This window comes from Nicotiana tabacum, chromosome 23 (assembly GCF_000715075.1).
Source record: "Nicotiana tabacum cultivar K326 chromosome 23, ASM71507v2, whole genome shotgun sequence".
NCBI classification, from domain to species: Eukaryota; Viridiplantae; Streptophyta; class Magnoliopsida; order Solanales; family Solanaceae; genus Nicotiana; species Nicotiana tabacum.
Genome location: NC_134102.1, coordinates 33,388,892 through 33,460,980, shown reverse-complemented (window position 1 = coordinate 33,460,980; position 72,089 = coordinate 33,388,892). Strand labels below are relative to the sequence as shown.

Here is a 72,089-nt window from a genome sequence, read left to right as displayed (position 1 = left end):
ATTGGTCAAGTCTTCCAACTTAAAGCTTCCGAATTGAGAATTTTCCATCCGAATCAATTCCGAATTTCCCAAAATTCAATTATGACCACGCGTGCAAGTCATAAAAAAATGAAGTGAAGCTACTCAAGGTGTCAAACCGCCAAACGACACGCTAGAGATCAAAATAACTGGTCATGTCGTTACAGAGAAGGTAGCTTTTACTGGTAGGAAATGAGCTGACTTGGTGAGTCGATCCACAATGACCCATATGGAATAAAATCTTCAGCGGGATCATGGTAATCCAGTAACGAAATCCATGTTGATTACTTCCCATTTCCAGGTCGGAATTTCCATATTTTATAGCAACCCTCCCGGTTTCTAATGTTCAAACTTAACTTGTTGGAAATTTGGGCATCGAGCGACGTTTTCATCAATGTTCCTCTTCATGCCATTCCACCACTTTAGCTATCGAAGATGATGATACATCTTGTTTGACCTCAGGTGAATAGTATACTAGAATCGATGAATCTCTGCCATGATCTGCTCTCGGAGTCCCTCGACATTGGGCACACATAACCGATCCTTTTATCTGAGGAATCTGTCTTTGGATAACCCGAACACTTGCTTCTTTTGAAAGGGGATGCTTCCTCTTATTTACACCAAGACTGGATCTTCAAATTGTCGTGTCTTTACTTAAGCTACTAACGAGGATTCGACAGTATTTCGAACTGTGACTCCCCGCTACCAGTATCGATCAATTGTACACTTAAGTTGGCCAACGATACAAGTCCTTGGCCATCTGCAACTTATGCTTTTCCATATGCCGCAAACTGCCCATGAATTTCCAACTTAATACATCAGCCACGACGTTTGTTTTCCTGCGGTGGTATAAGATATCAACATCGTAATCCTTTAATAATTCTAACCACCTCATCTGCCTTAAATTCAACTCTTTTTCTTTGAAGATGTACTGTAGGCTCTTGTGATTTGTAAATATATCAACATGGACCCCATATAGGTAGTGGCACCATACTTTTAGGGAAACTATCACAGCTGCTAGCTCCAAGTCATGAGTGGGGTAGTTTTGCTCATGTCTCCTCAGTTGCCTTTAAGAATAAGCAACAACTCTCCCGTGTTGCATCAAAATACTGCCCAATCCCACTCTAGAGACGTCACAGTATATAACGTACCCCTCGGTTCCTTCAGGAAGAGTGAGAACTGGTGTCAAGGTTAGCTTGTTCTTTAACTCCTGCAAGCTCCTCTCACAAGTATGGGTCCACTGAAATTTAGTTGCCTTATGCATAAAGTTCGTCAATTGAGCAGCTATGGATGAGAAATTTTCCACAAACCCTCGGTAGTAACCGACTAGGCCCAAGAAGCTACGTACTTCGGTAGGCATTGTGGGCTTTGGCCAATTTTTAACTGCTTCAACCTTTTGACTATCAAATTTGATACCCTCTCCTGATACTATGTTCCCAAGAAAAGCCACCGAGCTTAACCAAAACTCGCACTTGGAAAATTTGGAGTACAACTTGTGATCTCAAAGTGTACGTAAAATCGTTCACAGATGCCCTGCGTGCTCTGCTTCTGACGGGGAATACACCAAGATGTCATCGACAAACACAATCACAAAGATATCCAAAAATGGATTGAACACCCGATTCATCATATCCATGAAAGCCGCTGGTGCATTGGTTAGGCCAAAGGACATAACGAGAAACTCATAATGGCTATATCTGATCTGAAAGGTTGTCTTTGGAACATCCTCTCCCTTAATCCTTAACGGATAATACCAGATCTGAGGTCAATCTTCGAAAAAAATACTTAGTGCCCTGCAATTGATCAAAAAAATCATCGATCCTTGCGAGCGGTACATATTCTTAATGGTCACATTATTTAGTTGTCGGTAATTAATACACATCCTCAATGAACCATCCTTCTTTCGAACAAATAGCACTGGGGCTCCCCACGGGGGAGTACTGGGTCGGATAAAGCCCTTATCATGGAGTTCCTTCAGTTGATATTTTAATTCCATCAACTCGGTAGGAGCCATCCTATACGAGGGAATTGATATCGGTTGTGTATCAAGCGGCACGTTGAAGTCAAACTCGATCGCTCTCTCGAGTGGGATACCCGAGATCTCATCAGGGAACACATCGGGAAATTCATTAACAACCGGAACCGATTGAAGGGTGGGGAAATTCATTGTACCCGCACCAAATGGTAGAAACATCCTTTTGTGATCATCTTTCGAGCAATAAGGTAAGAGATAAACTTCTCTTTTGGCGCTGCAACATCACACTTCCATTCGATAACGGGCTCCCCCGGAAAGTTAAAACGAACAACTTTCTCCCAACAATCCATTGTAGCATAAAAATACGCCAGCCAATCCATGCCTATAATAACATCAAACTCCACTATTTCTAATTCATTCAATTCAGCTATGGTATGGCGATCGTAAACCATCACACCGCAACCTCGATATACTCACCTACATACCACATACTCACCTAAGGGCGTGGACACATCAAATGGTTGTTGTAACAATTCAAGCACTTTACTATATTTACAAGCAACGAATGGGAAAATGTACGACAAAGTGGAACCTGGATCTATCAGAGCATACATATTATTGGAGAATACGAATAGTATACCTGTGGCGATGTCTGGTAATGACTCCATATTCTAACAACCTGATAATGCATAGATATGATTCTGTTGTTGCCCATCCAGGCTAGACACTCCACCTCTACCTCTACCCCTTCCCTGGGCGGTTGCATACTGTCACGACCCAACTGGAGGGTCATGACTAGCACCCGGGCCATACTTGCCGAGCACCAACATACATTTTATCTAATCTTCCTTATTATCTTTAAGGGCCGACAAGATCAATATAAATGGTAGACATGGATCATGAACATCCAACAATGAAAGATAATGTCATGAAAATACATAACATGGGACGACAAGACTGTCAAGAAACTATATATAAGGTACGAGCTACCATGAGTCGACACCTGTCTATGAGCCTCTAAAAGAACATAAGTGCTACAACATTGCTGGAACAGGGCCCCGACATACCCATAATGTCTATAGCAAAAATGCATACCAAGACCACGGAAAGACCGGAGAAGGGATCTCGCCAATAACCGCTGAACCGGATAGCCAATTGTGATGGGGGAGCTGCGTCTACCCGTCTATCAGGACCTGCAGCACGACATGCAGCATCCACAAATAAAAAGGACGTCAGTACGAATAAAGTACTTAGTAAGTAAGGCAGGAAAGCATAAGTAAGAACAATAATGTAAACAGTGATAAGGAATATACAACCTGTGACATCTGGGTACCTCTGAGGGCTACTGACATGAAATACATGATACATACATAAAATATTAAAACATACGCCTTTGTGGGAATCATCATCATCATATCGTACCCGGCCGTAATAGGCTCGGTAAAACGTACCCGGCCATCATAGGGCTCGGTAGAATCGTACCCGGACACGTGGAGCTCGGTAAAACCCAACTGATCAGTGGTTGCACAATAGGTGCCGTACCCGGCCGACTATAGCGCGGCTCGGTAGAGTAAAATAGATACATATATATGATGCATGCTGGACTCATTAGAATCACATTTTGAACCTTTCGGAGTGACGTAAGGTCGGTATCCTTCGTACATGTTATTAGGATTAACTCTTCATCAAGAATCTTATAAGAATCAGGAACTACCAACAACATTGATAATATAAAAATAAGAGAAGTAACATCAATATCAATCGTTTCATAAGAAAGGCGGCAATGTAAGTACTGCTAGCTTCTAAGAGTAGAGTATCTTTGGGAGCTCGTTCATTATATTATGCACAATAGGAGTTGTGCAAAAGAATGAAGGGGATAGCCTCACATACCTTGTATATACTGCCCAACCTCAGGCTATGCAAATGTCACGACTCCTTAGTCTACAATAAGAGAAATGACACTATCATTATCGTTTAAGCGTCGTAACTATTATGTATCGACCGCAACCTATTTTATGATGAAATGGACAGCATATCCCCTATTTATATGACTTTCCACAAGTCAATACAATCACCAAACAGCCCAAACAACATCATTAATAATCATATTGAGCCTCCAAAATAGTCCACCAACTAACAACATTACTACCAAGCCTTTCGATATATATTTCACAAGTTCTAGCATCAACGACTTAGCCACAACTTGGATAATCTTAAATATATATAGAGTAAGAGGTTCCATACCTTTAAACAGAAAGAACAATTCCAGTTTGACCTTAATTTTCCACGAAATATCCCTTCAATTCTGCCACAAGAACAAGGAAGCGAAACTAGCAATTAATTCGGGTTTTTCAGCACTAGAATTTCTTTAGAAGACTTGAAATCACCTAGGTTTGATATTAAAAACTTGAAGGTGTATTTACAGAACATAAAACACTTAAAACAACCTCCCACACGAGCTGGAACAATACAAAAATCAGCAACAACAAGAAGAACAAGAAACTTACTAGCGCCACGGGATTCCCGACATTTGATTTGTGTTGTTTGCCCTTTGTTTGGGTCTTGGATCATGAGAGAACCTTGAGAGACTGTTTTTAGGGTTATAAGGTCTGAATATACTGAAAAATAATGACTTAAAACGGGGTTGAGGTATCTTATATATGTCCATATGTCTTAAACCGCCTTTGTTGGCCCCATAGAGAGCAGCTTGGCGTACTCTCGCGAAAATGCGAATATCTCTCTATTCCGAGATCGTATCGACAAACGGTTTAATGCGTTGGAAACTAGACTCATAGATATTCAATTTGATAGGTAGATCATCCCATAATTACAAGCACATTGGGATAAAAATGCAGTAACATTTAACCTAATGTTTAAGTGAAATTATAAACCTAAGTTGCGACAACTTTTATCGACTTTTGTTTCATAACTCGCTTGACTTCAAGACTTATGATACGGATATTATATGACTCAAATACATTAAAACAAGACCTCTTGGGACAGTTAATCACCTCTAGTGTTACCCGAAAATACGGGTTACAACATCCTTAATTCGTTTAACTTCTAATACTTGTTAACCACTCTTATACACCCTTGTATCGTTTAAGACCAATAGGATTAACTTCTTATCATCTCAAAGATAATCTCTTCTTGGATTTACGTCGACTAACTTACGGCGTGATCTATGGTATGCGAATTTGGGTTGTAACACCCTCTCCCCCTTAGGAACATTCGTCCTCGAATGTAAGGGTTTATGGGGTGTCTAACTCATCGTGGATTCCGACGGAGATTTCCGGCTGAGTTTTCCCTATAAAATGGACACTAGCCAAACTTGCAAGCAGTTAAACCCAACCTATGGCCTTACAAGACTATACAAAGCATTATGGATATGTACATTATCTGCATATCACCATTTTGTATTAAAAAAAAGAGTATTCACAAGCTATTGCTTACCTCATAGAGCCGTTTCACCTTATAATGCGTCCTTCTTTCCCCCGGCATCCTCGTTATCTTCACTCTGGAATAGGTAAGGGTATTTAGACTTCATCTCCTCTTCTGCTTCCCATGTCATTTCTTCTATATTCTTGTTCCTCCATAATACTTTCACGAAAGCTACATCCTTTGTTCTCAGCTTGCGGACTTGTCGATCTAATATAGCCACTGGCACTTCATCATATGATAGATCCTTTGTAACTTGTACATCTTTGATAGGGACGACCCGAGAAGGGTCTCCAATACATTTCCTCAACATAGATACATGGAATACCGAGTGGACAAATTCCAATTCAGATGGAAATTCTAACTCGTAAGCAACCTGTCCAATTCGTCGAAGAATTTTGTACGGCCCAATATACCGCGGACTCAACTTACCCTTCTTCCCAAAACGCATAACACCCTTCATCGGCGAGATCTTCAGGAAAACCCAATCACCAACCTCAAATTCCAAATCACGACGTCGGACATCGGAATAAGACTTTTGCCTGCTTTGTGCCGTCCTCAGTCGCTCTTGTATCAGTTTCACCTTCTCAATGGCTTGGTGAATCAAATCTGGCCCATATAATTCTGTCTCACCGACTTCGAACCATCCAACTGGTGATCTACATCTCCTCCCGAACAGTGCCTCATACGGGGCCACTTTAATACTGGAATGGTAGCTATTATTGTAGGCAAATTCTATAAGTGCCAGATGGTCATCCCAATTCCCCTTGAAATCTAGAACACATGCTCGTAGCATATCTTCAAGCATCTGGATGGTACGTTCAGCCTGTCCGTCAGTCTGCGGATGGAATGTAGTGCTGAGATTTACTTGTGTGCCTAAACCCTTCTGAAAAGACCTCCAAAAGTTAGCCGTAAATTGAGCTCCTCGGTATGATATAATAGATACCGGCACACCATGAAGCCTAACAATCTCCTTGATATACAACTTCGCATAATCTTCAGCCATGTAAGTTGTCTTAACTGGCAGAAAATGGGCAGATTTTGTAAGTCGATGAACTATCACCCAGATGGAGTCAAACTTATGATAAGAGCGAGGTAATCCAATAATGAAGTCCATATTAATCACCTCCCATTTCCAGGTCGGAATCTCTATATTCTGAATCAATCCACTGGGTTTCTGATGCTCGATCTTTACTTGTTGACAATTAGGACACTGAGCTACAAATTCTGCAATAGACTCCTTCATGTTATCCCACAAATACTGCTCCTTAACGTCATGATACATCTTTGTCGAGCCGGGATGGATAGAATATCGGGACTGATGAATCTTAATCATAATCTTCTCTCGCAACCCTGCCACACTAGGCACACATAATCGGCCCTGATATCTCAGTGTCCCATCTCCTCCGATCTTGAAAGCTGTAATCTTACACTGCTGAATTCCCTCTCTCAATCTTACTAAGGTAGGATCTTCATATTGCCATGGTTTTACCTCGGCTACCAAAGATGATTCTACTATATTCTGTACAGTAACACCTCCGTCATCAGAGTCCAACAATCTGATTCTCATATTGGCCAGCTGGTGAAGCTCTTTAGTCAACCCTTATCTACCTGCCTCAATATGTATTAAGCTTCCCATTGACTTACGGCTGAGAGCATCTGCCACAACATTGGCTTTACCGGGATGGTACAATATCTCAACGTCATAGTCTTTCAGTAATTCAAGCCACCTACGCTGCCTCAAATTCAACTCCTCCTGCTTGAAGATGTATTGTAAACTCTTGTGATCTGTGTAGATGTCAACATGGACGCCGTATAAGTAGTGCCTCCATATCTTCAAAGCATATATTACTGCAGCCAATTCCAAATCATGAGTCAGGTAATTCTTTTCATGCTTCTTCAATTGTCTTGATGCATAAGCAATCACCAACCCCAAACCTATACCTGAAGCATCACAATATACCACATAACCTTCTGTTCCTTCTGGGAGAGTGAGCACTGGCGCAGATGTCAATCGATTCTTTAGCTCCTGAAAACTATGTTCACAAGCATCAGACCACTGGAACTTGGTAGCTTTCTATGTTAACTTAGTCAATGGTGCTGATATAGAGGAAAACCCTTCTACAAACCGCCTATAATATCCTGCTAGCCCCAGGAAGCTGCGGACTTCTGACGGTGTTGTAGGTCTCGGCCAATTCTTCACTGCATCGATCTTCTGAGTGTCGACACTAATACCCTCATCAGATATCACATGGCCAAGGAATGCTACTGAGTTCAGCAAGAATTCACATTTAGAGAGCTTAGCATATAACTTATGATCCTGAAGGGTCTGGGCATAAGCCTGAATACAGGAAATATCCATGCCCTCTACCAAGGAGGCTGTTATGCACTCATTTATCAGATGTGGTCCCAACCCGTTCACGAACAGGTGCACCCTATCACTCATCTTGGCCACCATATGGGGAGTATACCCTGCTAAAGAATCAAACTGTATACTATACTCTCGTACACTCATATTACCCTGTCGAAGGTTCAAGAACTTATCAGCTCTAGCTCGTCGTATCTCAGCTGGCAAGTAGTGACGAAGAAAGGCCTCAAAAAATTCCTTCCACACGGCTGGAGGAGTGTTCGGACCCCTAGATCTCTCCCAACTATCATAACATAAAATCGCTAAACCCCGTAACCGATAAGAAGCCAACTCTACTGCCTCCGTATCACTAGCATGCATAACCCGCAATGTACAATGAACCTGATCAATAAATGTTTGCGGGTCCTCCTTGGGGTCTGATCCGGTAAACACTGGAGGGTCTAGATTAATAAAATCACGAACTCTCGCACTAACCGGTTTATCAGCAGCACCGGTATTCTACCTCTGAGCCTGAGCAGCTACCAAGCTAGTCAACAATTGCACCGCACTGCACATATCATGGTCTGTAGTGCCAGACGGAGGAACTGGATGTACTGGGTGCCTCCTAATATCCTCTGGAGGAGACGGAGAGGTATGAGACGGCATCTCACTCTGAGCCTCACTTTGGCCTGCTCTGGCTGGAGGCACCTGAATGTTACCCTCTCCCACAGCTGTATCAAGCCGTTTACTAATCGCTTGCTTCCTAGTCGAAGGCATCGCTGAAAGAAAATAAGGTGAATATTAGATATGAACACTTACGACTCAACTTTACACACGATCTAGATTCAGGAAGAAGGTAACAACCCTAGATGTCATGTAGGCTCCTGATTATAAATGTGGCGCGCTACACATCCATAATCAAAACTCTACTAGACACGGCTCATAGACAACCCCTAGGACAGACTTGCTCTGATACCAAGTTTGTCACGACCCAACTGGAGGGTCATGACTAGCACCCGGGCCATACTTGCCGAGCACCAACGTACATTTTATCTAACCTTCCTTATTATCTTTAAGGGCCGACAAGATCAATATAAATGGTAGACATGGATCATGAACATCCAACAATGAAAGATAATGTCATGAACATACATAACATGGGACGACAAGACTGTCAAGAAACTATATATAAGGTACGAGCTACCATGAGTCGACACCTGTCTATGAGCCTCTAAAAGAACATAAGTGCTACAACATTGCCGGAACAGGACCCCGACATACCCATAATGTCTATAGCAAAAATGCATACCAAGACCACGGCAAGTCCGGAGAAGGGATCTCGCCAATAACTGCTGAACCGGATAGCCTACTGTGATGGGGGAGCTGTGTCTACCCGTCTATCAGGACCTGCAGCACGACATGCAGCATCCATAAATAAAAAGGACGTCAGTACGAATAAAGTACTGAGTAAGTAAGGCAGGAAAGCATAAGTAAGAACAATAATGTAAACAGTGATAGGGAATATACAACCTGTGACATCTGGGTACCTCTGAGGGCTACTGACATGAAATACATGATACATACATATATATATATACATAAACTTTTAAAACATATGCCTTTGTGGGCATCATCATCATCATATCGTACCCGGCCGTAATAGGCTCGGTAAAACGTACCCGGCCATCATAGGGCTTGGTAGAATCGTACCCGGCCACGTGGAGCTCGGTAAAACCCAATTGATCAGTGGTTGCACAATAGGTGCCATACCCGGCCGACTATAGCGCGGCTCGGTAGAGTAAAATAGATACATATATATGATGCATGCTGGACTCATTGGAGTCCCGGCCGACTATAGCGCGACTCGGTAGAGTAAAATAGATACATATATATGATGCATGCTGGACTCATTGGAATCACATTTTGAACCTTTTGGAGTGACGTAAGGTCGGTATCCTTCATACACGTTATTAGGATTAACTCTTCATCAAGAATCTTATAAGAATCAGGAACTACCAACAACATTGATAATATAAGAATAAGAGAAGTAACATCAATATCAATCGTTTCATAAGAAGGGCATCAATGTAAGTACTGCTAGCTTCTAAGAGTAGAGTATCTTTGGGAGCTCGTTCATTATATTATGCACAATAGGAGTCGTGCAAAAGAATGAAGGGGATAGCCTCACATACCTTGTATATACTGCCCAACCTCAAGCTATGCAAATGTCACGACTCCTTAGTCTACAATAAGAGAAATGACACTATCATTATCGTTTAAGCGTCGTAACTATTATGTATCGACCGCAATCTATTTTACGATGAAACGGACAGCACCTCCCCTATTTATATGACTACCCACAAGTCAATACAATCACCAAACAGCCCAAACAACATCATTAATAATCATATTGAGCCTCCAAAACAGTCCACCAACTAACAACATTACTACCAAGCCTTTCGATATATATTTCACAAGTTCTAGCATCAACGACTTAGCCACAACTTGGATAATCTTAAATATATATAGAGTAAGAGGTTCCTTACCTTTAAACAGAAAGAACAATTCCAATTTGACCTTAATTTTCCACAAAATATCCCTTCAATTCTGCCACAAGAACAAGGAAGCGAAACTAGCAATTAATTCGGGTTTTTCGGCACTAGAATTACTTTAGAAGACTTGAAATCACCTAGGGTTGATATTAAAAACTTGAAGGTATATTTACAGAACATAAAACACTTAAAACAACCTCCCACACGAGCTGGAACAACACAAAAATCAGCAACAACAAGAAGAACAAGAAACTTACTAGCGCCACGGAATTCCCGACATTTGATTTGTGTTGTTTGCCCTTTGTTTGGGTCTTGGATCATGAGAGAACCTTGAGAGACTGTTTTTAGGGTTATAAGGTCTGAATATACTGAAAGATAATGAATTAAAACGGGGTTGAGGTATCTTATATATGTCCATATGTCTTAAACCGCCTTTGTGGGCCCCATAGAGAGCAGCTTGGCGCACTCTCGCAAAATGCGAATATCTCTCTATTCCGAGATCGTATCGATGAACGGTTTAATGCGTTGGAAACTAGACTCATAGATCTTCAATTTGATAGGTAGACCATCCCATAATTCCAAGCACATTGGGAGAAAAATGCAGTAACATTTAACCTAAAGTTTAAGTAAAATTATAAACCTAAGTTGCGATAACTTTTATCGACTTGCGTTTCATAACTCGCTTGACTTCAAGACTTATGATACGGATATTATATGATTCAAATACATTAAAACAAGACCTCTTGGGACAGTTAATCACCTCTAGTGTTACCCGTAAATACGGGTTACAACATCCTTGATTCGTTTAACTTCTAATACTTGTTAACCACTCTTATACACCCTTGTATCGTTTAAGACCAATAGGATTAACTTCTTATCATCTCAAAGATAATCTCTTCTAGGATTTACGTCGACTAACTTACGGCGTGATCTATGGTATGTGAATTTGGGTTGTAACACATACCTTGCTCACGAGGATGTGTTGTCGATGAAGAAGTTGTTGTTGATCCTGCTAGCGGCATCATGCCATCCACATTTTTCACTGGGAAAAAGTGCATGATATGACCGGGCTGCCCACTAGAGTAACATAAATCTGAACCTTGGTGGCATTGCTACGCTGTCTAAGGGAAGGGTACGGGGGAGGGGGGTAAGGGTAAGGGGTAAGGGGAGGGTTCCTTAAGGGTACTTTTATTAACGGATTTAAGGGTAAGGGTTAAGCGTATTTTTTTTAGGTACCCTATCAGTACCCCTACGAGTCCTAAGGGTACCGGCACTTAAGGGTGCGATACCGGTACTTTAGGGGTACTTAGGGGTATTTCAAATTAAAAATTAAAAATTAAAACTAAATTTTATTTAAATACAAACAAGCTTTAATGGATGCAAAAATCAATACTTTTGTTTTCAATTCACGGAGATTTTCAATAATTTCTATTGGTTCTTCGCTTGAAATTGATAACACTTGTTCTCCTGCGTCCCTACTGTCTCCGGTAGATAGTATTTCACTACAGGCATCGTTGTCTTCTTGAATTATTTCTGGAAGGCCGTAGTTTGTTCTCTTCAAATATTTCAGCAAGACTTCTTCGCAAACATTATTTCTAACAGTTGTTCTTGGAAAACCTGGAAAAACAGGATTATACATTTTTTGTATGTAACTCCTAAACCCGGACTGGTTAGGATTTATTTCAAAATGAGGACCCCTCCCTAGCATTATCCTTAGTAGATCTATTACACACTTGTTTTTACCAATTTAAGATCCATTTTTAATAATAAATGATTAAATTTACAACAAATAGCAACACAAATATAACAAAAATAAATATGAAAATTAATATGAGTTGGGACGAATGTACCACACGTAGATGACCCGACGTTAATTGCAATTAGAGATAGAGAAAGATAGAGAATTAGAGAGATATAAGAGTTTTTGAATGAAAATTGGAAGAATGAAATGGGGTATTTATAGTTTTAAAATAGGGCTAAAGTGTATTTGAATAAACTTAGGGGTTAAAAACATAAATTAGGGGCTAGGGGGGATGTTGGGGCTAGTAAAAATAGCCATTTGACTATATTTTTAAAAATAAAAAATAGTCGTTGGCTAACGGTACAAAAATGGCTAGATTTTAAAAAACCCGTTGGGTACCGGTTCGATATTGGTACGGGTGCAGGTGCGGTACCGGTATGGTACCTTAAGGGTACTTTCGGTATGGTACTAAGGGTACAAAACTGGGTACCCTACTATTATCCTTACCCTCCACCCCAAATCCCCCACCCCTACCCAACCACCGGAGCGGTACGGTCCGGTACCGGTACAGTCTGGTACGGGTACCGGTATAGTATGGTGCGGGTACCGATAATACTATACCATTACACAGCCCTACTAGGATCACCACTATTCTGTGAACTCTGCCCTCGAAAATTCCGGCCCTGATTGGAATAAAGGGTCCGTTCTCGGCATTGACCTGGGACTGTGATGGTAAGTTGGCCGCTGAATTAGGCAAATGCCGAGAAAATAGAGACCTAAACCCGCCTCGAAACTCTCACGTGTCACCTATGGACCGGGCTATCTTAGATTGACCCTTGTTGTGTTTTCGTGCAGCTCGTTGTAGGCTCTTTCTTTCCTCTAAGTTATGTGCATATGCATGAATATGAGCAATATCCATAATCAGATTCAATGAAGCTGTTGTACATTCATATATCATATGCGGTCCCAAACCGCCCATAAATTTATGTACCCGACCACTCATCTCGGCTACCACCGAAGGAGCATACCTGACCAAGGTAGTGTTAAACTGCATACTATACTCCCGGACACTCATATTACTTTGCTCCAACTGTAAATATTTATCTTGTCTTTCTCGACGGAGTTCGACGGGTAAATACTACTGCAAGAATGCCTCAGAGAATTCCTTCCAACCTGATTCTAGGGCAAGAGACCCCCTAGACTGTTCCCAAGCCTCATACCATATCGCGACTATGTCCCTCAATCTGTAATAGGCAATCTCTACGGACTCAGTATTAGTGGCATGCATAACTCTTAAAGTCTGCATTATTTGATCTAAAAAGTTCTGAGGATCTTCATTTGGATCTGATCCTGTAAATACCGGGGGGGTCCAAATTTATGAAATCCCGAACTCTTGTACTGACTGCTCTATCTGAGGTGGCATGGGCCTAATGTTGGGCCCGAGAGGCAAGTTATTTGAGTCAACAGCTGCACTGCACTTCTCATATCTAAATCTTGGTCAGAAGCGACTAGAGGAGAAATGAGAGGTGCATTAGTTTCTCTATGTCATTCTGGGGTGGTGGTGTTGTGCTCGAAACCTGAGTTCTAGCCTCATCGTATGGTCCATGTTGACCCATAGGGGCGGGTGGCACCTGACTGGTACTCTCTCTTACTTCTTCATTCAATCCTTGAATAATTGCCTGGCGTCTCGTGGTAGGCATCGCTATAGATATAAATAAGATGAAAATTAGAAGCAAATACTTACGACTCGGCTCTATCACACGATCTAGATCAGAAAGAACGGTATCCATCCTAGATATTATGTAGCCTCCTATTTATAAGTATGGTGCACAACATACCTATAAATAAGACTCTACCAGATACAGCTTGCAGACTTCCTAGGCCACGACCTGCTTTGATACCAAGTTTGTCAAACCCCAACCTTAGGAGGTGTGAGCAACACACGTTTCCCGAAGGCCCGTGAAAATCGAAACCCATACTTACCCTTTTCTTAGTCATAAAGTCTTGTTCAACAAGGCTTCCAAGTAATAATTCCAGAACTTAAAAGGTGTGCAACTAATTGAAAAAAGAAACATTGACATTTCATACACGTACACAACTGTAACGTAGTCACATTTTCCCCCTTTTTACATACAACCAACTCTAGTCTGCAAGCCTCTAAGAGGACCAAATTAGTTAAACATATACACAACTCGGTCGAGACAAGAACTCACCATACCCAAAATATTTTAGAACATATTTTTAGTACCTACTAACTTTGAACAGTTACTCCGAAGGAGTATAGAGCAACAACCAATCAGCTGGAACAACACCCTACTAGGGAGGGACGTCACAGGGTCTATCTGTACCTATGGGCATGAATATAGTGCCCCAAGAAAAGGGCATCAGTACGGATAATGTACTGAGCATGTAAGACTAAGAAAGCATATAAAATCAGTGGCGTAACATAGGAGATATGAGTACCTGCTTTCAACCTAAATACCGAAGACGAGCCACTGGGGCATAAACAGTAGAAGAGATAAACTTATAAAGATGCAAAATTTATGAAGGGTTAAGCCACTCATGGAAAACTATGCATTAGGTTGAGCATTAGGGTTATAGGTTAGAAGATAGGAGGATAGTCTGAATCATACCCGGCCTCACAGAGGACTCGGTAAAGTTTATTTCTCTAATTATATCATACCCTACCTTAGGAGGTCTGTCTTGTATTACATCATTCCGTACCCGATCTCATAGAGAGTTCAGCTGTACCGAGCCACACAGGGGATCGGTCGTACCCGGCCATACAAGGACTCGGTAGCATTTCACATCATACCCAACTAATTAGTGGTTTCACAATAAGTGTCGTACCCGGTCGACTATAGCGTGCCTCGGTAAAGTAAAATAGATACATATATAGATAAGTGCAATGCAAGATCATCTTCCAATTAATATTAAAAACAAGTTTAAAATCAGAGTGAATCATACAATCTGACCACCAAATACCAACTTGGAACATTATAGACCTCTAAATAAATTCTACCAGCAAGAATGTACAAGGACAGAACAACGTCATTGAGGGGGAATTAGGACTACCAATTCTTACAATGCAGAAATCATTTAAAGGGAGGGGGGGACTTACACCAACTCATGCCAATAAGGGAAGATGGCTTACATACCTTGTTGAAGAACTAGCTACACTTCTATGATGGTTAATTCCGCCTTCAACGAATCTTCAGAATCAATACAACAAAATGATAGATGATATAGTGATTCTCCAAACCTTTTTCAAGTTAAATCCTACTAGAATCACCTTTTAATTCAGTCTCGACTAATTGGAAACTTCAAAGAAGATTTGAGAGTGTTTTGGGTAAGTTGTACTGAGTGATACTCCTAGAAAACAATGAAAGAGAATGAGCCTCATTTCCTTTATATACATGTACCAAGCACAGGAAATTCTGCAGCCCCACATGCAAAATGGACCGCCCCGCCCCAGTTGCAGCACCCGGCAAGCCAGCTAGCATTAGCCTACTAAAACGTGTCATCCCCTCTCGACTCCTCTATCTCCATATGTGTCATTGGTCGATTGGCCGCGCTAGAGACCAGACATACCAAGATTTATTTATGTGTGGGGTGTAACATCGCCATAGTTGGTTGTGGTATTTTATATATATATATATATATATATATATATATATATATATATATATATATATATATATATATATATATATATATATATATATATATATATATATATATATATATATATATATATATATATATATATATATATATATATATATATATATATATAGGGTTGCACGCTGCAACGGTGTATATATATACATATATGGATCGGGTTGTACGCTGCAATGGTGGGTTGCACACCATAATGGAAAAATTGTATTATAGTTATTCTTGGTTGTTGACTTCCATTACCATATCGTGTTGTGAAACTGAGTAATGATGATATTCTGGGGGCCTCTGTTATGTATTTCTTATTTCGGTTTTCATATAAATTTGTTGTTTCTCAATTCCGTTATTATTTTCAACTTATACTCGCACAGGCTTATAGTGAGTGTCTTGTCATAGCCTCATCACTACTTCGTCGAGGGTAGAATCGGCACTTACAAGTACATAGGGTCAGTTGTACTCATACTAAACTTCTGCACTTCTTGTGTCGATTCCAGTGTTAGTCCCAGTAGCGCGTAATGGAGATTTCTCAGACCCGTTCAACCAGGAGACTTGAGGTAGAGCTGCACAACTTTCACAGACCATGAAGTCCCCACCCTATCTATATTACGATTTATGTTATTTCAGACAGTTTATTTCATTTCAGACTCTGTAGTATTCTAGCCGCTCATAAACTTGCAACACCAGTTTCTATGATTAGACTAGTCAGCGATGGTTTCAGATTATTATTTTACAAAGTGTTTTAGTCTTATTTTCTTAACAATTTGCTTTTCAAATTGTTAAATTATTTTTAGCTAATGTTGGCTTGCCTAGCAAGTGGATATTAAGCGCTATCAAGGGCCCGTGGTTGAGATTTTGGATAGTGACATACTGCGAAAGTTCCTTCCATGGATTTGGTTCCGGTTGTAAGAGAGTTCCTAGAGGTTTTTCCTATAGATTTTCTAGGTATACCACCAAATAGGGACGTTAATTTTGTTATTGACTTGGTTCTGCATAATCATCCCATATATGTTCCACAGTATTGATAGGATGCGCCATTGTTATTTGTGAAGAATAAAGATGGTACTATGGGAATGTGCATTGACTATAGGCAATTAAACAAGGTTACTATCAAGAAGAATTATTCATTGCCTCACATTGATGATTTATTTGATCAGCTTCAGGGTGCTAAGGTGTTCTCTAAGATTGACTTGAGATCAAGTTATCATTAGTTGAAGATTCCCTAAGATTGCTTTTAGGACTCGATATGGTCATTATGAGTTCTTGGTGATGTCATTTGATTTGACTAATACTCCAACAGCATTCATGAATTTGATGAATCGAGTGTTCAAGCCTTATCAAGATTCTTTTATGATTTTGTTCATTGACTTCTAGAAAGTTTATTTAACCAGTCCAAGAGAGGAATATAATCAGACGCAAGGAAGCCTGCCATCATTTCTTGATTCTCAACTAAAACTTCATCGAACCTCCTTCTTTCATATTCTTCCTCATCATACATAATGTCGAATCCAACTCTACAAATAATTGCACTAGTTAGTAATTTTCACGATCCAAATTTTACCAAGTCGTGATGACACTTAATCTAATTCGCTAGGTAAGCCAGCCAACATATAATACAGCTCGAACTGAAGATCATCAAATAAATAATAAAATAAGAATACAAAATTTTTTACAACAATCCCCAAGAACTGGTAGTACAAGTCATGAGCCACTAAGACTACGAATAATACTGAAATGAAGAAGAATATATCATATGTTCGGAATATACACGAACAGAAATATAAGTCCTAATCTACCATGAAGAAAATGGTAGCTTGCAACTGGAATGCGAATACATATTTAATGCTAGCCTTCGGCTTTCATAACTGCTTAGCCCCAAAATATGTACACAAGGTGCAGAAGTATAGTATGATTACACCTGACCCTTTATACTCAGTAAGTATCAAGACTAACCTTAACGAAGTAGTGAAAAATGTTATTCAAAATATACTCACTTTATATGATATGTGTAGCTCATAAGCATATATAATAATAGATAAACGGGCCGAGAACAATAAATATCAATAATAAGGAACTCAATCAAAAAAAAGAAGGTAATAAGCATACTTCTCCAAATAACCAGGTCAAAAACATATACAAATTCACCAAATCCGTATACAAAGGAAATATGTATCAACAATATTTACTCGAATACTTCTACCTGAATGTAGGATATCTAAGCATGTTAAAGTTCCAGCTCTACATAAATTTTGAAATAGCATTTTATATGAATACTCTTACATGAGTCTACATTGTAATAAATCTGACACTCCCCAAGGGTTCATTAATCCATTAACATATCACATACATATGTAAAATGCATGAATATGCATATTACAATGATATACAGTAATATTTTCACATGAGTCTAGAATGTCAATGCATGCTCAAGACTCAATCTTCCATCACAACCCGGTACAAGTCCATGTACCCAACACAAGTGTAAATCTCTTCATATAACCGTGCACATCCATGCACCCAGTACAAATCCATGTACCACCGACACAAATCCATGTGCCTACACTCTCTGGGTCTAATGTAGCATGGGTGATCATTTGACTATAGAGGGACAGATCCAAATCCAAGCATGAAATATCTCTCTGACTTAGTTATATATCACAAAGTTCGCATGGAAGAACCTCATGCTATCACAATATCAATATCACAATATTCGCGTGGCATAAATCTCGTGCATAATAATATCAATATTACAATATCTACAGCTTAAACCTCGTGCGTTAATTATCTCAACTGCACTGAGAACTCACGTGCCACAACCTCATTCCATTGAAGAGAACTATATGCAGAGATGTATGCATATAAATAAGAGATAAACATGTATAATGTACATGGATCGAAAAATAACCATACATAGATGTATGCATGTATATAAGAGATGATTTTTATACATAAGTATGCGTATAGGTAACATGTAACTACAACTCCAATATGTAATCCATTATACAAAAAGCCATCATATCCAAATAAAGCATCAAAGACGATCGGCTTCTTCATTCAAGGACGGTATAGAAGAAGAACAAAATGAAGTGAGAGGCCGGGGACTGGGAAAAAGTCGAGTCGATCAGGCTCGACGATCGGGAGAAGCAAAATGAAATCAGAATTTGACCGAAAAAGAAGCAAGGCTATGGATACCATGACCGATCACCATCGATAAAGAAGTTAATAAGAAGGCTCAAGTAGTCATACAAATAATTTAAAATATTTTGTAAGTAGAGCATGTATCAAATCAAGACATAAATAAGCCTAAAATCCAACCTCAAGCATGATATAACCTTAGTGAATGCATATACACTCGTCGCCTCACATATAAGTCACCCTCCAAACACATAGCAGGTAGTATATAATTTCCTTTTAGAGAAATCATTCCCTTAAGTCGAGGTTAAATAAGATAGTAATCTTTTTCAAGCTAATTCGACTTTCCAATACCGCCTTTCCTTTAGAAATTTCCTTCAATAAACTCAAATCTAGTCAAATAATACTTCACGGGGTCAAATAAAGTCCTAAAAACCAATCCCAAAATAATAAACCTTCAATCTTTAATCAATTCTCAAAAATTCAATAAAAATTAACCCGGGCCCACATGGTCAAAATCTGAGTCTAGAGGTAGATCCTGCTAACCCATAATCCAATGAGTCCAAATATGTGATTAGTTCCCAAATCCGAGTCCAAATCAGTGTTCAAAATCTCAAATTATACTCTCTTAAGTTATAGACCTAAACCCCAAATTTCACTTGTTCAATCAATGTATTGATGTTAAATCTAGTGATAGATTCATGTAAAATTCATAGATAGGTTGGAATCACTTACCCCAAGCTTGTAGATGAAGATCTAGGTCAAAACCCTTCAAATTCGAGCTCCCAAGTCTTTAAAGTAGTGAAGAATAAAATAAAAATCCAAAAATCCCATTTTTTATACAAAAACCTGATCTCACATAGTGCTGAAGACAATTTCCTAGTGCGGTCTAGACTTCCAACCGCATTCCAAGCTTTGCAGCCGCAATCCATGTTATGCGATCGCAATCCTGACTGCACTACTGACCTAAAGTAAAGTAACCAAAACTCTTTTTACAAATGTTCAAATGGCGAACGATATGAACTTCTAGAAACTAAACTCAAAGAGATACAACTTTTATTTTGGATCATCCCTAAGTTCCTCATAGATTAGGAGATATAAGCTTTCGAAATCAGACCAACAATCCTAAAGATTTCTTTTGCGGTCCTCAATGTCGTCCACACTTTGTGCATTACCCCCATCCCTCGGGAGATTGCTGCCGCACTTGAAGCTTTGCCTCAGTACTCTAAAAATGCCCTCAACACTCCAAAAATTGCTCTCTGCACTACTAAAGCTATAGAACATCATCAGAGTGCTGCTCAAACTTGTTCAACAATCATCTGAGCCTCTGGGGACCCCGTCCAATCATCCTAATAAGTTCATATACCCAAGTCAAACTTGTTCAAAGGCTCGTAAAATGAATAGCAATATCAAATCTAATACTCAAAGGCCAAATCACATATAGAGATTCTCTTTAAGTTCATAAGCATGTATACTTCTAATCAAGTGTTCCAATCATACTTAAACACCTCGGATTGAAATGAAACATTGCACACAAGTTCAATTCAACTACACAAACCTATCCACAGTCCCGGGAACACCAATCGTAATTCGATAACACCAAAGTTGTAACGATCCGACCGGTAATTTTGATCTCTAGCACGTCATTCGACGATTTGAGGCCTTGAGTAGCTTCACTTCATGTATTATGACTTATAGGCATAGTCGAGATTGAATTTGGGAAGTTCAGAGTTGATTCAGATAGAAAATTCTCATTTCGGAAGCTTTAAGTTGGAAGAGTTGACTAAGGTTTGACTTTTGAGTAAACGATCTCGGAATTGGGATTTGGGGGTGCCAATAGGTTCGTATGATGATTTTGGACTTGGGAGTATGTTCGGTTTAAGTATCGGGTGGTCCGGGAGTATTTCAGCGTCTATTATTGAAGGTTGGCATTTTGGAAGTTTAAGAATTTCTTAAGTTTGATTCGAAATGAATTTTGGTGTAATCAATGTCAGTTTGGAGTTCTAAGTCTTGGAATAGGTTTGTATCGTGATTTGTGGATCGCACGCAAAGTTTAGCGTAATTCCAGGATGTTTAAGCATAATTGGGACGCGTTCGGCGAAGTTGGAATGTTTGAAAGTTTAAAGAAAGGTTTGGATCGTCGATTCATAGATTTGATATTGTTTGGAATGATTTGAGGCTTCGACTAAGTTTGTATTGTGTTTTGGGTTGTGTTGGTACGTTTGGATGGGGACCCGGGGGCCTCGGGTTTGAAACGGATTGAAACTTGGAATTGAGGACATGATGTTGCTGCTGAAGTCTGGTGTCATCGCACATGCAGAAGGAGTGGCCACAGCTACGGTCATGCAGGTGCGTAGGGGCCATCACAGGTGCGATTTTGGTGGAAGGGACTTGGGAGCACAGGTGCGAGAAAAATTCTGCACCGGCGAACTCGCAGATGCAGAGAAGCGATCGCAGAAGCAGAAGGAGCTGGGCAAGGCTGGAGTTGCAGAAGCGAAAGGGCTTCGCATGTGCGAGTGCGCAAGAGCGAAGGTTGGACCGCAGAAGCGGTCGCGCACGAGCGGATTTGGATCCGCAGAAGAGGATTTGCCTAGGCTTAGGGAGAACCGCACCTGCGATGGATTTGTCCGCATGTGCGGAGCCTTTGGTGTGGCTAGTGGTTCGTTGGTGCGAAAGTCACTGGGCAATGGTGCTTTTAAATCAAGACGCAGCTCTCATTTCTCTCATTTTTCTCTTGGGTGGCCGAATTTGGGGAGCTATTTTGAGGGGGTTTTCATCATGCAATACAAGGTAAGTAATTTCCCACTTGTTGAAAGCTAAATATATGATTTATATGTTGATTAAGGATGAAAACTTATGGAAATTTTGGAAATTTGTTAGGAAACCTAGAATGTGGTATTTTAGGATTTTTACCACGAACTTGGACATGGAATTGAGAATAAATTATACAATAGAGTTCATAATATTATGGGTAATGTTTATCTTTAAACATTTTTGGAATCCGGGAACGTGGGCTCAAGGGTTGACTTTGTTGACTTTTCGAGTAGAGATGGGAGGTGTTATAAATTAATTAATTATGATGTCGGAGTATATTTTTATTGGTTTTCATGATTGTTTGACTAGCTTTGGATTGACGGGCATCAGTTTGAGGTGTTAGAGTGGGGTTGGAGCCGGTTGTGGAGCTTCGGAGAGAGGTAAGTCTCTTGTCTAACCTTGTGAGGGAGAAACTACCCCTAGGTGATATAATTGTTATGTGTTACTAGTTATGGGTGCTACGTACGCACGAGGTGACGAGAGTACGTACGTAGCTAAAGCATGTTTATGTCCAGGTAGATTTAGGACTTTATCATGTAATATTTGAATTATTTGAACTCATTCTGCTGGACTATATATATATATATATATATATATATATATATATATATATATATATATATATATATAGTAGGCCGAGCCTTATCACCTTGAGTGTTTGGCAAGTAATATGAGAAACGGTAATGGTTATATTCACTTTGTGCTAATGTACTGTATTGTAAGCACGTGTCTCGTAATTCAATGACTTCCTTCCTTTATTGTTGAGCGGGCCGAATGCCTCGGCAGTATAATAGATGCATCTATAGTTCGTGTCGCTCGACCCTCGATAGTGTACACATTATTCCGGATCAGACCGAACGACCTCGGCATAATCGTGCGTTATATCGCTGGCAGTTAGAATATTCACTAGATTATCTTTCCACTAATGCCTTGCACTTTATATGGTATTCCTTATTCGTTTGATTCTTGCACTTGATATATCTGAGCTGATGATGTAGACTACAAGACTGAGAAATCCATACCTAAAAGATTGACCCCATTATTGATGTGTGCTTCATATCTGCATATGATTTATTATATTGCTTTATTGGACCTCTAGTAAGGGTCGATGTTCATCTGGTGGTCATCTTGGCGTGTAGGCACAGCTACAGAGGGGACTTTATGGTGAGATGCATTCCAGGCTACGCATCGCAGCCCACAGAGTCTTCATCGTACTATTTACTTTATCCTGTCCTATTTACATTCCGGACAGATGTTGTATTATTATTGTATTCCTCAGTAAATGCTAATGCATTTGTGACACCGGGTTATGGGATATGATAGTTGTTGCTTACGGATTTATATATCATTATCGCCTTTTATTTCTTTTATAAACTGCTACTTATGTACGTTCCCGCAGATTTAGAAGTGTAAATTTCTTTCCTTAATAACATTTATGATTTTGAAAGTAATAAAATGAACAATTAGTGTGATAGTTCACCATTGGCTTACCTAACGGTGACGTTGGGCGCCATCACGGCCTATAGTGGGAAGGTGGGTTGTGACAGCTTGATATCAAAGCGTTAGGTTCACTTGGGTCTCACGAGTCTTGAGCAAGTATAGTAGAGTCTTGCCGATCAGTACGAAGACGTCTGTACTTATCTTTGAGAGGTTACATGGCTGTTAGGAGCACTTTCCTTCTTGATTCCTCTTCGTGCAGTTTGATTCCATTAGAGCTTATGCCTTCATTTCCTTCCTACTCAATCTTATGCGATGTGGATCGCTTGTTATCAATTGGGCATCGAGGAGTTGTAGTGGTATTGCAGGCGTGGTGTAGGATATTTCTCCCTGCATATTTGGGCGGGCTTTTATTGTCGCCATGCGGAAGGGTATTCTGTCATTTCAGCCCAGCATCTGTATTTCCTAGGGTTTCGAGGCTATGCATAGACTATCATGATGTTCATGAGTTGTTATCCTATAGTGTTGGTGTAATGGTAGGGTGCTTGTTTTTGTGTCGAGGCAGTGAATGACTCGAAAGGAGAATTTCGCAGTGCATGGTTTAGAGTTTCAGCATTTAATTCTAGCGGAAGAAAGGCAATCGGACTATGGATGTTTAGGCTTTGGTTGATGTAGTAACGAGACTTGATATTTTTGAGAATGGTGGAATTCTCATTTGTGATATGGTGTATTCATCCTTGTTTAAACATATTAAGGTTCACCGGTGTTATGGTCTTCTTTGGTTTGCCTTCGGTGTAGGGTGTTATGAAATGGTGCCGGAGAAGCGGTTGTCTGATAGGGCGGTGTGTAGCGGTTTTAGAATCGAATCGGTGTTTCTAATGCTGATGGCTCGAGAAAGATGATCTTCGAATAGGCTTAGAGTTGGTAGCAATTTATTAGTCCAGGTGCTACAGAGATGGATTTTGATTTGAGACAACATTTGGGGAGCGAAGGATGAGGAAGGACATGGTGGGAGGTATCTCTCGGTGGTTGAATCGCTAACAGGTCAAGTATAAAAAGCAGAGATCGAGAAGTTTCTTAAAGGAGATGGTTTAACCAAAGTGGAAGCGATAGAGTAACATATGGATTCATTGGCAGGATAGCCACATGCCTTGAGAAATTTTAGAGTGATTTGGGAATCATGGTGGATATTGACTAGGTCTATGGATTTTATTTGGAATGGCGGCTACTGTGCTGAGGAAGGTTGAATATGACAGAAAGAAGTTTGCTTGGAGTGTTTAGGGGTGTAAGAGCTTGATTATCGTTATAGGATACGACAGGACTTTGAGTTTGGAATGTATTGCCGGACTTTTAGTTGATGTCAATGGGGAATGAACAGACTTGCACAGCTAGTGGACGAGCATGGGCTCAGGAGGGTTTACTGATTCAAGTGAAGTATCGTTGGAAGATGTCGAAATGGAATTCCACAGGTGGGTTATCTCCTGTGAGCAGGTTAGCGGTTGCGTGATTCTGATAAAGTTTCTACGAAGAGTTCTACTTACTACTTGGCAAAAGATCAAATATGCAATTATAGCTGATAATTCAGAATGTTCATAAAAAGTTTAACAAGAGGCTACGAGAAATTTGGCGGGTTGACGGTGCGAGATCATGGTAATTAAGAAGGAGGAATCTTTGTGGGTTCTACATTTATGTGATGGTAGCTTAAAGCTAAGTGGGGGATCCCACCGTCTAGGATTGGATCGTGTGGTTGTCTGCTCGTGCGGTTTCTGGTTATCGGTGCATTGGTAGATTATTTATGACTAAGGAAAGAAAACAATAGGGGTAATTTGAGCAAAGAACTTGATGAATATGTGCTATATTTCGCCTTATCGACTCATGTGCAGGTTCTGGGAAGACTTAGAGTTTATGCTTCTTGTGGATGTGATGTACAAGGAAACAAATTAATCCTCTTTGTTCTTTGGGAGTGTTCATGTGCTAACAGAGTGATGGGGTTTGATTATATTCGGGACCAGGTTAGAGTGGGTGACTCTCAATAATGGTTCTAATGGGTTCAAGGATGTTAGCACGGTGTCTAAGGATTTTGGGTTCGTTGTATGGTTGAAGATCGGGATTTTGCAGCAGATTGTGAAGAATACTTCGGGAATTTTCTATGTTATCATCGGGTCTGCGGGGCAGTATTGGAGAAATGGAAAAAATAGTTTCGGATTCGTGGAAGGTCCTTCAGAATGGGTGTACTAGTTGGAGATATTATTGTGCACATGAGGAGGGTATGAGATGGTTTATGGGTATCGAGACGATGTGGTCTCGTGATCCGGGTCACTCGGGATGAGTGTTGATTGAGTTTGTTATGTTTTTAAATAGAGCTATTATTATTTCTAAGGAAAGTCAAGAGTAAATTGGAAGAAGTTGGGTCTGTTAGTAATGGTTCGAATCAGCATGATTATGGCAATTATCGGTTCCTTCGATGTGTTATTTATACAAGTGGTTTGTGATTGTACGTATGGGCTTGAAAGCCACCATGATTTGATTGATTTGGGAGATATTTGATTCAAATGGCCTTGTTATGTGTGAATGGATCCCGGAAGAGTTATGGCCATTTAGACCACAACCTGAAGTTTGCATTTTCTGCGGTTATAGGAATTCAGATATGTGTTACAATGGTTCTTCTGAAATGAGTTAAGTGAAAGGCTTCTAGCCAATGAAGTGTTTATTCTACTAGTAGTTCAGGGGTTATGATGAATTCTTGTACTCTCATGTAGCGGCATGGTAAATGCAGCAGGCGGTATAGAAATTTGGAAGTTGAGGACCAAGGTCGAGGTTTGGTGTTGATAAGAATGTCACGAGATCAGAGGAGTGGGGGGAAGACTTTAAAGGTTCAAAGTAGGCTGGCATTTTCTTTAGTGTCACTTGAGAATGGTGTCCTGTGTAAGAGGCTTTGTGTATTAATTTACGAATTCTTGATTTTCTTTATAGAATGAGTACGGTTGGTGGTATGGATGTGCAAACTTGGCTACCTGGTGCGGAAGGTCGTGGGAGCGTATCCCACGGGGAGATTTGTATAAGTGTTACATGTTAGTCACTTAATTGATAGGGATTGAAACCAAGTATGGAGATTCTGGTACTATCGCCAATATGAGAGTTTATGCCTGAAAGGCGCTCTAGTCATTTTGTTGTGGACTGTGGGAGTTTGCTCTGGGTTGGACGGCTCCTCATATGTGTCATGAATGGTCCATTATGGATCCTTGAAAGGTTGTTGGCCCAGTATGGTATGATCAGAATCAATTTGAGGTCTGTTGGTGGGTCTAATGTGAATGTGTGCTCTACGTTAGATCGGATGCGTTCATTCATCATAGAATTTCTTACGGAGGAGTCTTGGGTCATTGGATGTTACTCCCGTCATCATCTATTCCATGTAATATTCTATTTTGCTAGGTGGGTTGTGAAACGGCTTGATTATTCGCACATGTGTTGTGATATCGTGTAGTTTGTGGTGTTATATGAGCAGGATGGCTCTCGAGATGTAGGTCATTTATTGCACCTTAGTCGTGCTTGGGTTTTTGTAGCATATGGCGCTATTTGTCTCCCCAGAGCTTGTATTATGCACTTGTCGTGCTTGTGGTCGATATTCTAGCATTCGTAAGTATAAGCATTACGGCTTGATAGGTGTTTCCTTATTGATTGTTGTGTGGATCGGGTGGCACGCCGCCACAAGTATATTGTTGGATCGGGTGGAATGCTGCCACAGGTATGTTGTGTGGATCAGGTTGCGCGTCGCAACGATGTTATATTCGGATCGGGTTTCACGCCGCAACAGTGTCAAAGTTGGATCAGGTTGCACGCCACAACAGTGAGATTTTAAGTACGGTTCCTTATACTTATTTGTGTGCCTTATTTCTTATCTCTGAGATGGGACCATAACATCAGCTTGGCCATTTCATTCGTTATATGGGCTGGGTAGTTCCTTGCCAGAGTTCTTTTTTCCATTATGAGTCATATTCGGGTTGTAGCTTGTTGGCACATTGATGGTGTCATATAAGATTTTAGACGGTGTTTGAGGTGGCTTATTACTCGAGCAGCCTGTACTGGGTGAGACGAGATTATTGGACCTGAGATCAGTGCAATCGGGGTTAAGTAGGGTATATTAAGAGAAAATATCCTTATTCAGTTCAGAATTAGGTAATGGTGCTTGTTAGGTGAAGAGACCCCCATGATTATTGTTTTGGCAGGTGGTTATGAGTTTCTACACGTCTATTTCTTCGTGGAGGTATCGCAAGAGTTAGGACAGGGCTTACATGTGTTATGAGGCGTATTCCGGGCATCATATTCGTGAATTTGCAGCTATTATGATCGGAGGATGTTATTATGAGCATGTGAATCATGCAGTGCATGGTGTGAATTCAACAAAGGTGTAGGATCATGTTTTGGTACAATGTGTGGTAATTGATACGGTGTTCGTATGTTAAAATCAGGTCTTGTAGAAGAATTCAGAGGTTGGAATTTGATTTTTAGGCTTATTGACTAAATAAAAAGTAGGATCTTCAATCTGGCTCGAGCCAATGTGCCTAACTGGGCTGTGGTGGCACAGATAGGTGCACAAGGTGTTGAACAATGATTTTGGGCAACTCCAGAGCAATTCTTAGCACGTTCGAGGACCAACGTATGTTTAAGTGGGGGAGAATGTAATGACTCGTCCGGTCGTTTTGAGCTCTAGCGCATTGTTCGGCGGTTTGAGGCCTTAAGTAGCTTCACTTTATGTATTTTGACTTGTACGAGTAGTCGGGATTGAATTCGGGAAGATCGGAGTTGATTCGGATGGAAAATTCTCATTTCAAAAGCTTTAAGTTGGAAGAGTTGATTAAGGTTTGACTTTTGAATAAATGACCTCGGAATCGGGATTTGGAGGTTCCAATAGGTTCGTATGATGATTTCGGACTTGGGCGTATGTTCGGGTTGAGTAACAGGTGGTCCGGGAGCATTTCGGCGTCTATTATGGAAGGTTGGCATTTTGGAAGTTTAAGAATTTCTTAAGTTTGATTTGAAATGAATTTTGGTATTATCAATATCCGTTTGGCTTTCTGCGCCTTGGAATAGGTTCGTATCATTATTTTTGGCTCGTACGCAAAATTTCGCGTCATTCTCGGGTGTTTAAGCATAATTGGGACGCGTTCGGCGAAGTTGGAATGTTTGAAAGTTTAAAGAAAGGTTTTGATCATCGATTCGTAGTTTTGATGTTGTTTTGCATGATTTGAGGCTACGAGTAAGTCTGTATTGTGTTTGGGTTGTGTTGGTACGTTTGGATAGGGTCCCGGGGGCCTCGGGTTTGAAATGGATTTAAACTTGGAATTAAGGACATGTCATTGTTGCTGAAGTCTGGTGTCATCGCACCTGCGGAAGGAGTGGCCGCAGATGCGGTCACGCAGGTACGTAGGGGCCATCGTAGGTGTGATTTTGGTGGAAGGGACTTAGGAGCGTAGGTGCGAGGAAAATTCTACGCCTGCGAAGTCGTAGATGCGGAGAAGCGATCGTAGAAGCGGAAGGAACTGGGCAAGACTGGAGTCACAGAAGCGGAAGGGCTTCGCATGTGCGAGTGCACAAGAGTGAAGGCTGGACCGCAGGAGCAGACTTGGGTCCGTAGAAGAGGATTTTACTGGGCTTAGGGAGAACCATACCTACAAGGGATTTGTCCGTATGTGCGGCTAGTGATCCGTTGGTGCGAAAGTCGGGGGGCCGTGGTGCTTTTAAATCGAGACTCAGCTCTCATTACTCTCATTTTTCTCTTGGGTGGCCGAATTTGGGGAGCTATTTTGAGGGGGTTTTCATCATGCAATACAAGGTAAGTAATTTCCCACTTGTTGAAAGCTAAACATATGGTTTATATGTGGATTGAGGATGAAAATTTATGGAAATTTTGGAATTTTGGTATGAAACCTAGAATTTGGTATTTTTGAATTTTGACCACGAAATTTGACATGGAATTGGGAATAACTTATACAATTAAGTTCGTAATGTTATGAGTAATGTTTATCTTCGAAAATTTTAGAATCTGGGCAAGTGGGCCCGAGGGTTGACTTTGTTGACTTTTCGAGTAGAGATGAGATGTGTTATAAATTAATTAATTATGATGTCGGAGTATATTTTCATTGGTTTTCTTGATTGTTTGATTAGCTTTGGATCGACGAGCATCAGTTTGAGGTGTTAGAGTGGCGTTGGAGCCGGTTGTGGAACTTCGGAGGGAGGTAAGTCTCCCGTCTAACCTTGTGAGGGGAAAACTACCCCTAGGTGATATTGTTGTTATGTGCAACTAGTTGTGGGTGTTACGTACGCACGAGGTGACGAGAGTCTGTACGTAGCTAAAGCATGTTTATGTCCGGGTAAACTTAGGACTTTATCATGTAATATTTGAACTCATTCTGCTGGCTTAATTAATTGAATTTATAATTGAAATTGATTTAAACATACATATATATATATATATATATATATATATATATATATATATATATATATATATATATATATATATATATATATATATATATATATATATATATATATATGAGCGTAGGCAACATGAGTTGTTTGGAAAGTTATTTGAGAAACGGTAAGGGTTATATTCACTTTGTGCTCATGTACTGTAGTGTAAGCGTGTATCTCATAATTCGATGACTTCCTTCCTTTCTTGTGGAGCGGCCCAAACGCATCGACAGTATAATTGATGCGTCTATAGTTTGTATTGCTCGACCCTCGGCAGTGTACACATTATTCTGGATCGGGTCGAATGACCTTGGCATAATCGTGTATTATATCGCTGGCAGTCCGAATATTCACGAGATTATCTTTCCACTGATGTCTGGCACTTTATATGATACTTCTTATCCGTTTGATTCCGGCACTTGATATATCTGAGTTGATGATGTAGAATACAAGACTGAGAAATCCATACCTCAAAAAGAAATATTTGGAAGATTATGTAACTTACAGATTTATCCCATTATTGTTGTGTGCTTCATATATGCTTATGATGTATTATATTGCTTTATTGGACCTCTGGTTAGTGTCGATGTCGACCCCTTGTCACTACTTCTCCGGGGTTAGGCTAGATACTTACTGGATATGCATTGATTTACGTACTCATGCTGCACTTCTTCACTAAATGTATAGGATCCGACATGTTCATTTTGTGGTCATCTTGGCGTGTAGGTGCAACTGCAGAGGGGACTTTGTGGTGAGCTGCATTCCAGGCTACGCATCGCAGCCCACAAAGTCTTCATCGTACTATTTACTTTATCCTGTCTTATTTACATTCTAGAAAGATGTTGTATTATTATTGTATTCCTTAATAAATACTCATGCACTTATGACACCGGGTTTGGGGATATGCTAGTTGTTGCTTACGGATTTATATATCATTATCGTCTTTCATTTCTTTTATAAACGGCTACTTATGTACGTTCCCGTGGATTTAGAAGTGTAAATTTTCTTCCTTAATAAAATTTATGATTTTGACAGTAATAAAATAAATAACTAGTGTGATAGTTCACCGTTGGCTTGCCTAACGGCGACGTTGGGCGCCATCACGGCCTATAGTGGGAAGTTGGGTCGTGACAAAAGCCATCTATTGACTAAACTTATGAACTCCTAGATCCTTCAAAATTCCAACTTTCGACAAATGGTCTTGAATCCTCCTAGGAACCTCCAAAACCAAATCTGAGCATACGCCCAAGTCCAAAATCATTATACGAATCTATTGGAACCTTAAAATCACCAATCCTGAGTCATTTACACAAATGTCAAATATTTGTCAACTCTTCCAACTTAAAACTTTCCTTTAGGAACTAAGATTTCCAAATCAATGCCAAACCTCTTGGGGCCAAAATTACTCCTACCCATTAATTATAAAATATCAAATAGATCTACTAAAAGTCTCAAATCAAGGAACAAGATGCAAGAACTCAAAATGATTGGTTAGGTTGTTACATTCTCCCCGACTTAAATATGTTCGTTCTCGAACGTGCTAAGAGTCATTCCGAAGTTTTCAAATAGCTATATAAACCCATCACACACATTCTCATAGGCAATCTCATGTCACGGCCATTATATTAATCCATTAACACATCTTGATTGAAGATTCCTCTTTCAACCTTAGCATATAAGCCTTTAAGCCCAACTTCAATACCTGGAACTTATTTCAAGATCTGATTCTTGTATATATTTATTATCTTAATCCCCATAACCATTATCGAGTCATGAATTTACTTCTAAGATGTAACCACATAATGTATCCCTTAACTCATATACCAATAGCAATTTCTTTTAACCACAATAGCTACTTATTACCAAATCTATTACTAATAAAATACCCCATCTCGAATAGATCCTTTTTTCAAAGCTTCATAACACTACAATGATGAAAGAAATATGAAGAAACTCATAACCACCCATCATATTAACAAGTCTTAGATTTCTCTCGTCCGGTAAGAACCACTACATGTTCTAGGTTTCTTAAAAGCATTCTTCTTCCAAATATACCTTATCCAAATCCGATCACACTTTTTCTAAGTCCATAGCATAAGTTTCCCAACCAACAAGTCATATAAAATTCCACATGGAACCTCAACTGCTATAGTTTTTGTATTATACAAGCAATAACCCAAATATGACAAATTTGCGAAAAAGCAACTCACCACCTAATGACACCCCATGACTATGATATTCTTTCTCAACAAGTCTGTGAGTATCTATACAAGTTACTCCATCTGTTTGTTATGCAACAATTAAGTCTACTCAACAAAGCTCAACACGTGCACCCAAACCACTTGTTATAACAACTAAAACCACACGGTGAGCTATCACTCTATCAAATTCGATGGTGGAAAGTATCCTTTATAACTATAACCTCTCCTAATTAACATAAAATCTGACCCGTCGTAGATTACACATCATCAACAATCCTACTAGTATATACCCAAATTGACTCCATATTCTTCTGAAGTAGTAACAAGCATTCCACAAGCTAATAAGGACCCATTCTAACTTCCACTCATGGACACACAAGAAAATTTCTAAACCACTAGTCTCAACTGGAAATATATACATGCAACCTATTATAAACTCTTTTTTCCTTTATATTCCTCCATCAGTGCTATAACTTGTAAACTGCTATAATCAATTCATCGAATATACAAATCGTTGAGTCTCTAAAGTCCTTACTTAATTTATTCATCATCCCAACACAAATATAATGCCAATAACCTCCTAACCATACTCCTCATTCCAAGATCTCCGAGACGGATATATCACTACATTTAGGTAAATTATAACACATCAAATGCATAAACCACGAGCTCTATCAAGCACAAATCTTCTAAATCGCTCATCCGAGACACATATAACCAGTTACCCAACCATTAATATACTTTCACAGTCCGCAACAAAAGATATTGTCCTGCCTCTAGAAATCCAATTTTTATACCTCAAAAGTGCAAAATTCCTCAACCTAGTGAGCATACCTACTTAAACCCATCTCTAAAGTCACACCTGCAAGCATCTCGAAATGTGCATCTCCATCAATCCTTTCATCTCAGGCAACTAAAATCTGAACCTCAATGAGTACTATTATATAATTTCCATAGCGCTTAGTCGAATTGTCCATAGACCATGTAAGCATCCTCTACAATACAATCCTTTGGCGATACTGAAATCAATGTTATTATACGTCTTAAGCTACTCGAATCATCTATGCTATCTCTGCCCAATCCTTCTTCTTGAAGATAAGCCGCGACATTTTCAAAGCAGTGCAAACCTCACACAACTCTCCATATCTATCATGACGTTATATCTAAGTACAAGAATCACATTATCAACTCTACGTCACAACTAAGATAGTCCTCCTCATACACACTTCTTTCCCTAGAAGCATACAACTTAGGCAACCCATAAGTCAATCATCTTCATGAAACATACCCTCCAAGTATGTTGGCAACATTAACTTTAAAGTCATGGTCAAAACCATCTCAAGCTCTTGGAAACCCACTTACACAATAATCAGGCCATTGAAACTTAGTCTTTCTAAGTAAACTAAGTCACGTAAAATGTGAAGACCTGAATGTCCTACCACAGTGCTTGTAATTCCCTATAATACCCAAAATACCGATCATTCTTATTACCATGTTGGTCCAAGTCAGTACTATACTAGCCCAACTTCTTCAGATTACTCTTAACCCGTATTCAAGGCCTCATTTTTCTTCTCAGATACACTGTGGTCTTTAACCCAAACTCATACCAAGTGATCCCAATATGGAACTACATCATCCAAATATCTACAAGCCATATTTTTCTCCTTTATGCACCCAGAAGAACCTCAAACTAAAATGTTTGCTCTAAAGAATCCTCCAATAAATATGAAAATTTTTCTTTCATCTCTCTAATGCTGCATTTTAGAATCAAAATGATACAAAAGTACTCCATGTCCTTCCATAATCCAATGCCAATTATAAAATTCTTAACCAAATATGTCAAACGACTTGTGCCTTGTGGACACATGATTTCTCTAAAAGAAACAACCATGTCCTTAGGCAACCGAGTGAATCCTTTCTCCTTGCACACAATAACCACAAAGAATATCTAACCTAAGTCATCTAGCAATCTCCATACATCAACAAAATGTAGTACATCACACCTCCATTAAGTTCCTTGCCCAATTCATCCTCGATATCTCCCTTCTCAAGTCAATAACTAACACATAACTGTACCTTATTAATTCTAGGAACTACAATAACACATCCCATATGATTCGGTCGTCAATGGTAGACTTTCCCACTTAGCTTAAATCCATAATCACATAATCTGAGAATCTATAATAACTTTTTCTATTTAACTACCATGACCTCACACTATTACTCAGCTAAATTTCTAAGCCCTTGTAATACTAATCATAACACATTCCAAATTATCTATCATATGCATACTTTCCTTGTAAGAGTCATGCCGTGATCCAAACTCAAACTTTCTCACATGAGATAACCCACTTGCTTAGCCCCGACACAATATCTTTCTATGACCTTACTATGGCTATAACCACTATTTAATCAATTGATATTCCCGAGTCTACAATCATCAACAAGATATAAGAATCTATTTCACTCCGCTAATGAACAACTGAAAGTTCCATCAACATATTCACATCTCAAGATTGTACTATGATAGTAGGCTAGAAACCCATATTTTAGTCATAGTTTGCACTCCAATTACTGTATTTTAATTGTGTTTGAGCTTAAATATTAGTGCATTGCACTTATTATGTATTTTATGCCTTGTAGGAAGTGATTCTGAGTTAAAACGATAATCGGGAGAGAAATCAAACAAGTTGGAGCTTTGAAGTCTGAGTAAAAGCTCAGGAAATTAAATTGGGATCGCGTTCGAGGGTAGGGAGACAAGTCTGAATGTCAAAAAATGAAGAAAACAAATTACTCTGGAAAACTAACATTGACGTGCCGCATGGGGCAGCACATGAAGTGGCGCGGCAGTGTAAATAGCTGCTTCCCTATTAGAATCTGCTCTTTGAACTTTTCCACTAGCACCCCGCATGGGGCGGCGCGCCTGTACAAATTTCTCAGAGTATTTTTTTGTTTCAGCTTGAAAAGGGTAGTTTCATCCGGCCCCACTTCTACATGGTATAAATACACAAAAAAGACATTTTTGAAGGGACTTTTGACCTTGGATGTTTTGGGAAAGCATTGGAGTCTACAAGACAAAGAATTGCATCATGTTTCCATCAATTCAATACGGGAGTTTGGATTGTAACGTTAGATTGATATTTTCCTACTCTTTAATTATATTTGTGATGACTTCTTCCATGATTATGGAGTAATTTCCCTTATGGTTAGATGGATATTATGTTTTGATAAATATTTGTGGATTTTATCTCTAGTTCTTTGCTTGAATTCATTTATGAAGCTTTGAATTATTACAACTTTATTCACCGGTTTGTTTAATCAAAAGAGAAATATTTTGGTGATTATCTTTGCATTACTTTGTATGATTTAATTCAGTGATTCTCTCAAGTAATCGAAAGAGATTGTTGAATTGTTGATTAAATCAAGTTAGGAGAATACTCGAGAGACGTTTTCTTGAAGACTAATCCATTAACGGATGCTTGCTTATTTTCACCGTGCTTATATTAGTTCACCCGTAGAGTTAAGATTTAATCGAGAGGGGAGTCTTGACTACACGTTTGAACTAATCATCGAGTGAATTCGTGAGAATCATTAGAACATTAAAGTGAATTAAACTAGAGTTTGATCCCATATAGCTATCTTGTACCTATCCTGTCATGACCCTTAATCTTCACATTGATAAGAAACCAACTCTGCTAATCTCTAGTTCTTTGCAGTCAATTGTCAATTGCTTTACTTTTGTAGTTAATCGTAGTCCATAATCAATCCAAATCAAGTTTTGATCATCGTGAATAACAGTTAAACCAAATATTACTAGAGAATTGCTTAAATCCAATCCACGTGGAGACAAAAATTTAACTATACTATCTTTGGCTAGCGAGCATCAATTTTGTGTGTTTTGTGCTCGTCAATTTTTGGCGTCGCTGCCGGGGATTGGCAATCAACAGTGTTCAAAATAGTTTTTGGTGCTAATTAAGGAACCTATTTTATTTTATTCTTCACGGGTTTTCTCTCCCGTGTGTTGGCAACATGTTGACTTCTCTAGTGTATGATTCGATCTTATTCAAAGGAAGTGATACCCAACAAACCAGATTTGGAGAAACACCTGCGATAACTGAGGAAAGAAAGAGAATTAACAGAAAATTTATTGGTTCATACTTCGACTCAATATAACATGGAAAACAAAGAGATTGATGGAGTAGACTTAGTTGCAAGAGATGCAGCACAACAAGAAGCTGTATGGATAGCAGCTGAGGCAGCCCTCGGAGCTACTGAGGACACTATCAGAGATGGTGGGGGTCGAAGATTGAATTTAAACTGACCCTTGGTTGAAGACCAGTTCAAATATATGGCACCCAGGCCTGGTAGAGCATTGGGTGATTATGCCAGACCAGTCTACAATTAGGGACTGTCCAGTGTCAGACCTCCACTAGTAGCAGCGAATAATTTCAAGTTGAAGCAAGGTTTGCTTCAAACTAACCAGAACAATTGTGTCTTCAGAGGGAAGGTGAATGAAGATCTTAATACTCACTTGATGGATATTGAGAAAATCATGAACACCTTCAAGTATAACGAGTGTCAAAAGATGCAGTCTACTTAAAGGCATTCCCTTTTCGCTGAAGAATGACGTGAAACACTGGCTTCGTATCTTACCAATGGGGTCGATCGGTACATAGGAAGATATGACTAAAATTGTTGTTGAAAAATACTTCTCACCTGCAAAAACATTGAAATTCAAAAGGGAAATTCACAACTTCTGCCAGAAGGACACTGAAACAGTTTTCAAGGCTAGGGAAAGATTCAAGGAGATAGTGAGAAAGTGTTAGCATAATGGGATTGAATTATGGTTGCAACTCCAGGACTTTTGGGATGGACTGACACCTTCCTCACGACGAACTCCAAATACTGCAGTTCGAGGTCCTTTAATGAAGAAGACTCCGGAGGAGATTGTTGCAATTCTTGATGAGCTCTCTGAAGATGCTAACCAATGGCATGCTGAGAGTAATGATAGAAGAAAATCAGTTGGGGTTCACTAGGTAGACTCTAACACATCAGTGCAAGCCCAGCTAGACATCATGGCTAGAGAGATACAAAAGTTAACATTGGCCAAGGTACAGATTGAGCCGCAAGCAGCATGTGACTTTTGTGGAATGGGATACCTTACACATGAGTGTCAAGCTTCAGCTGAAGTAAATATTTGTGGGAATCTTTGATAGAGGCAACTACCAAAGTGGCAACAATTTTAACTCTATAGGACAGAGACTCCCAGGTTTCTCTTGGAGTTCACCAGGTGGTAGTGCAAACGCATGGCAGCAAAATCACTCCAGACCTTAGGGACAGGGAGCTCCAGCTCTTCAAAATTAGTAGAGGCAACAATATCATCCTCCACAGTCTAATCAGTCTAGCATGGAAGATCTGATGAGGGCCTTTATTATTAAGACAGGTGAGAGGCTTGAAACCCATGGCGCAGTATCAGAGAATAGGGCACGGCTATTCGAAACTTGGAAAGACAGGTGGGGCAACTAGCTAATCTATTGTGTGGGAGGGTTCCAGGAACTCTACTTGTTGATACTGAAAGAAATCCAAAAGAGACAATAAATTCAGTGTCTTTAAGGAGTGGGCACGTATTGGAGGATCCCATAGCAAAACAACAGGATGAGCTGATTAGAAGATAGGTGGAGATTGTGAAGGAGCAGAAAAATGACAACATTCAAGAAGGTGCAGGGATGGTAGATGATGATCAGAAGAAGAAGGGGAAGACTAGAGCTCAGAAGAAGAAGAAATATGAGAATGCAATAAATGAGGAGACTGAAGAAAGTAAATATATGCCTGCTCTACCGTTCCCGCAGAAGTAGAGAAGAGAGAAGCTGGACGACCAATTTAGGCGCTTTCTAGAAGTGCTCAAGCAGGTGCATGTGAATATACCTTTCACAGAGGTGCTTTCACAGATGCCATCTTATGCTAAATTTTTGGAGATATTCTCCAAAAAGCGAAAAGTGGAAGAGACATCGGTAGTTAAGCTCATATAGCATTATAGTGCTATTCTGCAAAATAAACTCCCTCAAAAGTGTGGAGATCCGGGGAGTTTTACTATATCTTGCTCTTTAGGAAGTACAAAATTTGAAAAATATTTGTGTGATTTAGGCGCTTTCATTAACCTTATGCCTTCGTCTATTTTCAGGAAATTGGAGGGAGATATTGGAGAAATCAGATCTACACTTGTGTCCTTCCAGCTGGCGGATCAGACCACAATCATACGTGAAGAAATAGTGGAAGATGTGCTAGTTTGAATGGACAAATTTGTGTTTCCTGTGGACTTTATCGTGGTGAACATGGAAGAGAATAGGAAAGTCCCTCTGATTCTAGGGAGACCTTTCTTGGATACTGGAAGAGCGATTCTGGACATTCAAGCAAGGCAGCTCATGCTCATAGTGGGGGAAGAAAGGGTGGTCTTTAAGATGGAAGAAGCAATGAGGGCCCTAAAAGAACTAGCTGGAGAAAGTAAGCATGATAAGTGTGGGGTGTACCCAAAGAAGGCAGAAAAGAAGCTATCAGCATGGATGTGTGCACTAGGTCAGACATGCAAAGGAGATCCCGACTTCGATTCAGACCCCGACTAGAGGAATCAGGAAAGTTTCCTTTACCTCTTGCTTTTTATTTGTGTGTCATAGGATATGCCACAATTTAAAGTGTGGGGTGGGAGATGTAAATATGTACATGTGTGTTTGTTTTCGTTTCTTTTGATTGGAAAACAAAATTTAACTTTTTCCGACGATGGATTTTTTCAACTGTCTTCTTGAGGGATCAAAGTTGAAGAAAAAAATATTTTGTTTTTCTTAGGAAGTGAACAATTCTCCCTTGATTTTTCTTCATGCTACGGTTATTTTCCAAGAGTTTTGCTTGAACCAGGTATAGTTAGTTTTTCTTTAATTAGGAATAAGGAAGTCTTGTGCTATGATATTAAATGGAGATGACTTTTATTGACTTTGTTGTGCCTTAAGAGTATTAAGTGCCTTGGTTATGACGCCAAGGCTCAGATCTTGACTCATGTATAAGTGCCTTAAAATGTTTGATTTTGATATTGCTTAACTGCTTTGAACAGAGAGTCATGATAGATTCGATCCTGAGTGAATTATGTACCAACATTTGTGAGGATTTGGTTGATATTTTGTGCATGTCAGTTGATATCTAGAACTTGCCCCGTGTGTTTGCCAAGCGAAATAGCAGTCTTGTTCCATCTAGAAAGTGATATATGCATTTCTTTGTTGAGCCAATTATATGTCTGTGACCCGCCTAATTATTTTATACCCTAGTTAGCCCTTTTGAGCCTGTAAACCTACTACTTTGGCAACTACACTACAAGCCCGACCCATTTGTTTGAAGTGACTATCTGATAGAACCGTTTACCTCTCTTGAGCACTTTATATATTTATAAGCTTGTTAAAAGCTACGTGGAGGTATGGTTGGGGTGTCGAGTGGAACTATAGAAAAGGAGAAAGGTGCACTGTTTGAAAAAATAATTGTGAGAGCCACTTGTAGGGAATTGTAAAAAAAAAAAATGTTGGTGTTTGTATATATTATAAAGAAAATAATTTCTTGCTAGTGGCAAATCTTGCTTTGTCTGTGCTTAAAGAAATTGAGAGTTTGGTGTTAATATGATGTGAAGGTTGGGGTTTGGTTCAACACAAGTGTGGGGTTTAAATTGTGAAATTATATATATTAAAGTGCTCGGGGAGGTGTAGTCAATATTATCCAAATTATATCTTACGCGTCCTGCAGCCTACATTACAACCAATTAAAGTCCTACTTAATCCTTGACTAAATGAGCTCAATTAGTAGAGTATTATACTACGGGCAAGCATATGGTACATCTTCTGTGGTACATGAATTTTAATTTGGAGAGTGAGTGAATTCTTTCTATCTTGAGTTCCTATGTGTCCTTAAATTTTAATATGTGTGGAACTACTCTCGATCTTTGGTATGAGGGCACATGATTTGCGAAGGAAAGGTAATGTATTTGGCCACTAAGTTAGAGTAAGTGAGTAGGTTTTGAAATACGTGGCGCGTGTGAGTTGAGTCTTGAGGCTAGGATGCTATGGTATGGTGCTTAGTCTGCTTTAAATATTCTTGGTATGATGAGTTAGGTAAGTTGTAAAATAAGAAGGTCATCAATACTAAGGACTTACGATGTAATCAATGTTGGGTTCTAGTTCTTTGTTATTGATGGTAGGCTAGAATCCCATGTTTTAGTCATAGTTTGCACTCCAATTACTGCATTTTACTTGTGTTTGAGGTTAAATATTACTGTATTTCACTTATTATGTGTTTTATGCCTTGAAGGAAGTGATTCCGAGTTAAAAAGATAATTGGGAGCTAAATCGAACAAGTTAGAGCTTTGAAGTCTAAGTAAAATCCCAAGGAATTAAACCGGGATCACGTTCGGGGGTCGGGAGTCAAGTCTGGATGTCAAAAATTGAAGAAAACGAATTACTCTAGAAAACTAACACTGCCCCGCCGCATAGGGTGCCGTGGTAGTGTAAATTGCTGCTGCCCTATCAGAATCTGCTCTCTGAACTTTCCCACTAGCACCCCACATGGGGCGGCGCATGGCGTGGCGCGCCTGCACAAATTTCTCAGAGTATTTTCCTGTTTCGGCTTGAGAAGGATAGTTTCGTCCGGGCCCACTTCTACATGGTATAAATACACCAAAAAGACATTTTTGAAAGGACTTTTGACCTTGGAAGCTTTGGAAGAGCATTGGAGGCTACAAGATACAGAATTTCATCACCTTTTCATCAATTCAATACGGGATTTTGGATTGTAACGTTATATTGATGTTTTCTTATTCTTTAATTATATTTGTAATGGCTTCTTCCAAGATTATGGAGTAGCTTCCTTAGGGTTTGGCGGATATGGTATTTTGATAAATATTTGTGGATTTTAACTCTAGTTGTTTCCTTGAATTCGTTTATGGGGCTTTGATTTATCATAACTTTATTCACCGGTTTATGTAATCGAAAGAAGAATATTTTGGTGATTATCTTTGCATTATTTTGTTTGATTTAATTCAGTGATTCTCTCAAGTAATCGAAAGAGCTTGTGGAACTGTTGATTAAATCAAGTTAGGAGAATATTCGAGAAATATTTTCCTGAAGACTAATCTATTAACGCATGCTTTCATATTTTCACCTTACTTATATTAGCTCACCTCATAGAGTTAAGATTTAATCGAGAGAGGAGTCTTGACTACACGTTTGAACTAATCATCGAGTGAATTTGTGAGAATCATTAGAACATTATAGTGAATTAAACTAGAGTTAGATTCCAAATAGCTATCTTGCACTTATCTTGTCATGACCCTTATTCCTCACATCGATAAGAAACCAACTCTCCTAATCTCTAGTTTTTTGCAGTCAATTGTCAATTACTTTACGTTAATAGTTAATCGTAGTTCGTAATTAATCCAAATCAAATTTTGATCATCGTGAATAGCAATTAAAGCAGAAATTACTAGAGCATTGCTTAAATCCAATTCCTGTGGAGACGATAATTTAACTATACTATCTTTGGCTAGCGAGCATCAATTTCGTGTTGTGTTTTGCGCTCATCATGCTGCATACCAAGATCACAATCAAGCATCCATTTTCCCTTTCCATCTCAAGTAAATCCTTCTCGTCACATCCAAACCCTCTAAGGGTAATCCTTAGACATAAACAAAACGTGTTACAAAGCTTTCTCGTTAAGTCTCCCACTTTCCTTTAGAACTATCATTTCCATTTATTTAAAGGTTGTAAAGGCATCTACTAAATTTCAGAGCAACTAACTGTAAAAACAAAGTTATCTTATCACTCATTGTGCTATCACTCGTACTTTTAGGGACACTATCGGACAAAAGAACCCAAAATCACATATTTACTTACGTGAGTCCCTTGATCCAAAGCTGTGGCCCATACCTGGTCACAAGTCCTTTAGACTAGCCTACCCTCACATCACAATAAAATGTCTCATACCACATTTTTGATGAATCATAGTTTTGGTACCCAACTGATATCAAGTCTACAACATCGCATACGAACGGATTGGAAGAAATTAAATATTTAGACTTCAAGCTAAAATAAAATTGCACGATAAGGAAAGAAAGAAAGAGAAGTTTCCTAAATGCCTTGTAGCCTCTCGAAGAGAAGTATGGACACCATCATACTGATCTGCAAGACTCTTCTAGGCATTTGGTCATGATTTGTAGAGCTTTGAACCCAGAGCTCTGATACCAATTTGTTACAACACATACATGATGTCACCTAACCCAATCTGTTAGGTAAGCGAACCAACATGTAACATAACTTGAACTAAATATAATCAGATAAATAATAAAATAAGATGAAAATATTAATGCAAATATCCCTAAGAATTGGTAGTTGGAGTCATGAGCTACTAATATTAAGAATATAATATTGAAATAAAGAAAAATGCATCATCTGTTCAAAATATACATGAACAGAAATAAAGTCCTAATCTACCATCAACAAAATGGTAGATTGCAACTGGAAAGTTAGTACATATTCAATGCTAGACTCCGACTTCTATAATAGCTCAGCTCCAAAATCTGCACAAGGTGCAGAAGTGTATATGAGTATAACCGACCACATGTACTCAGTAAGTATCAAGGCTAAACTCAACGAAGTAGTAGCGAGATTTAGTCAAAAGATACTTACTTTATATAACCTGTGCAGCTCATAAGCATATACATTAACAGAGAAATAGCCAGGGAACAACAGATATCAATAATAAGGTTCTCAATCAAAGAAGAAGGTAATAAGCATACTTCTCTAAATAACCAGGTCATAAGCTTATACAAATGCACTAAATTTGTATACAAAGAAAATATGTACCAACAATATTTACTCGAATACTTCTACCTGATTGCAGGGTGACTAAGCACGTTAAAGTTCAAGCTTTACATTAATTCTCAAATAGCATTTTATATGAATACTCTAACATGAGTCTAAATTGTCTATGCATGATAAAGGCTCAATATATACACAAATCTGACACTCCCCAAGTATCCATCATTCCACTAACAAGTGTCATATTATTATGTAAAATGCATGAATGTGCATATGACAATGATATACAAGAATGCTTCCACATGAGTCTAGAATGTCAATGCATGCTCAAGACTCAATCTTTCATCATAACCCGGTACAATTCCATGTACCCAACAAAAGTCTAAATCTCTCAATACAATCGTGCAAATTCATGCACCCAGTGCAAATCCATGTACAACCGACATAAATCCATGTGCCTATGCTCTCAGGGCCTAATGTAGCATGGGTGATTAACTGACTCTGGAGGGACGGATCCAAATCCAAGCACGAAATAGCTCTATGGCTTAATTATATGTCACAATATTCGCACGACATATGTAGTATACCATAATAATATTAATATCACAATAATCTGTATGGCTTAAACCTCGTGCCATAGTCATCTCAATTGTATGAAAAACTCACATGCCATAAACTCAGTCCATTGAAGAGAGCCATATGTAAGGATATGCATATGAACAAGATAAAAACATGTATGATGTACATGGACCGAAAAATAACCATACATGGATGTATACATATATACAAGAGATAATCTCTATGCATAATGTATGCGTATAAGTAACGTATGACTACAACTCTAATACCTAATCTATTATACAAACAACCATTATATCTAAATAAAGTATCAAAACCTAAATATAATCTCTAGCATGAATAAGAAGGCTCAAATTGTCATACAGACAATTTAAAACATTTTACAAGTAGAGCATGTATCAAATTAAGGCATAAATAAGCCTAAACTCTACTCCAAGCATGATATAACCTTAGTGCATGCATATATGCTCGTCACCTCGCATACACCAAACTAATAACATGTAGCATATAATCCGTTTTAGAGAAAATATTCCCTCAAGTCGAGGTTAAGCAAGATACTTACCTTTTGCAAGTAAATTCAACCTTTCAATACCGCTTTTTCTTTTAAAAATCTCCTCCAACCAGTTCAAATCTAGCCAAATAATATCCCAATCTTGTAAATGAAGATCTAGATCAAATCCTTCAAAACTGAGCACCCCAAGTCTTGATAATCCCATTCTCGAATATGAATTTGAATAGATTCCCTTTATTATATAAATATAGTTTAAGTGGTGAAGAATGAAATAAAAATTTAAAAATCCCATTTTGTATACAAAAATCTGATCTCACACAGTGCTGGCTTTCCTAGTACGGGCCGCACTTCGAACCTCACTCCAAGCTTTGCGGCCGTAATACATGTTGTGCGGTCACAATCTAATAGTGACTGCACTACTGACCTTCAGTAAAATAACCACAACTCTTTGTACAAATTTCCAAATGGAAAACACTTTGAATTTATGGAAACTAAATTCAAAGGGCTACAACTTTTATATTTGAATCATCTCCAAATCCCTCATAGATTAGGAGATATAACAATTGCAGATTTCTATTATGACCCTCAGTGTGATCCATACTTTGGCTATTGTCCCGGCACTCGGGAGGTTGCCGCCGCACTTGAGGGTTTACCTCAGCATTTCAAAAGGTGTTATCCACACTATTGAAGCTACAAAATATCATCAAAGTGCCAAAATTTTCAAACTTGTTCAAAACTCACCAGAGCCTCCCGGGACCCCGTCCAATCGTCCTAACAAGTTCATATACCCCATTCAAACTTGTTCAAAGGTTCAGAACATGAATAGCAATATCAAATCTAAGAATCAAAGGCCAAATCACATATGGAGAATTTTTAAAGTTCATATGCCTTTATACTTCTAATCATGTGTCTGAATCATACTTAAACACCTCACATTGAAACCAAACTTTGCACACAAGTTCAATTCAAATTTTGCTGAAGAAACTACTATCACATTAGCAAAACCAAGATTCAATGAGAAGATTTTTCCATATTTCTTTGGAAGTGTCCAAAAATAAAGATGAAGGGTTGAACTGTCAAATTGATGCAAATTTCCAATTAAACGCAACCCTGCGGGACCTGGTGGCACAACATTTTTTTCATTCTTGGCTGGCAAAAGTAGGAAACTGAGGATGATAGGAAGGGTTCCTAATAAGAGTAGAAAGAACATCATTTTTTCTAGTTGTCAAATATAGATCAGATGCTTTCAATATATAGATCTTGTATTAAACTGTTCCTTTTCTTTTTCGAGTTTAAGTTCTATGAGCTGACATTATAGAAAACATTTATACTATTAGATCATTTAAAATATAATTATATGTAACTGATCTATTTAATATGTTAAATTGGTATTCTAGGATAATTAAATGGTAAATAACCTTTTATAAGAGGTCAAATTACATTGATAATGTAATTTTTTTTCACATTGTCCGTGGATATAACTGCAATCTTTTCCTTTTTAAATGTATGATAGCTATTAAGGAGGAATCAGCCGGATGGACGGCAAGGAATTTCTATGATTTTATCTTTATATATGTGCAATGACATTACCGTTTATCTTTATGCTCTTGGTTCTCAATTTGACTACGATGTTTAAGATAGTCAAAGTAAACACATGGAGTGTGACATTAGTTCATATTTATCTTATGCTATTTCATTTATTTCAGAAACTAAGTTCAGTTCTTGTAGGAAATGAGAAAAAGAGAGAAATAAATGTACGTTTCATCTTTTTGAATTAACTAGAACATTTTTTAGCAGCATAACATGTCCAATAGTCTATCATTGGGAAAACCATGTAAGAGCTTAATTACTTTCTGCTACGGTTTGATTAAGCTAAGGTCTTGATCAACACCCAGTGAATTCACCCCATTAGTCGAACTTGTTGAACTTAGTCTTCTTGGAAATAACATCAACACGTTATTTAAATAATTAAATCCTAATCATAAACATAAACTGTATAACATTTATCCACTTATGTCTCAATGTATGCAACAAAAACACATGATCTTTCAGGTAAATATGGAACATAACTCTAGAAAGTACATATAAGGAACATTTAAGCTGAAAGTTTATTGAATTGCTATTTAAACACCTGATGCGTGTAAATTTACCTTTTCCGAACATAGTACTGAAGTTGAAATTAGTAAAAGGTTACAATAAAAATAATTTGTAACTAAAGATCTGGGTACCCAAGGTAGCGAAAACGAATCAATTATTTTAATGTTACTTTAGAACATCAGCCAAGTCGTTGTAGTATAGTGGTGAGTATTCCCGCCTGTCACGCGGGTGACCCGGGTTCGATCCCCGGCAACGGCGCTCTGTTTTATTCTCCCTTTTTCTTATATGTATTTACATGTATCTCCCTGTTTCCGAAAGAACAAAGTCATTATTAGTACATGACCCAAGGTAGATGTAGCTCGTTAAAATGACAAAGTCATTTCGAGTCTAAAATTATCAAGACATTTTTTTTAAAGGGAAAAATTATAAGACATGAAATAGGTAACAAATTATGATATATTATTTTCAACATTTTGTGCATTTGACCGTACGTTTCTAAATAACCTACTAGAAATGATTATATATTAATAGTGTTAAAGTCTTTATACTGTAGACTGTAGTATATATAGTTTAAACTCTATGTAGATATCAATGTTAGATCAAAATAATCTCTTGATCATTTCCGCATGGGCTGAAGAATAGAGTTGGCTGTTAATTTTCTCATGTTATTATGCACCTGTTCGATTTCAAAAACAATAACTCCTTTTCCCTTTTGCCAACTTAAAACATAAAAGTATTAACGCTTTCCTCGTAACTTTTTGTCGTTTATAATCAATACGCAAACATCTTTGGTTAAGCCAAGATGACACTTTGTACTTAAGATGTTTTAAGAGGTGATTTGTGTGGTATTCAATTTTTCGCGTGCACAGATTATAGAAGGACCTGGTACTGTTGCGGAATAATAAATACAGAAATTAAAGAATACAAATATTTTACGTGGAAAACACCTGGCTCAAAAGGTAAAAAAAAAAAAAATACGACCTACTTCCCAGTAGGATTTTCCCAAACTCTCCACTAAATCACTGAGTCAAAAACTGCATTTACAAAATATTTTTGTAAACTTAGGATTAACTTTAATCCCGTTGTGGCAACCAGCCTCTAACTGCTGCGACAAATTCAAGTTAACTCTAACTTGAATACTCTGAGTACCTATTACAATTGTCTCTAGATAAAGCTGAAATGTACAATATGAAAACACCTACTACAATTGAACTAGAATAAAAGACAGACACTTGGAGCTGGTTCTTCTATCTGGTTCATGTAGCTTCAGGTTCACACACTTGAGTCACACACGAACTGCTTGCAAAATGCCTTGCTATTTTGCTCTCAATTCACGTTTAACTTCTGCTTTTCTGTGTTACCTGTAGAATGAGAACATCATGCGATTTATAGAGTTAGTAGAGTAGAAAACAACTAGAGCTTTAATGCTACTCTTTCTTGGTGGAAGAGTTTTAGTTAATCTCAACTCCTAACTCCTTCTTTATGGATAATGTTCTCAATAAGTAAGGAGTCCTTCTCCTTATCGTTTATGCAATCTTTTCGATCAGGAGATATCTACTATTATGCCAAATTTCGTTTATCTCCTACATGTACATCTCGCGTGCTTTGAATCAGCCCGTGTCTATGCCTACCAGTGATGAACCTGGTTTATCCCTGTGTTCCGTTGTCAATCTTCAAAACTATCATTTACTTAGGTCAACAGTACTTTTACATCCAAAGATGGATATACGTAAAAGATGAGACATTAATAACTATAATCGTCGTTATAGCGGCGAAAACAATCAAAGTCTACGTTGATGGGGGTAGAAAAACTAGGACAGAAATGGCAAGTGTTCGCCTAAGAAAATCCACCCAAACGAACCGGTCATTTTCTTGTGTAATTGGTCACGTAAAGAAAAAGAGAGAAAAAAAAACATATGAGATTAGAAAGTTTTGTGGTGTAGCATGAGAATTGTGAAAACCAACAGATTTCCTACGTAGTAGGGTTCAAATTTCTCTATATATATAGAATGAAGTTTCCTTTAAGTTGAATTTCATAGCTGCCTAGCCTACCTTACATGTAAATAAAATGGATCGGTCAAGTAAAAAGGGGTCCAAATTGGCCTGTTGTTTTCCTGTTATCCTTGACCGATCCATGAAAAGCAGCTTCAAGCTATCTAAGAGTTCTTCCTCTAATAAGCTCAATAAAAGCAAGAGCTCTATCTGTAAGCTTCATTAGTATTCCTACCCTTTGATATTTCATGCATGTTCATTTTTATATTCATAACAAAGATGTGGTGAGTTCTGAGTTGAAACATTGATTTCTGAAATGTACATTTCATTTTATCTATATTTGTGTTTCGCACAAATATAAATAAAATTAATTCGACCCCGAAACACTAGGTTTTATCGAATTTGTGAACCCATTGTTAGATCGGCCAGTGCTTGATATCAATGTAATCATTCCTGTGTTGATCTCTTAAATTTCCCATGCTTAAGCACGCCGTAAACCGAGGGTGTCCACGGGATTTTGATCTATCATCATCTTTTTGCAAATAAAAAAATGCTCTCTTAATTATTCTTGACCCCTTTCCCTGCCCCCCACCCCAAATAAATAAATAAATAAAGAGGGTGATATAAAGAAAGAATTAACAACATGGTTTATCTTGTGAATCAATAATATACATTATCTCACGGGCAATCAGAGTCACTAGATTATTGTATGTATACAACTCAAATGTTTTTCTTCATGTGTATATAATTCGAGCCGAAAGCAATATATTAAGTTCAACACATGGAGTTTGCCTTAGATTCGCTTCTATATAACATCCTCACATACTCATACTCGCATCAAATGCATATATATATCTTGTGAGTGAATATTGTAGGTATTTTTAACATTGTAACATCTCCCAAAATTATTGTAGGTTCACCAACATGTCTATCAATGAAGAAAAGGGACCACCAGGAAAACAATCACCTGGTTGTTTGTTTCGGGGAGTTGTTGATTGACTTCGTTCCTACTGTATCTGGAGTTTCACTTGCAGAAGCGCCTGGTTTTAAGAAAGCTCCTGGTGGAGCTCCAGCTAATGTTGCAGTTGGTATAGCAAGATTAGGAGGTTCTTCCGCCTTTATTGGCAAGGTAATATTATCGTTGTAACATGTAACCTATTATATTATTTATGTTTATGTATTTTTGGTACGTATATAATATTAGTAATAGCTAATATGCATCATAACAAAATACAGGGGTCGCGCGCTAGGTTCGGGCTAAATGTTCATCCAAGTTAGAAACTTGACCTAGATTCCTAGAACTAATTACTATCCGATATTTTCTAAGTTACTAGTATCACTACATTAATTAATTATCTTATTGACCTGATAGTATAAAAAAAGCTCATACTTATATATATGATCAATCATATCTGGCTGATACTCTGCAATCTTCTTGATAGGAATTGTGTAAAGTTACATTTTTGTTATGCCTATAAATGGGGTCATTTTTTTTCTTTTGGTTATATCAATAAAACGAAATTTTCATTCGATTGAACTTGTATTAAATTTTCTTATATATATACTGTTGCAGGTGGGTGCAGATGAATTTGGTTATATGTTAGCTGATATATTAAAAGAGAACCATGTCGACAATTCTGGCATGCGTTTCGATACTCATGCAAGGACAGCATTAGCATTTGTCACTTTGAGAGCAGATGGTGAGAGAGAATTCATGTTTTTCCGCAATCCAAGTGCTGATATGCTTCTTACAGAGGCAGAGTTGGACAAAGATCTCATTCACAAGGTAAACAAACATGTGTTTTTATTTTGTTTCTTACTAATAATTATAGTAGTTATAAGTTCCATTATTTGCAGGCAAGAATATTTCACTATGGGTCAATCTCTTTGATTGCGGAGCCGTGTAGGTCAGCTCATCTTGCAGCCATGGAGATTGCCAAAAAGGCAGGCTGCATTCTCTCTTACGACCCAAATCTAAGGTTGCCCTTATGGCCATCCGCAGATGCTGCTCGTAAAGGCATCTTGAGCATTTGGGACCAAGCCGACGTTATTAAGGTAATTAACTTTTTATATATATAATTGATAATTGGTAATTACTTGATAAAAACGGTAAATAGCCTGTTATAATTGATAAACTTCAATGATCGCTAGGAGATCGTCAGTAATGTAAATAACTTAAATCCATAAACGTAACAATGTTGAATATTAAAGTTATATATGCATTCCCGTTTGATGTTTTTTTGTTGTGACTCGACATGAAAATTGTAGGTAAGCGAAGACGAAATCACATTCTTGACAGATGGTGAAGACGCCTACGATGACAATGTGGTGATGACTAAGCTTTTCCACCCAAACCTTAAGCTTTTGCTGGTTACCGAAGGGGGAGAAGGTTGTAGATACTATACTAAGGTATCATGTAACCTTAAGTGTGTTTATTTTCTTATTATACAGGAAATGTTTTGGTTTGATTTCTAGGAAATACTTCAATTTTCTGATCCAACTAACGTCCAGTGGAAATTAATTTTGTTTTTCCACTTTTTCATTTAATCTTGAAAATTAACGAGCTAGATAACTTAATGCAGAATTTTCATGGGAGAGTGAATGGCATTAAAGTGACAGCAGTTGATACCACAGGAGCAGGTGATGCATTTGTTGGTGGACTTCTCAACAGTATGGCCTCAGATCCAGACATTTATCAGGTAATTACGGTCCGACTCTTATAAATCTTTTATATTTATATTGTCAGTGTATATAAATTAAACTCCAATATTCAATCCTTAAAAAGGAAACTTAAGTTTGTAATTGTCTTTTAATTTTTTGTCACAGGATGAGAAGAAACTAAGGAATGCACTCCTTTTTGCCAATGGTTGTGGAGCTATAACTGTAACAGAAAAAGGAGCAATTCCTGCATTGCCTACAAAAGAAGCAGTGCTTAAAATCTTGAATGGTGCCACAGCTAACTGATCAAATCAAATTCTCCCCACCCACAGAAAATCCTCCTAATCTCCACCCCTTCTATGACTAGTACTTGTGTAAAAATTATCATATATACTGGAATTTAGTCCATTGCTATCCCTGTAACAAAAGCAGATATAATTTTTTTTAAACATATGTATATACATATTACGAGGTGCACCTACTAATTTTAACTTATGGATCTGTATTTTGCGTGTAGATATTTATACCCCAACTTCAGATCATTTGATAGGAGAGTGAACACAATAAAATACGGTTCACCTCTTATTTTGTATGTTAAATGGCCTAGGACAAGGTAGCACTTGTAATATCATGTTACGCGTTTTTCGCCTGAGGAAAATCTTGTGAACTCGATATAACTGCATGAAAGATTTCCAACCAAATCAAAAAGACTGATAAGCAACATCTATTTCTTCTTAATCCAATAGTAAATCCTCAACAACTAAGACAGTAACAACATACCGTCAAACTTCTCTCTAACAGCCTCGTTTGTTTCGATATTTTTTGGCTACTATAATGAAATGTTGTCATAGAGAATATATATTATAACATAACATGAAAATTGATTACAAAGAAAACTTGGTCGTTACAGTGAACTACTGTTATAGAGAAGTCTGACTAGATAAGAAATTTACTATATCCTCTTAAGGGTTCTTTCTAGTCAGAAATATCTGAAAACAAGTCTTCAAATTCGCAAGGTGTTGAAGAGCTGTGTAGAGTATTTAGGGAACTGTAGTATATATCCAAGTAAAAAACAGAATATATTAGGAGTAATTAAAGTACCATCAGCGGCGCACCAAGAGAACAAGCACTCCTGAGTTAGATGGAGGACTATTTAATTCTCAACTTATTGTTACATATGTATTTAATTGATATTCACTGACAATATAAAGAATTTTTTATACTATCAGTGTATTTTAACCCGGACGTTATGTATGTATAACTGCATAAGAGGGACAATTCACTTATCAATTCTGTAGGGCGCGCTTCGTTCTGCATTCTGGTAGTCCAATAAATAATTCAGTCTCTACATCCGATTTTTCACTACCTTCTATTGAAAGGTCTTCTCCCTGATCTTCCGCACTTGATGCTTTTGGCTGTTCAAGATCATCAAACTAAAACAAAAGGGCAAGGCAATTATATAGTTTCCTTTTCTCAATTAAAATGTGAAGAAGGAAACAATCTTGAAGCTGTATGTAAACCTATATGATATTTCAATGCAATATAACCAGGACCGGATTATATAGAGTAATATATATAGTCAGATGAACTCAGTAGCTTCGGCTCAGACTTTATATGTGTTAAAAATTTACTAAATAAGTACAAATCAATGATTTCGAACCAAATAGATCAAATGAGTTATGGCAGATCCATATATTTTTCATGCGAGTTGTTTTCAAATACATAAGAAATTTACCAACCATGTTCTGGACATTCTCTTATATGATATTGATTCCCAAAATCTGTAGCATATACTAAAGGAAAACATCATACTACTAATTAATCATTGTTGTATGGAGTATAATTGAAAAGACTCCTACATAGGGTATTTTGATCAAGACAACAGTAGTTCTCTTGATCTCCTTCTTACCTTTAAAAGTTTCCATCTTTAAGTAATCTAAACATTCAGGCTAAGGGAAAAAAAGTACCTTCTCCAACATTGCATTTTCAGATGAAAGGTCTTTCACCTGGATTTATTTAAGAGATAGAAAAGCATGAGACAAACAATTAGTACTAATAAATTCTTCACGCAGCATTGTTTGAAATAAGATGTGCTATTACATTTTATGCACAGATAGTGTATAGAATTTTAAAACCATTTGGTTTTAATTGAACTACAACAATCATATCAATTTTGATAAAAATAGATTAATAACCTGCTAGCTATAACATAAACTCACGCCGCTACAATTTATATATGCATGAGGTTCCATTTTGTATTCAAGAACTTGTTCATGGGAATTGCAACTTGAAATAAATCATGAGTCACTGTGGCCTTACGTTTTCTTTCAATCTCCCAATCTGTTCCCTAAAGACTTCCATCTGAATACAAACAAGAAAAGGATATGTCAAGTTTTGCTGAGCTATATATACATGTATATATAGAGAGAGAGATATAGATATATTGCTAACATATATACTACGTGATTGTAGTATGTTTGCATTTTGTCTTAAAATAGACCACTGCATGATGTTTTATGAAGAAACCTTTCTTGCACGGATAACGTTGAGACTCTGTTCCAACTGATGCTCTATCTGTTGTAGTTCTGTAAAACTGCAGGATCCTAAACCTTCTCCCAAGAGCTTCCTAATGGAAATGGAATATTAATTTATGTTGGAAGGACTTCAAACATACTGGAATTTATTTGTTTGATATAACAAAAGTCATTTTTCATGAAAAATATTTTCTCATTCTTGATAATATTTTAAAATCATGAAAAATGACTTTTGAGTACTAAAAGATTAATAATTAACAACGTCTAAGTGTTAGTTGAACAAGTAACATGAACTTAAAAATTAAGGTAGTTCAAAAAAATAACTTTCACCCATAAGTGACGGAAGTTATTTTATCTCTTTTGATGGAAAATATTTTCCTTAAAACAATCAAACATCAGAAAATGACTTTCTCATGAAAAATATATTTTCTTGAAAAACCGTCATACCAAACACACAAATAAAACAACTAGAGTAGGAGGAAACCTTTTAGATGTTTCAAGAAGCTCGATCTTCTTCATCAAGGTTGTTGTTTCATGCTTCAAATTCTGCTTTTTTTTATGTAATGTAGGCTGAACCATTAGAAAGTTTTGCAAGACATTAATATAATTGCTCATGAGAAGACACTAAAGAAAGACCAAACCTGCATATTATTATGTTCCACAGGTTGTTTTTCTCCCTGAACATCTTCATTATGCTTCCGGTAACGCTCCATAATCTCCTGCATGCTGCATTTCTCCAGAAAAACACTAACGCAATCAGCTTCTTTTTACCTTTTATTTTTTCTCCTTGGCTTCCTTTTAGAGCACATAATAGAAGACCAAAAAAGTACTTTCAAAAATATGTTTTAAGGAATCATATACATCAATGCTAGAAGCCTATGTCAAACCGATTTTTCATATGCCTTGACGTGTGGATTATTCGAATGAATCGTTTTCAAAATTAGCAAAAAACCTTGACATACCCGTTGGCCGTTCCTAGATCCTTGCACATACTCGTACCAGATACATACCCCTAACCTAACCGAACCCGTGTAACATAACTAGAGGCAACTCTTCTTGTTGGCAAGGATTGGATATATATATATATATATGTATATATGTATTACGTGAAGGGAGGCAAAATGAAAATAACCATGGCCATAAAACAATCACAAACTCGTGCATGCCAAACTATTATCTTTTTCTTTTTCCTCTAATTTTTTCATCTCTTCTTTTTTTTTTTCTTTTTTTTTTTGGAGGGGATGGGGATGAGGCGGGGGAGGAGATGAGGGGAAGTTCAATTAAACTACTAGTCCCCGTCACGGTGCTCCAACATTGAACGCTTCATAGTAGCATATAAAGTTATTTCAAGAAGAGTGATCAATAAACATGAATGCTTGTACACGTTGTAATCCATGTATATCTATATACACACACACCAAGATACCCTCTACTAATTCCCCCACCCCTCTAGTTTCTTCTTTGAATTATTAGACTTCATTATTTAGTTTATCAACTAATAGTGTATCTTTGATATAGGTTTTTAGAGATAAACCCTGTAGAGTTCAATCTCTGCTTGAGTATCTCTTGTAAGTTTAGAAGATGACTTGATTCTCTACATACTTTGTAGTCTAGGGCCTTAATAAGATACCCTCATCTCTCAGGCAGAGCCTATCAAACTTAGAGTAAGCTAATGTCACAGAATAAACCATTACTAATCAAAATAAAACGAGTCAAGAAGAGGGTTTTCTATCAATATTAATAATTAATGGATGAATAAACGAGCTGAGGTCTTGGAAAAGATGGTCAACGACATCAACAAACATCCATAATCCAATGCTAAGTATGTAACAAGTTTGGTCATTGCTGCAAACTGTTACCATAGGGTTTTATCATGCCTTTCAAGCCGGAAACAAGCAATAACTCTTGTTGATCCTTTTTGGTCAGATTCAGGTGCTAGGACCAACTCATAAATGGTCTCAACAATATGAACATTAGCGGATATTCTAGTACTAAAATTTCATGTAGGGAATGGCACAATTTTACAAATAGCTCACAGTGGTGATTTTACTTTGCCTACTTCTTTTCGACCCCGCTCAACAATAAATAGTTTATATATTCCCAAGTATACAAAGAAATTTGTTAAGAGTGGCTTAGTTTACTGTTGATAACAATGTTTACTTTGAATTTCATCCTCATGTTTGCTTTGTGAAGGATCAAGCAACACATAAGGTTCTATTGCAAAGGACATGAGCAAGTCCGGCTAAGCCTATTCTCCTCAACATCAAGGTCTTCGTACGTTAAAATCTTCCATAGATTTATGGCGTAGTCGTTTAGGACACCCTTCGATAAACATTGTAATTAGACACGTAGTGAATAAACATCATCTACATGTCTTTAGAATTTCAAGTAAGTATCTATTCTTCTTACCATTATGGAAAAATTCACAATTTACCTTTCTCTAGATTTAGTTCAATTTCTATAAATCCTCTAGATTTAGTTTATTCAGATGCATTGGTCCTGCCCCTTATCTTGCATGCTATAAATTTCATTAGTATGCTTCATTTGTTAATGATCTTAGAAAATACACTTGGCTCTATCCTATTAAGCCCAAACACAAATTCATAGATGCCTTTCTTCAGTTTAGGAATCAGGTATTGAAACATTTTTTAAAAGGAAGATCATATCATTTAATTCAACCTGCTTAAGGTGGTGAATGCAGAAAGTGCTCAAAATTACTTCAGAAATGGATATCACTCATCAAGTTTATTGTCTCCAAACACAACATGAACAAAACAGTAATAATGAAAGAAAGCATCATAACAATGTAGGAACCGACCTAACACTCTTAAGCCAATGTTTCTTTGCCCTTACATTTTTTGATGAAGCCTTTCTCTCAGCTGTATACCTCATCAATTGGAGTCTACACCAACTCAAAACAATACTTCTCCTTCTCCTAACTATCAATTTCTCAAGGTCTTTGGTTGTATATATCATCCCTATTTGAGGACTTATAATAAACACAAGTTAAAATATTGTTCTAAAGTTACTATACAATCTATACTAAAGTTTTGACGATCTGCCAGGATTCGTGGAAAGCCAAGTCTTCGACCATCCATCAAAACTTCTTTTGATCTGCTAAGACTTGCGGCCAAGTTCTGACCCGCAATTTGCTACACTTATTTAAACAGGATTAAAACTTACACAGTGTCGTGGAAATAGCCTATTTGTTCAAACTATCCCTACATTATTTATTGCCACATTGGACCAAAATGAGTTGTGTTGCAAACCATCTGTTATAAAAAGTTTGAGATTACGATTCAATCAAGGAGGCAAGATAAACGAACCTCAATGATTTAACAAACAAAGATATGAAGACTATTAAAGCGTGTGTATATTGTTTAGCTTTTGTATGAGTATATATGGATAGTAAGTATATTGTATGTTTAGGACTAGGAGAGTTTTCCTTTTCCATATTTGTTAGGACTAGTTTTCCTTATTTGTTAGGACCGGGGTATACTACTTGACATATATATATTCTTGTTAATCAATAGAAGAAGGCAAGCATTTCTCCTTCACACTTGGCCACTGTGTGTTTGCGTGTATGGCATGGTATCAGAGCCAAGGTTGAGCCAAATCATAAGAAACTCGGAGTGACGTACCAATGGCAGGGGATAGGGTAAAGACATCACCGCTGCCGGTGGGAGCGGTGGTGGTGACGAAACAAACAGTGAAAGACCATCTCTCCGTATGATATAACATCTATGACAATCCCGGAATTTTGATAACACATGTGGCTCAAAAGGGAAAAAATTATGATGAATGGGCAAAGTCCATGAGAACTGCCTTGAGAGCGAGGAAGAAGTTCGATTTATTGACGGAACAATCAGGAGACCGGATGATAAGTCTCCAGATTTTGAAGATTGGTGGACCATAACTCTTTGTGGGTTTCTTGGATTCGGAATGCTATTGAGCCTACTTTGCTTCGTCTATACCACACATAAAAGTTGCTGAAGATTTATGGACCAGTATTAAAGAACAATTCTCGGTCTCTAATGGTCCAAGAATACAACAGTTGAAGGGCGAACTTGTAGAGTGCAAACAAAAGGGCATGACCATAGTTAATTACTCTGAAAAATTAACAAAACCCTGGGAAGAACTTGCTAATTTTGATCAAATACCAACTTGCACGTGTGGTAAATGCACATGCTATCTTTGTGCAATATTGGAAAGGAAAAGGGAAGAGGAGAAGGTACACCTTTTTCTATTGGGGTTAGATGAAACACTATATGGAACAGTAAGGTCAAACTTGCTCACTCAAAATCCATTGCCAACTTTGAATCGAGTTTACTCGAAGTTGGTTCAAGATGAACGTGTGAAGACGATGGCTCGAGGAACAGATGAATGTGGCAATGCTATGGCCTTTGTTTTACAAGGGACATCCCCCTATAGAGGTCGGAATGAAGTGAGGGACAAAAATATGTGCTCCTACTGCAAGCGAACTAGACATGATTCAAAAAGTTGCTTCTAACTTATTGGATATCCAGAATAGTGGGGAGACAGACCTCGTGGTGATGGTAAATCAGGTGGACGCGGTAGAGGAAAACTACAACATCAGAGAGATGGAATTGTGTATCATGCGAATGCTGCACAGGCCACGGGAGATGGCGTCTCTGCAGCTCTGATAGGGGCAGAAAAGGCTGGGCCGCCGGTGTTGAGCAATGAGCAGTGGCAGACGTTGATTGCTATATTGAATAACCAACAAATAAGTTTGAATGAAAAGATGACCGGTAAGCACGGTAAGCAAAATTATGTATCTTGGATCATCGATATAGAAGCGACGAATCATATGATAGGATGTTTAAAATTATTGTATAATTAATATGCGAAAATTTGAGCAATGTCCTACTACCTCCGTTCCAGTTTATGTAAACCTATTTTCTTTTTGGTCTGTTCCAAAAAGATTGACCCCTTTCTAAATTTAGAAATAATTTTGCTTAAACTTATAATTCTACCAATAATGAGAAGCTTTTATAATCACACAAATACTCTGGGCCCCCTTTTGAATTGTTTAGGACCACAAATTCCAAAAGTCTTTATTTTTTCTTAAACTCCGTGCCCAGTCAAACAGGTTCACATAAATTGAAACTGAGAGAGTATTAGTTTTCCTGATGGAAGTAATGTTGTAGCGGCCAGTGAGGTTCAACGAAACTTGAAGGAAATTTGGTTCGAAAAAATATTCTTTATGTGTCCAACTTAATATGCAACTTGATTTTTGTATCTTAATTAATTGATTACTCAGATTGTTTGGTCCTTTTTAGTAAACTTTTTTATATATTATACAAGAACGCACCTCGAGGATGCTGGTTGGAGCGGGTGAGCGGAAAGATGGACTCTACTATTTATGGAACAAATAGAGGATATGTGTTCTTAAGGTTGGTGGTATGGACTTGCAGGATCATTGGCACAAGCGTTTGGGTCATCCCTCTTTACAAGTGACCAAATTAATTCTTGTCATAGGTTTTAGGAAAAATAGTGATATTTTGAATAAAAGTTGCAATGTATGTCATTGGGCTAAACAACACAAGAGACAAATTTCATTTGAGTAATAATAAAGTTTCTAGCATTTTTGAGTTGATTCATTGTGATTTGTTGGAACCTTATCGAACAACTTCGTCTTGTGGTGTATCATATTTTTTGATTATTGTAGATGATTACTGGCGTGGTGTGTGAATTTTTTTATTGATTGATAAGAAAAAAATAGTGCAAACTCTGAAGAATTTATTTGCTATGATAGACAGATAATTCAATAAGCGAGTTAAAACCTTCAGGAGCGATAATGGAACAGATTTTACATGTATGAGAAATTATTTTCTTGAATGTGTGATTATTTTTTATACTTTGTGTACAGGAACACCCTAACAGAATGGGAGAGTAGAAAGAAAGTATCGTCATATCTTGAATGTAACACGGGCCTTGCGCTTTCAAGGTTACTTGCCGATTGATTTTTTGGGAAATGTGTTTTGACGGCTTGTCACTTGATTAATCGAACTCCATTTTCAATCTTGCATGGAAAGACACCTTATGAATTATTATATGGTCGAGTGCTTGAGTATGGACATCTTCGATTATATGGCTCACTATGTTACGCTCGAAGCAGGGCGGCTCTAAACGCTTGGTCAGTGAGGCCAATGCCTTAGACCCCCAAAATTTAAAGGCCCCAAATTTATTTTAAACTCCTATTATTATTACTTATACTATATAATTTATATAAATAAATATTATTAAAAACTTTATTTGTTATTTGATTGAGATTATTTTATACTAATAAGTTCATAAATTATGATAATTTTCTCACTCATTAATTAGTATATTTGCTTCACTCTTCAATTTTAATTTTATCCTTTTTATATATAAATTAAGTTATATATATCAACAACGTAATAAATGTATTTTACAATCTTCACTGAAACTGCATGAACACAAAAATATTCATGCACCGATTTTCTTTTAGTGTAATTCAATAGATTATGTTAAGTTATTTATGATTTATTTTAGATATTCACTAATAAGTGCTACTAATTAATAGAATGGACTACAATTATCGGTTAAATTGATCAGAGGGAGTAAATATTTTTGACACCTTTAATGCTTAAAACTTAAGCTATTACGCTATGTCATTTATTTCTTTTCTTGATTGTGATGATAGCAAAATCAAAATTTCCACTTTGAGTTCTAGACCTCACCATCCGATAATCCACCACTTTATTCTTTGTGCTCTTCTTCCTTTTTTGTTTTTGTGAAATACGCTATTATGTTTATCTTAAATGATTAATTTGATATTTATAAAGTAAATTTTGTTGTTAGTATAAAAAATTTATAAAATAAATTTAAGGGTCTTTCAATATGATTTCGCCTTAGGCCACAAGATCCGTTGAGCCGCCCCTGGCTCGAAGCTTAGGGAGAAAGGGTGATATTTGAGAAGAAGTCGTAAGTATGTCTTCATGGGATATCCCTATGGAAAGAACGGTTGGAAGGTGTATGATTTGTGAGAAGAAAGAATATCTTATTTCACGAGACGTTGATTCTAAGAGACTGAATTCCCTTTCGCTTCATCAAAACATAACACTATCAGGGATGAAAATAAAAAAATACATGTGGAGGAACTAGGAGAGGATAAGGAGTCTGAAGCGAAGGGGGTAGTGAATCGGTCTAAGCTCGTGAAGACGAGCTTGACATGGAGGATCACCACGAAACAGATAGAGGGAAATGTTCACCGGGAGGTAGGGCCTGAACTGAGGAAGATGAAATAATAGATGAGGAGTAGTGGGGACGCGGCCGCCGCCAAAAACACACATCGGTCCGATTGCGTGATTACATTATTAATGTTGTCAAGAAATTAAGTCTGTTTCGTCCTCCATCCGCTTTACAGCATCACTCACGTATGCCTTATCCTTTAACACAATATATGAATTTCAATATGTTCTCTATACAACAAAGGGATCTCTTTGCAGCAATCACTGCAGCACATGAATCGGCTTATTTCTCTGAGGTTGTGAAAGATGGAAAGTGGAGAGAAGCAATGAGATTAGAAATGCAGGCGCTGGAGAATAATAGAAGGTGGGTAAGAAATGTAGGCGCTGGAGAAATGCAGGATCTGCCTTCAAACAAAAAGGCTCTCGGTTGCAGGTGGGTTTACAAGATAAAGTGCAACTCTAATGGAATAATTGAGTGACCCAAGGCCTGGCTAGTTATTCTCAGGAATCATTAAGTAGAGGGGATCGACTCTAATGAAATATTTGCCCCAGTGGCAAAGATGGTGATTGTCTGCACATTTTTTGTTATAGCAGCGACAAAGAACTGGGAGTTACATCAAATGGATGTAAATAATGCTTTCCTACATGGGGATCTTTAGGAGGAGGTGTACATGAAATTACCTCTTGGTTTTAGAGTTGCAAGTCCAAGAAAAGTGTGCAGACTTCGAAAGTCCCCTTATGGGTTAAAGCAAGCATCGAGGTGTTGGTTTGCTAATTTGTCGGCTGCCTTGGAGGACTATGGATTCAAGCATTCATACGCTGATAACTCTCTTTTTAATCTGAAAAATGGTGAAGTTCGAGTAAATGTCCTTGCGTATGTCGATAATCTGATTATCTCCGGAAATGAGCCCAATGCTATCCATGAGTTCAAAACATATCTTCGCAAATGCTTTCACATGAAGGATTTGGGTAGATTGAAATATTCTCTACGAGTGAAAGTTTTCAGAAATTCGGAAGGCATGTTCTTGAGCCAATGAAAATATGCCTTTTTGGATATTATCTCAGAGGTTGGGTTATTAGGAGTTAAGCATGTGGGAATACCGTTGGAACAGAATCATCGGCTGACATTGGTGGATGGACGAGCCCTTGATGACCCTGAGCGCTATTGTCATTTGATAGATCAACTTATTTATCTGTGCTTCACTCGACCGGAACTGTCCTTTAGTGTTTATATTTTATCTTAGTTCATGCAATAAAAAGAGGAGCATCGGGATGCACCTTTACGGGTTGTTTGCTACTTGAACATGAATCCGAGACAAGGTATTTTTTTTAGAAGAAAATGTGATCTACGTCTCTATGGATAGTTTGACTCTGATTGGGTTGGTTGTCCCTTGACTCGACGCTCGCTCATAGGTTGGTTTATTTCGTTAGCTGACTCATCCATATCTTGGAAGACTAAGAAGCAACATATCGTTTCTCGATCATCTACAGAGGCTGACTATTCTTCTATGGTAATGACAATATGTGAGGTGAAATGAATATAGGAAATTTTATCTAGTTTGGGAGTGCTTGCACCTCCCCTATTCATCTTTATTGTGACAGTCAAGCACCATTGCACATAGCCAAGAATTCAGTCTTTCATGAAAGAACCAAATATATTTAAGTGAACTGTCATTTTATTCTTGACGAGATTGACGTGGGAACATTCGTACTAGCTATGTGCCTTCACATGAGCAATTGAAAAATATCTTTACGAAGACATTAGAAAAATATTAGTAAGTTTCTCTCTTGTATAAGTTGGGCATTTGTAATCCGCATGCGCCACTTGAGGGCGGTATTAAAGCGTGTGTGTATTTGTTAGTAAATAATTTGTTAGTAAATAAAGTGTATATATGGATAGTAAATATAATGTATGACTTTTTTTTCCGTATTTGTTAGGACTAGTTTTTCATATTTGTTAGGACTAGAATTTACTATTTGACTTGTATATATTCTTTTTAATTAACAAAAGAAGGAAAGCCTTTCTCTTCCACACTTGGCCACCGTATACTTACGTATTTGGCAAAGACACAAACTTATAACAACATTCTCATATGCCCCTCGCAGTCATAAAATCTTATAGAAGGTTTAGTTAGATATTTCCATGTAGCCATGGATGGATTAAAACAAAGACAGTCTGAGAAGCAAGGGCGGAATATATGGTCCAAAGGGATTCAATTGAGGCAAAATCTGTGTGTACTTATAAATTGTTGATCTGCTTAACATAAGTAAAATTTCTATTGTAGCAATAAAGGTGACTCAAAAAATGCTAAGTTGTAATTTTGAATTCCAAGCGTGACAGTCTTATATTTTTTAAAATCCGTTTATTAAAATTTCTGGCTCTATTTGTGAAATATCAAAGAACAGAAAGGATATTTGAAAGGGGGAACTATCAACTACCTTTGGCTTCTCGTTTGTTCCCGTGTCTGTAGTCATGGAAGCATGACTTTTGAGGGATATCTTTACATTGTCAAAGTTGGATTCTCTCGCATTTTTAATGGATACAGTAAGTGGGGTGTACATGGGTATACTCGCCCCAAAGAACATTGAAGACAAGAAAGGACATGGAGGATTCAGCAAACATTAATAATATATAATATTTAGATTTAACTTACATACATGTAAGTATGTACTGATATTCTTATATTATCACTATATTTTAATATGTTTTAACATGTATAAATCCATCTTATGTTTCATAATCCACTGTTTGTTTATGCGATCGGATTTTTTTACACTCCAATGAAACTCAAATTAATTTATACACACTATTACGGTAGCTTTACCTTTTGTAGCAGTTTATCTGTCTTATTTTATATAACTAATTCTACCTAATGTGAATAGTTGTTTGCAAGATTTTTTTAGGTAATATTAATTGCATTGTTAAACTCTACATATATGCAGAAGCCACGCAGTGGTTTGGGATCTGGATTGAACGCAGTACAAATAATTCTGCCCAAAAGATTCTCAAGGTGTGTTTATATAATGGAAACAGCCAAAGAGTATGGCTTTCAGAAGGAAGGACAGTGATCATGAAATCAAGTACTAACTTGACAACTGGCTCCTTACACTTAGCTTTGAAGTTCACAGACAGTACTACCTCTCTACCCCTTTAAACAATTAATGAGACAGTATTCTTTTCACTTTCTCTCGCTGTATTTTATTAACTTTAATTTGTCAGTTATTTATGGTTATTTTATCAAGTTTAATGTAAAGAATGACATTGATGACCACACTTGTTAACCCTAGGTGAGAAATGTCTAAACTTTAAACAACAGTACATAAGATCAGGGCCTCATCATCAAGCATATTTTTCCACTGTCACTAATCCAATTAACAAACCAGACATGAGTTAACAATGTATATTATTGTACCGTAGTACGTAAAGGCGGAGTCAGAATGTAAAGTTTATGAGCTCAGAACTAGCTCTCGAACTCCTAACTCGTTTTAGTTACTGAGTTTGTAATTAAATATTTATACATATTTAATAAATTCTTTCAACAAATATAAAGTTTAAACAAAAGCTTCTAAATTCCACCGTTACCTAATATTGTAACTCCGCCTATGCCCTAGGGTTTATATTATGGTAAGAACTATCTTGAAAACTTGGGACTTGTGATATTCACTTTATTTGACTTAGAAGTAGCATAACCAAGAATTCATATGGAAAAATGATACTTCAATGAATGACAAAATGACATTCTAGAGCAATCTTTTAACAAGGATTGTTAGACGGACAGAATCAAAGAACTTACATGTTATTGTGCAAAAAACTTACTCTCCATAAATGATAGTACTATCTTCATTTAGTTATACATGAAAGAATGTCACTCAAGTCATCATATATACTAGTGTTCATTATATTTTGTAAGTGTTTTTAAAGTCACCAAAAGAACTTAAAAACTTACATATAAAAACTCACATCATTTACATAGTTAATTTGGGCTTGATTTTCCAGGTTAGAGGATGAGATCCGTTTACAAACATAAAGAAAATCACATTCCCCCAAACATATATAGTCTAAAGAAAAACAATAAATTCCATGGAGTGAATTAACATAAAAATGCATTATTCTTTAATATGAAAAACACCACAGAAATGCAAGAAATATCTAACCTTGAGCTAGCAAATTCATAGAGCTTGCCTCTAGGAGAGAAAATAATCAATCCAACTTCAGCATCACAAAGAACTGAAAGCTCAAAGGCTTTCTTTAACAGCCCATTTCTCCTCTTAGAGAAAGTGACTTGCCTTCTTGTCGCGTTTTCGATTCGCCTCATCTGAGTTTTTCCTCTCACCATCTCCTCTATACAATAACCTTGAAATCACAAATTAAAGATGGAGGAGATAAAAGATGATCAAGAAACAAGTAAAGTTTCAAACTTATATGTGAAGTGATAAAGTCTTATAAAAATTTTCAAGAAAGAAAGAATTTAAGGCCAAGGGTATAATTAGCATAGTTGGTGGAGGAATAATGAGGACTTAAAAAATTGGCAAAAACCACAGAGAATCTTTTGCTTGCTGGTGAGAGCTAGGCAAATATAGGAGTATTGCCTAAAAAGATAAAAGTCACAAATCTGATGAATAAATGTGTGTTTGTGAGAGAGAGAAAAAGGCAATAACCTAGAAAAACCCAAAAAAGGGTCACTAAGCTAGGTGCAAGTTTTGATCCATGTTCAATTTGTCAGCACTTTCAAATCCACGGTGTAAAAAATTTGTATTGAAGTTTTAAGTTATATGCATTTGAAGTAATTCAATTTAAGATTATTGATTGATAACTTAGAATAAATAGTAAGTGACGTGCTATAATAGATTAAATTATATTGATGGTATAAAAAAATATTATACTATTAATTTATATAACTTTAATCCATGTTTTACACCATCAAATTAAATTTACCTACAATAATAGGCAGTTCTTTATATTAATTTGATACAGTGATCTAACATAAAAATAATAATTCATGTATGCACTATCAATATACATAACTTAGAATTATTTTGGGATATGTCATCAAAAAAAAGAAAGGGCAATGGTCAGTACTTCACTTTTTTTCCTCATTCATGTACAATTTCTTATCTCTCTAATATCCTTATTAAGCTATATTAGGTTCTATTCTTCTAGCTCCAGACCCCACAGGCCACCATGAAAAAGGGAAAAATATAGAAAGAAATTTAAAAAGTATAATAATATTGCAGTGGAGAACCAAAACATCATCCGTTGCTAGTTTTGACAAACCTAGAAAACTACCTAAAATAGAAAAATGAGATAAAAATGGAAAACAAAGCATAGATAAACTCTAGGAAATATCGAAATAGTACTGTAGAATACTTAAGTGGAGAAGGAAAGATAGTGTGGTAACTCCACCAAGAATAATAATAATAATTATTATTATTATTATTATTACTATAGTATTTACCGTACAATGTTTGATACACGTCAATGAGTACGTCCCAATGAGAACTCGAAAACATATAATTGCTTTTTGGTTAATGAGTAGCTATTTTTGTGATCTGAAATTTCTGATCTCTTTTCGTTTATCGTAAGCTATGCCATTGTTTCTTCATCAATGCCAAGTGGCGTCTCCATAATTATCAAACCCAAGAAATATCTTCATTCCCACATCTCAATCTGCCTATTTCTCTCTCTCTAACACACACACACGTACATAGTTTAACTTTTTTACTCTATACAATGATGTAACAGAATATTTATACAATCAGGTAATTAAAAAGATAATTACAGATTTTTATTCATAAAAAATAGAATTAGTAGCTTGAAATTAACAAGGAATATCTAAGTGTTACAACAAGTTATAAGATATTGACAATGTAATACTTTTTTATATGATCAATATAAATAAGTTGAATACTTAAGCTAAATTCAGTGAATTCTGCCAAACTACCGTCTAGTCTAAATGGGCGTTTGGACATAAAAATTGTAAAATTTCGAAAAAAAATAAAATTTTATTTCAAGTAAAAATGATATTTAAAAATTAGAATTGTGTTTGGAAATGAATATAATTTTGGATTGTTTTTGAATTTTTGTGAGTGATCTGAGTGAAAATTTTGAAAATAACCTTTTAAAATTTTTTAAATTTTCGAAAATTTTCAATATTCATCATAAATGAAATTGAAATTTTATGGCTAAACATTAATTTTGAAAAATATTGAAATTTTTTCCAAAAAAAGTGAAATAAATTTCATGACCAAACGGGCTCTTAAATTTGCCACTACTTTTGTCCTATTTCAAAATATAATACATCTAGAAATGAATGGAATGGAACCCCAAGGAGAACAAATAGACGAGCATAATAAAATTTAAATTAATACATAAATAAATAAATAAATAACTAATGATATTTTTAAGATAAGTACAGAGTTCGAACCAAAGCTATTGAGTTTGGGCACCAAATCCGCTCCCGACACTCTATCTCTGTCCCTCCTTGTCAATACTACCCCAAAAGGACGAATTAAAACAAGAGAGGCATTTTCGACTATTTTTTGTTACTATTAATCGACTGAAAATTCTAGAAGACTATCTCAAAATAGATAACCATTAAGTTCTTTATATATAATGTAAAATACGTTATGTAGTCTTCTCCTACGTTGTCTTACTTGGGGAATCGACAATTCCTTCAACTATATTATTCAGGGACCTGATCGAAGTGAACAAGTGGAAAAATGAGATTGCAGCAGCATGGACCTTGAAATCAATGCTAGTTCTAGACTTCTAATATAGGGAATTAATAAAGGTTTTTCAAGTCTAATAGAATAAAGCTACGGCTATAATAAGAAAGAGATGGCTCCAAAGTATACATTGTGAGTATGAAAAGTAGATATGCTCACGAATCAACATGAAACATGAACAAGTATTATATGAAAACTTATTATGTACGTAATCATTGCATAGGCGGACCTAAGATTTGATGGTCACGCTGTACCATGATACATAATATAAATTTATTACTGCTCATAAAAATTGATACGGGAGTTGTGCTAATATCTGACTATGTTTTTAAGACACTTACAAGTATACATGAAAGTTTTATCAAATGTTTTGGATGTCGTTGATCCCTCAACCTATAGTGTGTCTGCCTCTGCTATCATAATATTTTTTTCCCACTTCATCGTGAATAACATTATGCTGACTACAAGGGGTCATTTGGTTGGAAACAAGTTATTCCAGACTAATTATGTCGGGATTAATTATTTCATCCTTGCATAGGGAAAAAAAAATACTATAATTCCGGGATTAGTTATATCGTGATTTTATCCCAACCAAACATGAGATAAATTCATCTCAAATTTAATCCCGAGATTAATTATCTCTTATCCCTCGTATCAAACGAGCCCTAATACTATTGGATTGGAAGTAGAGTTAGCTTAGAGGGAATTGATACTGAGGAAACTCTAAATGAGAGTTTAACCTTATTATCATGTTTTTTGTTCAAAATATCAAGGCTACACCAACCCGAACATGCTAAGGTAATTTCTTTATCAAATCAACCCAAACCAAATTGGCACAAAATTGAACGGTGCGGGTGCGCTCAGACATATATAGACAATATGTGATACAACAAATTCCAATATGGTTGCCATATGGAACCAATAAGCTAAGGTTTCAATCCAGGTAGAAAAACTCAAATAGGAGCAACATTAATCTCACGGTTTGGATTAAAATTCTTTAATTGTGTAAGAAAAAGAAGCTCGTAATAGAGTTGCAAATTATCGCTCTATTACGCGCAAATATACATGATCAACAAGTAGTAAAATAACTTTGAGTCGGATATCGAACTCACGGGAACATATCATTAACTGCTTACTAAGAATTTTTTATTCGTTGGAGCTCACCAAGGTTAAAGTGTGTTATTAGTATACGATTGCAGGAATTAAACTAATAAAAATATCAAACAAGAGAAATCAATGTTTATGAGTCCGGCTTCAGATGAGATGAATATGTCAGGGTTGTGGTCGTTTTACCAATCCTATTGAGTTTATTCTGATTATCACCATTAATTTGAATTACCTATGGTTGCTAATTTTTTCATATTAGAATTGCTCATGGCACTCTCTGGAATACTACTCTCCTAATTGTATGACATGGGTAAACAAGCTTAGATTCATGGTTTAAACTTTCAATAGGTTTGTATGATAATTTTTTTACTTGTACGTATGTTCGAATTGGGACTCAAGGGGCTAGGGTACAATTCGGCACTAGTACTTAAGGAAATGGAACTTGAGGATTTAACGAATTCAAAAGTTTGAATTTGTCACGACCCAAATTACCAACCAAGGGATCGTGATGACGCCTAACACCGCTTGCTAAGCAAGCCAATACTTAACGAGAATAAAGGATCAAAACTAGATATAAAACACCATGGTATCAAATAAAGGACAAAGCTTAGTAATGAATAACAAGACTAAAACCAACAATTGTTTAAACCTCCAAGAACTGGTGTCATTGACTACATGAGCTTCTACATAATTACTAAATACGGCGTCTGAAATGATAAATACATTTTTAGTATGAATAAACAGTAGAAAGTCTAAAAGATGGGTGACATCAAGGCCTGCGGACGAGAGTACAGTACTACCTCAAGTCTCATGAATAAAGCAAGCTAGTCCGTCCTCTAAGTACCACTAGGTTCGATGCTAAAATCTGCACAAGAAGTGCAAAAGTGTAGTATGAGTACAACCGACCCAATGTACTCCATAAATATCAAGCGTAATCCCAATGAGGTAGTGATGAAGCTAAGACAAGACACATACATATAAACCTTAGCAGTCATATAATGAGGAAATATATCGAGAGATATAGGAATTAAGGTAATGAAGGAAAATAGCAAGTACGAAAGAAAAATAAATAATAAGAAATATAACAAGTGTAATAGCAAGAAGTAATAATGCGAGGGATAAAGAAAGAGGCAACTAAGGAATGTAATGACTATAATTACAAAATAACACTAATCAAGCCTTTAACAATAACTCAAGTTCAAGAATTGGGTAAAACAATCATAAAACAACACAGACAAGTTCTCAATCTATATAGTAAAATCAAGAAATAAGAGATATCAATCAAACGGAATGGCATTACCCTTCGTGATTTTACTCTCATCCTAACCAGCATGAAAATATCCTTTGTGCAATAATAATAATATAAAGAAATACAGAAATATCCTCTGTGCATGACACTCTTCCTCATAAGAACGGAAATATCCTTCGTGTAATTCATTGTTCCTCACCAAGTACAAACATGTAGAGCAGTACTAAACAAGGTGGGAAGCACAAACAATATGAAGAAGAGTAATTGAACATAACTCGCCGTATGAAAAATAATAATCACTTTAGCACCAATAGCCAAATCAACATTTCAATGTTCTACTAACCAATATCACAACAAACTCAACACGACTATTAACATGAATAAGAACAGTCAAAGAGTTTCACAACCTAGTTAAAGTATCAAAGATATAATACCTGAAACAACAAGATGGAAATAAGCTAGTTTTACCTGCATGCTTAACCCATAACAAACATATATACACACATCACCTTGCATATACACCAACCCCAACCCATAATACACGTAGCAATTAGACACATTTATATTCTAATTCCCGCAAATCAAGGTTAACTAAGAAACTTACCTCTTTTTGGAATAAATCAACCCTCCAACACCGCATTTCCTTTAGCACAAGACTACAACATAATCGAATCTAGCAAATTATAATCAAATAATTTAAAACAAGCTTTAGAAATTACTCTAGTATCAAAAAGGTTCGATCTTGGACATCTTTAGAAAAATCAACAAAAAAGTTAATTCGGGTCCACATAGTCGAAATCCAATATTAAGATCAATTCATGTTCACCCATCCTCCTCCAAGTCCAAATATGTGATTTGTATCAAGATTAAACTTCAAATCGAGGTATAAAATCACAAAATTAGCCCTTATAGATTTTTCCCCAAAACCCTTATTTCTAAACTAGAAAACACTAAATTTAAGAATAAAAATCTATGGGTATTCATGAAAATAAATCAAAACTAGGTAAAAATTACTAAGCTTTAAAATTGGAATAAAAATCCTCTTAAAAATATCCTTAATCCATGATCTAGGTTTCAAAAATGGTGAAAAGTGGCTAAATTCCGATCTTCAGCCGTTTATATATCTGGGCATCAGGTGTTTTTCGAATTCATGAAGCACCTATCGCATTCGCGAAGGCCAATGATCGACTGGAAATCGCATTTGCGAAGGCCTTCTCGCGTTCGTGAAGGCTGTCAACCCCCAAGCCTACGCGTTTGTGACCCTATTGTCGTGGTCGCGATGAAGTAAGATCCACCAGCCCCAAGTGCCCAAGCTCACATTCGTGTTCGTGTAGCGTAAAACCTCCCCAGTCCAAATAATCCTTCGCAAATACGAGACAAGCTCTGAGTTCATGATGCACACCACACAAGCTGCAAATCAATTGCCCCAACTTGTGTAAGAATGTCGAAAACCACCTTGAAACTCATTTAGGACCCTCGGGCCCCACCCTAAATATCCATACAAATATATAAATCTTTTACGAACTTGCTCGTAAGCTCAAAACATCAAAATAATATTTACAATCAAGAATCAAGTTTCAAAACTCGAAGATTGGAAAGTTCATAAACTCATTTGTTTTTCAACTTTTCACAATAAGCGCTGAAACGTCCTCGAGTCACCCGGGACCCCAACCAAATATGAGTACAAGTTCAAAATCATCATACGAATCTACTGAAATCATCAAAATAATGATCTGAGGTCGTTTACCAACAACTCTTAAGTTTTAAAAATAAAGTTTTCTTTGAAAATCTCATTTAAACTCCTTGAAAATCAAAAAGGACCATGAACACAAGTCATAAATCATCAAATTAGCCTATGCAAAGTCTTAAAATATGAAATGGAAAGCCAACACTCAAAAATGACCTATTGGGTGGTTACAAAATTGAATCTTGATTTTTAGTTATGGTATTTTGCTTTGTGTTTTGAGTCTTTTGATAAGTCCATATAGTTTATTTGGACTTGTATGGATTCTTAGGAGGGGTCTCAGCGGACTCGAGTAAGTTTCGGCATGTTCGGAGAAATCTTTATGGAAATAGCTTGTATAAATAGCTTCATTTCATACTTAGAGTTTATTTCACCATTTTGGGAGCTAGGGAACTCGATTAAGGTAATTTTTAGGGAGTTTTTATCTACATCATTAGGGTAAATAATTTTAACTTAGATATATGATTATTACATGAATCTATCTTCATGTTTGCCTTAGAATCAAGAATCTGAAGGTAGAAACGAGGGTTTTGACTTGAAAGATAAGAAAGTATATCTTGGATTTTTTAACACTAGTTTAGATTTGAATTTAAAAATAAATTATATATTTGGACTCACGAGATCAAGAATCACTAGAAATTGACTCCCTTTTTGTGATTGACTATGTGGGCCCCAGGTTGAATTTTAGTTGACTTTTGAGATTTAGATTGTAATGACCTGACCTGTAAATTTTGTATATTTTAGCCTCGTTTTCCGATGCTTTCCGTATGAGTTTTTGTTATTTTGTGACTTACGGGGATATTTGGTTTGGTTCCTGAAAGGTTTTTAAGCGAATTGGAATACTTTGTTCTATTGTTGGAAGCTTAAGTTGTAAGAGTTGACCAAGGTTTGACTTTAGTAAAAACGACATCAGATTGGTAATTTTATGGTTCCAGCAGTTTAATATAGTTATCTTGGAATTTGGCGTAAGTTCGGATTTGGATTTGGAGTTTCCTAGGATGTTTCAGTT

General features: G+C 37.2%; 2 protein-coding genes and 1 non-coding gene across 3 annotated transcripts; 2 read left to right on the top strand and 1 right to left on the bottom strand.

The window, feature by feature from the left end:
- Positions 1-46,021: 46,021 nt before the first annotated feature.
- TRNAD-GUC (transfer RNA aspartic acid (anticodon GUC)) lies at positions 46,022-46,093 on the top strand. Its single transcript has one exon. It is a non-coding gene; the product is annotated as a tRNA-Asp (tRNA).
- A 1,810-nt stretch (positions 46,094-47,903) lies between these two features.
- On the top strand, positions 47,904-50,791 carry LOC107774766 (probable fructokinase-7). The gene is given in 7 exon segments (NM_001325189.1): positions 47,904-48,039; positions 48,742-48,956; positions 49,401-49,613; positions 49,685-49,882; positions 50,096-50,236; positions 50,410-50,526; positions 50,654-50,791. Coding segments are annotated over 7 exon segments (1,158 nt in total).
- A 726-nt stretch (positions 50,792-51,517) lies between these two features.
- On the bottom strand, positions 51,518-64,925 carry LOC107774767 (MADS-box protein SOC1). The gene is made up of 7 exons (XM_016594412.2): positions 64,410-64,925; positions 53,661-53,745; positions 53,504-53,565; positions 53,012-53,111; positions 52,805-52,846; positions 52,453-52,491; positions 51,518-51,918 (listed from the first exon to the last, which is right to left on the bottom strand). Exons 1-7 carry the CDS (start codon positions 64,589-64,591, stop codon positions 51,772-51,774), a joined length of 657 nt encoding a protein of 218 aa, XP_016449898.1. The 5' UTR covers positions 64,592-64,925; the 3' UTR covers positions 51,518-51,771.
- Positions 64,926-72,089: the final 7,164 nt, after the last annotated feature.

Coding starts and splice junctions, on each gene's coding strand:
- LOC107774767 (XM_016594412.2), bottom strand. CDS start 64,591: ATGGTGAGAGGAAAAACTCAGATGAGGCGAATCGAAAACGCGACAAGA. Junction 53,746..64,409: donor TATGAATTTGCTAGCTCAAG/GTTAGATATTTC, acceptor GGAGAAATGCAG/CATGCAGGAGATTATGGAGC. Junction 52,492..52,804: donor TTGGGAGATTGAAAGAAAAC/GTAAGGCCACAG, acceptor AAATAAATCCAG/GTGAAAGACCTTTCATCTGA.